The 72,089-nt window shown below is 43.8% G+C and overlaps 1 protein-coding gene and 1 non-coding gene across 2 annotated transcripts; one reads left to right on the plus strand and one right to left on the minus strand.

Moving 5' to 3' along the window:
• Positions 1–3,353: 3,353 nt before the first annotated feature.
• On the minus strand, positions 3,354–33,202 carry Noct (nocturnin). Its single transcript, XM_027926750.2, has 3 exons — positions 32,808–33,202; positions 6,645–6,914; positions 3,354–5,671 (listed from the first exon to the last, which is right to left on the minus strand). The coding sequence occupies exons 1-3, from the start codon at positions 32,995–32,997 to the stop codon at positions 4,836–4,838; spliced, it is 1,296 nt and encodes a 431-aa protein (XP_027782551.1). The 5' UTR covers positions 32,998–33,202; the 3' UTR covers positions 3,354–4,835.
• Positions 33,203–68,439: 35,237 nt separating this feature from the next.
• Positions 68,440–68,511, plus strand: Trnav-uac (transfer RNA valine (anticodon UAC)). Its single transcript has one exon. It is a non-coding gene; the product is annotated as a tRNA-Val (tRNA).
• The last annotated feature ends 3,578 nt before the right edge of the window (positions 68,512–72,089 follow it).

Consider the following 72,089-nt stretch of genomic DNA (forward strand, 5'->3'; position numbering starts at 1 on the left):
AGTAGCTGGGATTACAGGCATTTGCCACCGCACCCATCTCACAAATGGAATTTTAAAATGTTGCAGAATTTGCTGGGTGATTTCTTCAGGTACACCAAAGATTTGTTTCTCATAATATATAATATGCCAGGTGAGGTCAGATTGGGGGTCACATGTGAGTATCAGGAGGCTGGGAAGACTTGAATTTTGAATGATAGAAGATTTAAAACAGCTATGTGGCAAATGACTAAAAAAAAGTGCTTGTCTTATTCTTTAAAATATAGGTAAGAAGCTGGGCAGGGTGGTGCATGCCTGTAATTCCATTTGCTGGGATGATAGAGGCAGGAGGATCACAAATTTGAGATCAGCCTTAGCAATTTAGTGAGACCCTAAAAATAGAGCATGAAAAATAAAAACCAAGGTTCAGGGGGTGGCCAGGGAAAAGCTGCTATTCTGAAGGCCCAAGTGGCTACAAGAGGAAGAGGACATGGAACGGGACATGGAAACATCTTCCAAAAACGAAGATGATTTTCTCTGTTGAACAGAACTTTTGCCCTTCTTTTTTCTTTTAGATTATCTGAATTCATCAGGGTAGGTGGCTGTATGTATGTCCTAGGTTTTGTTTTGTTTATTGACATCTTTCTCTTTAGATCAGAGGAAATGTCAAACTAAATTTGGTTATTTTGTTTTTTGAGAAAAAAAAATTAAAGGGGTTGAGGGTACGGTTCAGTGCCCTGGGTTCAATCCCCAGTACTGAAAAAAAAATTTTTTTAAATGCTGTGAATAAATAATAAAAGTTAATAAAAAATAGAAGAAACTAGGCAAGAAAAAGGGTGGTAAAGAAAATTAATATGCAGAATGCATGCGGACAAATGTTATACAATGTTTAAAATTCAGCTATTAACTTTGGTTTCAGAGTACATCTTCCTTGCCAAAGCAAAAACAATCAGTCGAGATCCACCTAGTCCAAGTTCACCAGATGCTTAGAGGCAGCCAGGCTCTGTCAGGACTGTCAGGAGGCAGGGCTTCCACTGCACTCTCCTTTTAACGTGAATGTTTTCTCGGAAATGAGGTTTCCAAAGAAGTCTGGGACCTGCAGCTGTGGGTATTCATTCAAAGCAGGTATTTCTACATTACAAACCAAAGCAGGATTGACAGAGTCTCTCAAGACTTAAGAACTAACTCAAAACTGCAAATTTCTTGCCATTCTATCAGCCCCTCACCTATTTTGGGCTTAAATTTCTACAACACTATTGATCCTGATCTTTCAAAATGGTTATTCTCTTTGGCCAAAAACAGGTGTGGTTAGGACACAAAGCACAGGGTCATTCTTTCCCTCTCACTTTGAACCTTAAGTATTATTATCCAATGGCTTACATATGAATGTATTAACTTCTCTTTTTTGTGGTACTGGTGATTAAACTCAGCAGCACTTTACCACTGAGCTACATCCAGAGCTCTTTCTATGGTATTGCTGAGGCTGGCCTCAAATTTGTGATCCTTTTGCCTCAGCCTCCCAAGTCACTGGGATTACAGGTGTACACCACAATGCACATAATTCATAATCCTTTGTGGATATCTCACAGGAAGGTAGATTCAATGAGAAAGCCAAGGCCTTACAGATGGGGTTGTTTAGGGTCACAATGCTGCCTTTAAAGGATAGCCTGTGTACCCCTTGACATGACTTTTCTCCTCTTATTTGGGGAGGGGGGATAGTAGAGGATAGGAAAGGCAGCAGAATACAACAGACACTAGTATGGCAATATGTAAATCAATGGATGTGTAACTGATGTGATTCTGCAATCTGTATATGGGGTAAAAATGGGAGCTCATAACCCACTTGAATCAAATTGTGAAATATGATATATCAAGAACTATGTAATGTTTTGAACAGCCAACAATAAAAAATTTAAAAAAAAAAAGCTCAACACCCAGGCCACCACCATTCGGCTGGTGACTGTTTTGCAGTTAACGAACTCCTTGCTCCCTATAATACCACTCTGCCCTCCATTTGTACTCACTGAGGCTAAGGGAACATGGTGAAGGGGGACAAAGCAAGCACTTTGGAGTCAAGATGGACATGGGTTTGAATCCTCAGCTACTTTTTTTTTTAATACCACTGAGTTACATCCCCAGCCTTTTTATATTTTATTTGGAAACAGAGTCTCACTAAGTTGCTTGGGGCCTTGACAAGTTACTGAAGCTGGCTTTGAACTCGTGATCTTCCTGCCTCAGCCTCCAGAGCTACAGGGATTACACTGCACCAAGCCCTCAACTCTTACTGCCACATTGCTCAAATTATTTGGCCTTTTGTTTTAATCATATGCAAAGAACTAAATGTAAGGAACTCAGCTTCTAAGACTTATTTTAATAGTAATCAAATTGTATGAAATAAAAAAGGAAAAGCAGAGTCTGGGGATGTGGCTCATGGTCAAGTGCCTCTGGGTTCAATCCCTGGTACCAAAAAAAGCAAAAGGGCTAGGGATATATAGCTCAGTTGGTAGAGTGCTTGCCTTGCAGGCACAAGGCCCTGGGTTCAATCCCCAACACCACATACACACACACACTGGAAAACCAGGACCAAAAAGTACCTAGGAATGGAATGGGAGGAATCTATGCATAGAACCTACTTAAAATTTTAGAATCTATATTTAGTGCTGTGCAACAATTTGTTAACTTACCATTATACCTTCAGCAAAGCTGTCACAAAAACAGACTTACAAGACACACTCAAAACATGAAATGCAACACAAGATTGATATATTCTTCCAAAATTCTCAGACCAGAATGCTCACTTAATTATACTTCAAATGAAGACAAGAAAATGCAAACAACAGAAGCATTTCATTAAAGTAAACATTCAGCCTCCTGCCACAAGTTGCACAGTGGGTTTATCTCAATCTCCTTACCTTATTTTGTTCACTTACTGATATTTCCAGAAACCTTTTTGCCCAGTGGTCTTCCTACCCACCCCACATTCCCCCCAGCCCTTGCTGTTGGTGATACTTGAAGTTCTAAGTAATTCTGGCTTTCATCCTCACCTGGATTTGCCTGCTTAAGGCTCTCGTAATTTCTCTTCAGGTTGGTCTGCTTTAGGGCAGGTAAACTGCGGAGTAAAGCACTCTGACCCTACTGTTTCTCAACAACACATGACACCAGACATCTAAGACTCTCCAGTGCCCTGGTGCAGTGGTTCTCCCTGCTTGCTCTTCTTCCCAGGTAGTCCCAGCTCTTCTATGTACAAAACCACTGAAAACCTCACTTGTTCTGAGAGTGATTCCAACTTGGAATGTTTGGATGAGCCATGCTGGGGACCTGCAGCCTGGGCACTGAGGGACCACATAAGCAAATCCTGGGTGCTACCGAGCCACAGCCACAGAAACCAGGGCGTGCCCACTGTGATGTGAGGTTCCACGTAGCAGTGGCTAGAGCGGATCACCACGTGACCACATCAAGAATCAATCTGCTCCCAGATTCTTTTTGAACTAAAAAGACAAGACATCAACAGCACAAGCTTTAAAAGGCCATTTATTAATCTTAAATATTTACAACTCATACAATAAAATATGTACCAGTTTACTCCTGATGGGTTATGTTGTTTGGAAGAGGCTTTACCTGTTATCTTTATCACTTTTATTTCTGATGGTTAAGAATTGTGGGTTATCTTTTAACTTCTTACATTCTTCTTCGTAGATGTTTTAAACCACAGTCATCTGGCTTTCCTAGGAAATTTCTATGACAGCCCAATTAGAAGCTTTCTATAAAGTTTCCCATCTTTGTAATCTTAGCAGCTCAGGAGGCTGAGGCAAGAGGACCACAAATTTTGAGGCCAGCCTGGGTAACTCAGAAAGACTCTGTCTCAAAACAAAAAAGAAAAAGGGCTGGGGATGTAGCTCAGTGGTAAAGCACATTTGCGCTCAATCGCCAGTACCAAAAACAAAACAAAGAACCCAAAACAGATACAAAACAAAATAGCCTTCACATCTCTGAAAAGAAGGTCCCCCTGGCTTTCTTAGCCAGGGCCACATAATAGCTCCTAAATAATCATGGTTAAAGCACATTCCAACACAAAATGATGATACTGACTAACTTTCAAATGTATATGACTATTATCCCAATGGAAAAAGGACAATACCCAGCAGTGATTAAATAATGGAAAACTAACTGGAATTTCTTCAAGAAACACAATGGGAAACATAGAGGCAGAGAGAGCAGTATTGGTGAAGAGCGCATCAGTCCCCATATTCAGACTTAGATAACACCCTCCCCACCCTCCAGGCTGAACAGCTGCTCTGTACACGTTGTTAGGCCAGAGGGGAACATTTTAAAGCTTGAAGAAAATCACTATAAGTTACTTATAACTTGTGTCTTGCACGGTTCTAAAACGTTCATGATGCTATAATTTAGTTTTACATGAAGATATAAAAATAATAAATATTGCCATGCATATCTTGATGACATTTGAAAAACTCACAAATAAATAACTTGAAACGCGCTCTAGCGAGATTTTCCTACATACTGAGTGTTCGCTATGGAGGAGGCGAGCAAGCCCGCAAGTTTCTAAGCATTTGCAAACTGAGAAGCTTCAAGCGAGCCCAGCTGAATGCCCTTAAATGACAGATCCAAAGGGAATGCTCAGGAGGGAGGACAGAGAAGCCGAAACTGGAGTGCAAACAGCTTTTTTGCTACAGGTTTTCATTGAAAAGTTTCGTGAACTAACGGGATCTTCCCAAGGGCATGCTGGAAAGGCAGGAAGGGAGCAGAGCCTGGGGACCCTCCTCAGGCAACTTCCTCTCCTATTCAGTTTCCGGAACATCCCTGGTTAAGACTCCTGTGATTAAAGGCCAGATGAGCTTTCATAGAAGTGCGTCGGGTTCCTCGTTAAAGCTGAAGTCACACACCAGAGAGAGGTGGTCGGAGGGGTAGTTGAAGGAGGGGAGCCGGTTGGGCCCGATCTGCTCCTCGGTGAGCAGGTCCAGCGCCGAGCGCACGCTCAGCGCGTGCCTCGAGTACCAGATGTAATCCAGGGTGTGCCTGCACTCGCCCGAGGTCCGGATCTTCCAGGTGGTGTACGGGGGCTCCGACTGCCCGTCGGCGCTCAGCAGCTTGTAGGCGCTGTTCAGGTTGAGGCTGGAGGACGCGAAGTGCTTGTAGACCTCTTCGGTGGGCTCCGCGTTGAAGTCCCCGCAGACAATCAGGGGAATCTTGGCCCCTTGGGTGATGTTCTGCAGGTTCTGGAGAAGGTCACAGCCCTGGGCCGACCGAAACCGCTCCCAGCCAGTGCGAGCTTTCAAGTGGGTGACGGCGATGCAGAACTGTCGTCCTGATTCTTTGCACTCCAGGGTCTGAGCAATGGCCACCTGGTTGGTTTTCAGCGTCATGGCCGTCAGCCTGATATTGGCACTGTTGACCAGCTTGAATCGGTTCTGGAGAAAAAATAAGGCACAGCCATCTGGTCCATTGTTGTGTTCAACGTCCAGACAAGGTGACCAGGGCTTTGGGAAGAAGGTGCCTTGATAGCCCAGTCGACTGAGGAGTGGATGGAAGGTGTCAAAATAGTGGTCCACCTCTTGCAGGCACAGTATGTCCGGCTGGTAGGCGAGGATTTCCTCCAGGATGAGACATTTCCTCTCTTCCCACTTGAGAGCTTCAACAGGGCATTGTACAAAGTTGTCCTTGCCCTCTCCAAGTGCTGTAAAGAAAGAGCCAGTCAGTTGACAGCTACTACAGAACCATGACTTCAAGGTAGCCGGAGGCTCCTGAGGTCAGGTCCACTCCAGGCTTCTGCTTTAGATGCCCTGGGTGGTTCTTCTCAGTCTACACTCCACTAATCCCCCCAAATTAAATAACCTCTTAGCATCTAGATGAAGCAAGCAACTGACTTCTTTTATATCAAACTATTTTTTTTTTAAAAACTATATTCCAAACTAAAAGATCTTTGGTTTCAGCTTTAGTTAGAGAACTGTTCTTTGCCATCCATTTCAATTTGTCAAATGAAATAAATATATCTTACTCTATACATTAGTTTTAACACTGACTATAATAAAGCCATGTGAACTGATTTAGACGCTACTCAGAATGAACTTTAAATGGGTACTTTTCCTACTTATGAAGGAATACTTGGAAAAAAAGAAAAGAATCAAAGATTGGTAAAGTCAGCATATTTCCTTCTTTTCCAGAAGCTAAAGACATACATGCATCCATAAATAAATGGGGCCTTGTTTCTTTTCCTTACAATGTCTACTGCTACATAAAAGGCAATGTACAGAAGATTGATTGACACATCTGTTTTTTAATTCAGCAGAATCAGGAAAGGAGACCTTTCTACAGTAACAAAATATTTCAATGAACAGAGAGCTGAAGCTACATCTTTTTGGTCTCCAGTTATACAGCTGAGAATGAATTGGAAACGAGTCACAAAAACACCTAGGCTCCTCCACCCCAGTTCTGTCTCCTGCACAAAATTCTCCATATTACCCCGCCAATGCCACCTAACAGCGATGGACTGGAAGCTGGAGGCAACAGGCTTAAGGATCTTCTATTAAGTTGCCTGATAAAAGACAGTCACCCCTTCCTTCCACACATCTCCCCTGCACACAGACACCAGAGCACTGAGCATGTGCAGAAGCAGAAAGGAAGTCACAGCACAGAAGCATCAGGCATACCTTGGGCGAGGATGTTCCATTGCATGACCCTAATGGGTGGGTGGCTACTGGGGCAATCTGTCCTCAGATCCACAAAGTCCCTCTGGAACCGGGGAGGTCGAGTATGCAGGACAGCCCTGCACTCCTCGAGAAGCTCTTTAGGATCAATGGGCTCCAGATGTTCTGGGTCAGGTGACACCAAGTACTCTGGGTGCTGAGAGGCAGCGCTGCTGTTCAGTGTCTTGGCGAGAGCACTATAAAGTCTGCTCGTGCCGTTTCCCATGGAACACACTACGGGAGAGGAAAGCACAGTTACATCAGCTCCTGACCCTGCTTTCTCCTGCCTCAGCTGAAAGGCAAGCAGTTATGTCTGGACCAACTGGGAGCTCAGTGGGCAATGGTGCCACATTCAGGTGCAAAGCCAGTTCTACAGGTCAACTGAAGGAGCTTCCAGGTTCCCGCTTTCCACCTGGACAGGTAATTCAAATACTGTAGTTACCACCAGTCTCTGACTAATATACAATTATTTTAAGGGAAGACTACCTTGACCTTGATGGTCTCTTCTATCCTAGGATTTGTCTTTATGATTTATAACTCTGGTCACAGCCTAACAAAACCCACATTCCTTTTTCTATAGATCATAAGAAGCCCCTGAAGACTCGTTTGTAAAGAGTGACATGTTGGGAAGCTCATGTTGACCCTGGGGAGGTGCTGGGGTATGGCAGGTTGCTGCCCTGCTCATGCCGTAAAGCAAGGGCTGAATTTACTCCACAGCCATTTCTCTTAGGTGTCAAGTGCACCATCAGGGCTTGGGCTCTCCCTAGGATTCCTATCACACTGGGCAGCATGCTCTGCAGTATCAACTGCTGGGTTTTCAAAATTCCAGAAAAGGAGCCAGCAGGTTTCCATCCAGGATGCACCTTTTCCTGACTTGCCCGCATTTCCTGAGACCTTAGAACGAGAAAGGGCGAGGAGAGGTCCAGAAAGTGCCAGCGCCTTCACACGTCTTCACACGCACTTTCTAGTGCTTTGCTTCTCAATAGATCACACTTCATTAAGGACAGAGCTCAGTCTTCAACGGGGGAGCACACAGGAAGTGACAGCCATCAGCTCGCCCTAACCATTCAATGACCCTTCTAGAAGTCGACTGTTTTCTCTTCATTTTAGTATAAACTCTCTTGAAAGACAAGTCTTTGGCAGGCTGATTGACAACCTCTCAAACCAGCAGTCAGTCAAACTCACTGAGGCAGGTCACAAAGCAAATTTGAATAGTCAAATATTCTTGACCATCAAGGTCAATAAGCCTACCATTAAGAATGTGCTCTTATCCCCCTCCTCAAAACTAAGAAACGGTACACGGGTCTTCCCAACATACATTCAGCTGTCTGGGCATCTCCAAAAAAACGCACCTATGGAACACGCGTGCACAGCTGCTTCAAGAGGGTTTGATTTCAGCATTTTAAATCCATTTTAACTGACTTGCCTGCTTACCTAGTATATGAGACCAAAGGAAGAAATTTTCTACTTGGCTGGAAATGTCACTAGAAGTTTGTCCAAGGAGGCCCCAAAAAGGGGGACCTCAACTCAAGATGACAGGGCCCTGGACATATGTAACAGGTAGGTGTGGTGGCACGCACCTGTAATCCCAGTGACTCAAGAGGCCATGTAAACAGCAGAATCTCAAATTGAAGGCTAGCCTGGGCAACTTAGCAAGAGCCTGTCTCAACATAAAAAGTAAAAATAAAAAGGGCCTTGGAATGTAGCTCGGTGGTAAGGAAACCCTGGGTTCGATCCCTAGTACTGCAAAAAAGGAAAAAATAATTTCAACATGAGTCATATTAAGGCACAAGAGATTTATTGAAAATGCAAGTGTTGGTAGTCAGTGGGACAGCAGCTGGCCTGGACAGGAGGTGGAGCCAGGGCAGGGTCAGGCCACTTGGCACCATTTTGCCCTGTGCTTGGGCGCTGCCCTGCCTCTTGCTCCTCTGCAGGCTAGGATATGGCCACAAGGACACAGCAGGGATGCCTGAGTCGCTGCTTTAGCATTCCAAGGCTTCATGGGTGATTACTGCAGGCCAATGGTTCATGGGCACCTATTTTGTGAGATGTGGTATTTCTCTGTACCCCCAAATACCTATCTCATCCATACCACTTTCAAACTCTTTCTTCTTGGTGACTGGGGTGTAGCTCCACGGGAGAGTACTTTTCTAGCCTGTGTGAGCCCATGGGTTCAATCCCCAGCAAAAAAAAATACCACAGAGCTGACACCTTTGTGGCTCCTGAGAGTGGTCTTCAGATCTGCAGCAGCAGCAGGTGCACTGAGATCGTGGTGCCCAAACTGTGTGCCAAGGAGCGCCAGGGCCCCAGTGCAAACTCAAAAGGGCACCGTGGTATATTTTCAAGATGAGACAAATTGTAATGCCGGACATCTGTCAAGCTGCGGGCATGCTACCAACGTGAAGCAGACGGGTTTCAACAGCATGGCTCTACATTCCTCTGGATGACATTATGTCTTTGCCAAGCTGTGCTTTGGGGCTGTTATGACATAGAGGGAGGACAATGAAATACAACTTTAATCTAAAAAAATCCCTCCCTAGGCCAGCTCTCTCTCTCAAGCCTGTCACGCCCCAAGTAGTTTTTCTTCCAGGCCCATCACTCCCCAATTTCTGGAAAATGTGTAAATTTAAAGCTATCATAAATTCATTGACTTATAAAAATCACCTTGTGGGACTGGGGCTGTGGTGCAGTGGTAGAGCACTTGCTTGACATGTGTAAGACACTGGGTTTGATTCTCAGCACCACATATATAAAGGTTCATTGACAACTAAATATATTTTAAAAATTGCCTTGTGCATTGTTTATTAACATACATAATGAATAGATTAAACAAGAGAGATGATATTTTAAGAAACCTGTAATTAAGGGTACTTTCCAATGTTATCTACTGATCAGATAATAGAGACCATGTCAGCCTAGGGATTCAGAGAATGACCAGACCACCATAAACCTGCTTATAATCAGATTGATGTCATCTCCACACACCTTCCCATGCCCCCCCAAGTTAATTTTAAAAGAGGAGCTGGGAACCCCAAATCCATCTCTTACTTTCTAGATGGCCCACATTTGCCCTTGAATGTCTCTATATTCCTAAATTATATCTGTGTCTCTAGTTGATATACCCTTAAGATCATTTCTGCATGTTCTGTCAAGAGCCAAGAACTCTACTTGTCTTAAGTTGAAGTCTCCTTCTCTGGGAACTCCTCAGTCTCTCCAGTGGCAGTTATTGTGATAAAAAGAAAGTATCATGCAAAAATGAATGTGAAAAGGGGTGATGCTGTCCAACAGGAGTCCAGTATTTGAGGGTTGGAGAGGGATGTAGCTCAGTGGTAGAGCCATGGCCTACTGTGAGACCCTGGGCTTGATCCCCAGCACAGGGAAGAAAAGAGCAAGCCTGACATTCGAGGAATTAGGGAAAGTCAGAAAAACTATCCTGAACCACATCTCCTTCTATCAATCTGGACAAGTTAGAAAAATCAATTCCAGATTAAAAGAAAAAAGATAACAGAACATCATTCAGAAGATGCCCAGAGGCAAATCAAACTGTGCCCTAGTTAAAAGTGAACTAAAGGTCATTTAAGAAAATGATACAAAGTATGAAAAAGTATTCCAAATCAGAATTAGAAACCCAGAAATGAAACCCAGCAGACATACAGCCCACAAATTCATCTTTACCAGCTGTGGCTTAGGTAATTTTTCCTTATAATGTCAAACTGATTTTATAACCTTTGTAAATCAGAATAGAATTCCTATGGTGTCAGTAAAGTATTCTGTATTTAGATTAAATTATTTCCTTTAAGAAAGAGAAATGATTGAATGTGGTGGTGCATGAATATAATCCCAGTTACTGAGGAGGCTGAGGAAGGATGATCACAAGTCCTCAGACTTATCAACTTAGAGACCCTGTCTAAAAGTTAAAAACTAAAAAGGCTCAGATATGATGGTATACGCCTGTAATCTCAGCAACTCGGGAGGCTGAGGCAGGAGGCCCTAAACAACCTAGCAAGGCCCTGTCTTTAAAAAAAGTGTGTGTGTGTGTGTGTGTGTGTGTGTGTGTAGCTCGGTATTTAAGTACCCCTGGGTTCAATCCTCAGGCCCCTCCCAAAATAAAAAGGGCTGGGCATGTGGCTTAATCATAGAGCACCTCTGGGTTCAATCCTTAGTACTAAAAATAAATAAATAAAATTAAAAAATAAAAATGAAAAAAAGAATGTGAGAGAAACTGACAAATACTGAAAATAAGCAAAATCGATCCCTTGAAGATGAAAACTAATACGACTATTTCAAAGTAGTTAAAAACTAGATATTGGAAACAACAACACATGCCTGAGAATATCAACCTAGAGTGACCAACGAGTGGATTGCAAAGAATATGAAAAACATTCTTAGGCATCAAGGTAACAAGAGCAAGCAACTTAATAAGGACAATTTGTGTATCATCACACTTCAATTGTACAGTTTTATGCTTGAAGAACATGAAATAACATGTTTAATACCCATAAAGAAAAAACGTGAGCCAAGGATTTTATATCCAGCAAAACTGGCACCCTGTCTCCAGGAGCTGTAATCAGAAACTTGCTAAAGTGGCGGTGGGCAAATTGCAGCCAGGTCTTTTTGCACAAGTTTTTAAGCTGAAAACAGTTCTCACCCCCCACCCCCAGTACTGGTGGTTGAATGGAGGGCCTCATGCATGCCAGGCAAGCGCCTACCATTGAGCCTCACTGCAGTCCTTTTTATTTTTTTGGTTTACAATGCCTAACTATTTATCATCTAGCCCTTTTCAGAAAAATTTTGCCATCCCTAGAATTAGAGAACAAATCTGAGGGCTGGGGATGTGGCTCAAGCAGTAGCGGCTCGCCTGGCATGCGTGCGGCCCGAGTTCGATCCTCAGCACCACATACAAACAAAGATGCTGTGTCCGCCGAAAACTAAAAAATAAATATTAAAAATTCTCTCTCTCTCTAAAAAGAAAAAAGAAAAAAAGAGAACAAATCTGAGATCAAAATGACCTGAGATGATGGTATATAACATGTAGCTTCTCAGAAAAAAAATCAAGTCTAAACCAGGCTCAAAGGAAGAGTATAATATGGGAAGGTTACAAGACACAACAAGGGACATGTAAAGATTTAGTCACCAAATGGGGTGGGGGGGCAGAATGAGGAACTAAAAAGTCCTAAAATTGTTTTTAGCGGCCCTGAGCAGTGGTAGTGGTATTGCTATTCTGAGACTGTCGTGTATACATGAGAGGAGGCAAAGGTGATGTGCTGGTGTCCTCACTGCTGGCTTGTTGTGGGGCTGGGGTGGGTATGCACTGAATAGGCTGTAGCTATAACACTCAAAGGAAAACATCCAGCCAGCTCACCTTACACTCACAGCAGATTATCAAGTCTGATCAACCAACCTATTTGTGATGCGGCCTCTGGAAGACCTTCTAGTGGTTTTCAGAAATTAAATCTACCTCAAAGACAAAGTTTGAGATGAATCAAAACATGAAGAACACACAGCAGTCTGACAAGTATTAAGGCCTCTATGGGATAGACAAAAATGGAGTCCAGTCCCAGGAGGATCGAATGGGAAATGCAACTAGAACAGATGGAAACATTTCAAATCTGTTTGTGGGCTCTTCATATACCATCTTCATTACAGGCATCAGAGACATCTTTCTATGAACAAAGTTGGATGTTTCATCCAGAGTGACTACTGTTCCCATCATATTGTGACCCAGAATGGACAATTTCTATTGGGTGTGATTCTACCACTCAGGTATGAAATAATGCCCTGGAGTTTGTCTTCAGAAAGTTTTGCTGCATGGGTGCGGTGGCACACTCCTGCAATCCCAGCAACTAGGAAGGCTGAGGCAGGAGGACTGCAAGTTCAAAGCCAGCCTCAGCAGCATAGGCAGATCCTGTGTCAAAATTAAAAAATAAGGGCTGGGGATGTGGCTCAGTAGTTAAGTGCCCCCGAGTCCAACCCCAGTATCCTCTTACCAAAAAAAAAAAAGTTTCACGGGCCTCACTGTATGATGCACACCTGAGATCCCAGCCACTCAGAGGCTGAGGGAAGCTGATTACTGAACTGACCTGTTGCATGATGAGCATGTTATGAAGACGGAGACACAGACGGTCCTCATGCAGCCTCCTGGAAGGTCTGCTCAGGGCCAGGCTGTGCTCCCTGCACTTCAGCCACTGTCCAATCTTAATCTAATCTAATGCCACAGTCCTTGAGGATCATCTCCAGGCAGCATGTGGGGTAATTTTACATTCTTACTCCCTGAGTTCTGGGAAGGGCACGCCATGCCAATAAAACTCGTGCTAAATCTTTCCCCCACGAAGTTAATAAGTGGTGAATGGGCATCACCTCTGATCTAATGAAACAAAAATGCAACTCTTCAGATGGCCAGAACACGATAAGGCTAAAGCAATTAGGATGATGAAGAGTAACCAGAACAAGACTTCAAAGAAGCAGATGAAGACAGGGGACCTGCGCAGGCCCATGCACGTCAGTGCTGTGCCGGTCACCTGCAGCCACGCCCATCCGTGCCTTACTAACTGCACTCATTTTTTCCAAATATTTCAATGACCACTGTGTGACACACTACTCCAGCCTCCTGGAGACACATTAGTGAACAAAACAGACCGAACTCTCTGTCCTCACTGAGCTGTGTCCTAGTGGGGAGAGACAATACCGTATTAAGAGATGAAAAGCTAACAATAACCCTGCATGATTTTTTCAAAAGATCAAATAAAATCTCTCCCCTCTCGTCTCCCCTCTAACCATATGTAATTTGTCATATGGAGAAAAAGAAGGAGAAAGGATAAGGAACCCTAGTGGACAGAGCAGTGCCATTTTACATGCTATGCCCTTAGTGGCCTCAACAAAAGAAGGCATTTGAGCAGAGAACAGAGACTATAAGGAAGTGGCCTCCTGGTGCAAGAGCCCTGGCAGAGGAAGAGCAGGCGGGAGCTCAGAAGGGGCACCTGGGCAATCTGAGGAGGAGGGTTAGCACAGCCAATCAGGAGGGGAGGTCAGCCAGGCAGCATGGCCGAGGGCTGCAGGCCACTGGGGCCCTAAGGCCTACCAGGTCCAGAGGTCAGCCAGTGGCACAGGCGGCCACCCTGCCAAGCACAAGACAAAGTAACCAGAGTGCCACCAGGACTGGTCAACTGAGGCGCAGATGGGGAGGGCCTCGTGAAGGGGCATCACCTAAACCAAGAGGGTGGCAGCGCAGCACCATGGTGGAGCATGAACCATGAGCCACCGACACATGTTCTGGCTGACACTCACTGGCTGATGGATTTAAAAACACCCTGCATTGTAGGGAGATGAGGAGAATCCACTGGGGGACACTCACAGCAGTCAAGGTGCAGGGATTCGGTGGTGGCAGTGAAAGTGGTCGATTTCTGCACAAGGCTTGAGGAGTCGGCAAGTTTTGTGGGTGACTTGGACATAGTTCGTGATAGGAAAAGCAGTCAAAAGGCTGGCCAAGGCCTCTGGCCGAGCACAGGACAAGGACGTTGCCATGACAGTGACAGGAAGACCTGGTCTGCAGAAGGGTCTGCAGAAGACAGGGTTCAGCAGCTAGTGACTGGCATTCCCAGGGGAGGTGCAAACAGACAATACACAATTGGGAGATGTTAGTGCACGGAAAAGACCCAAGTGGATCATTTTACTTATTTTTGTTTGTGGGTTGTTTGTTTTGTGGTCCTGGGATGGAACCCAGGGCCTCATGAATGCTAGGCAAGTGCTCTACCACTGGGCTACACGCCAGTCCTAAAGTGAGTTTAAGAGAAAGGAGGCCAGCTGGGTGTGGTGGCACACGCCTATAATCCCAGCAGCTTGGGAGGCTGAGACAGGAGGATCGCAAGTTCAAAGCCAGCCTCAGCAATTTAGCAAGGCCCTAAGTAACTCAGTGAGACCCTGTCTCTAATAAAATACAAAATAGGGCTGGGGATATGGCTCAGTGGTCGAGTGCCCCTGAGTTCAGCCTCTAGTACCAGAGAGAGAGAGAGAGAGAGAGAGAGAGAGAGAGAGAGATAAGGAGGGAGGGAGAGGGGAAGGAAGCCAAAGGACTGAGTTCTGGAACAGAGGGTTAGTGTAAAAATCTGCAAAGGCAATGATGACATGGCCAGAGAAGGAGAAAAAATTAGAAGCATGATTTTCTTGGAACCAAATAAAGACAGTTCATCCAAGAGAAAGTTACCACCTGCATCAAATGCTACTGACAGTTCAAGGAAAACGATGATGGAGAACCAGAAACACTGGAAAAACTCCAGAAACACTGGGGACTCTGGTGACATTAACAATAGCAGTTTTTTACTTTGGTGGAGTTGTGAGGAGAAGAGTATATAAGACAGAGCAGAGAAGTTATTTTGAAGAAATTATACCTAAAAAGGAGAGAAATGGAATAGTGGCAAGGTTATTTTTTAGAATTGGCAGCTATTATACCACGTCTGCTTGCTACTGTGCACCAGAAGGAAGAGCCAAGGGCAGGGGGCTTGACTCCTATGATGCAGTGAGGGAGACGACAAATTCCCTCCCCCAAAGCAACTACAAAAACTTGGACAAAATATCAAAACGAGTTACTTCAATTCTAGAAATGGCAGCTCTGCTGGGGCCTGGACAGCCACCGGGGCCTGGTGCTGAGAGAAGTTTCAACAGAATGCTGGTGCGTTAGGATGGCAATGGTGCTGAACAGAGAGACTCAAACTGCTGCTCCTCCATGTGTCCAATCTGGGGGGTACAGGTGGGGACTGCTGGGACCTGAACCCCTGACCTTGCGGATGCTAGGCAAGTGTTTTATCACTGAGCTACATTCCCAACACCAATCAGTGTATCCAGAAGTTTCTGGATGTTGCCAAGACAGGCAGAATATTTTTTCTATACAAAAAAGACTGCAGTTATCTGTGTAGAAACCAGAGCACGTGAGAAAGCCAGGGCACTTGAAGCAGGGACTGGGAAGTCATCAACGAGTCACAGCACAAAAAGCAGCTGAAATTCCTAGGGCGCCTCAGCCTGCCTGGGAGCAGGCATCTGCCCTTACCCCTGTCAGCGGAAGCAGGCCCCAGCAGTCTGGTCTGCATGGTATCCCCTGCCAAGTTCTGCCACACTGACTTAGCAGGCATGGCATTTTGGAAGAACTCTTTGCTACAGAATAATCAGTTTCTGTGAGTTTAATGTTCTTACCTAAAATTTTTACTTTTTATTTTTGAGCTGGCAATTTCTTTTTTCTTTTTCTTTTTTTTGAGAGAGAGAGAGAGAATTTTAATATTTATTTTTTAGTTTTTGGTGGACTCAACATCTTTGTATGTGGTGCTGAGGATCGAACCCAGGCCGCATGCATGCCAGGCCACATCCCCAGCCCCAAGCTGGCAATTTTCTTAAGTTTATAAAATGCCTCTATCTTTGGTAAACCGAGATTTTTTTTGTCTTTAGCCAAGATTAAACTCTTAGTGTGATGACAGATTTTTTACTATTTTTGCCTTGCTTTAAAAATTGTAATTTTTGTACAACTCCCTCCTTTTTATGCTTCCAGTTGTAGAATTTATGATCTGAGGGGCAAAATTACAATCATCTGAGAATCAGGGGATAGGAATTTGTTTATAGGCCTTTTATGACAACTGCCCATCCATGGTAATGCAGAAAAATTTGTAAATTTGCTGCTTCCTTTGAATTGTGGGTACATGGTGCATGCCTGTGATCCCAGCAGCTAGGGAGGCGAGAGCATCACAAGTTCAAGTCCAGTCTCAGCAACTTAGGGAGGTCCTAAGCAACTTTGCACGACTCCATCTCAAAAAACAAAAACAAAAACAAAGATACTCCCCCACTGAACTACTTCAAGAAGAGGAGTCTCTGGGGGATGTCTGTAGTGTGGATATTTTGTAAAGCCCCCATAAAAGGGTCAAAATATGCTGGGGTAGTGTAGCGATATTATAGTTGGTCCTTGAGGTGGTACTGGCTTAATTTGGGTAAGTTTACATTGGGGAGCTGCATTAGGAGCATGAGATGCTAAATGTTGTAATACTCTGCAGTAATCAGGGTAAGTAATGGCAGAGCCTGTCTCCCTCTGTGTCGGCTTGGACACAGTGTGAGGGGTCAAGCTTACACCGATGTCTTTTTTTATTTCTGAGTTTGGTTTGCTTGTATTGGTTGTTTTGCTTTTTGGAGTTTCCATAAGGAAGATTCTTGCTCGTGGGCTTGATTCCCAGGGACCAGGGCGTGCTGCAGAGCTCAGCCCCAGAGCGCACACGGAGTCCCCAAGTCCCCGCCGAGCGCTGGGGAAGATGCTCTGACCTCTTGGAGGAGTTATCCTGTTTTGCGGTTTCTTACTGGATTACACCCTTTGCAAAATACAAACACTCCACTGTGCCCTGAACAGTCGCGGTCTGGTGGCTCCTTTGTTCCCTCTCCCGAGGCTCTACTTTCCGCTCAGCTCCTGTTCTGGCCTTGGTGCCACCCGGTCCACGAGGCTCCGATGCCCTTCCCACTCATGCGCAGGGATCTGGACTTCAAAATCTCTTCCCAGTCTTGTCTGCTTCTATTTGGGGCTTAGTGACCTGCACCTGCTCCGGGCCCCTCCTGCCGTGTCGGCCCATGGGCATTGGGCATCGTCCCCTTGACCATGGGACCACACATTTCTCACGGCACTCGTGCTCATCATACATGATACCTACTGCTCCCTTTGTCCTCGTGCTCTGTGGGTGGTATCTGGCACATGGACCTGTTATTACCAGCCTGAAGCCGATGAACCCCCTCAAAGGGACCTTTAGGAAGCAGCTCTTGGTCACAGGGGTTTAACCTGGTCATTTCATGTGAATTAGCATCTCTGATTGGTAATTTTAGATTTCTTGATTAAAAACACAAATAAATTGGTTAGTTTGGGGTCATCTTTCAATAATATAGGTGTTTGAATGGAAGGATTGGAATCTGTTCTATTTGGTGCTTACTGAAAATATTTTGAATTAGTAGGTACAAATTATTGCAATTTCTTTATTGAATTCAAAAGTTTTATCAAATAACAATTTTTCAGTCTTGGGAGAAAAAAGTTATTTCAGGGCTCTGGCCATTGACCAAAAGACAAGTAAAAACTCATGAAGGTTATTGAAGAGGTAAGAACAGAGATAGTCTGACAGCTGTGCCCAGGGCCGCTCCCATTTCCTCCACCCCAGTTCTACGGGAGTAGTTTAAGTAGGGCAGGGAAGGTGTTGCATCAGTAAGTTAAAAAAATCTTTCCACACAGAAAAGCCCAAATGCTGATGGCTTCACTGTGTGAATTTGATAAAAGAGTTAAAAAATAAAAACCAGCTTAGGTGTTAGTCAAAAGATGAATAGGGGCTGGGGTTGTGGGTCAGTGGTAGAGCACTTGCCTTGCATGCGTGGGACACTGGGTTCGATCCTTTTCACCACATAAATAAATAAAGATATTGTGTCCATCTACAACTAAAAAATTTTTAAAAAAGATGAATAGATAAAGAAAGTGTGGTATACGTACACAATGGAGTTTTACTCAGACATAAAGAAGAATAAAATTATGTCATTGCAGGAAAACAGATGGAACTTGAGAGTATTATGCTAAACAAAATAAGCCACTCAGAAAGTCAAGGGTTGTGTTTCCTCTTGCATGCGGAAGTTAGAGAAAAAGGAAAAAATAGTGGGAGTGGGGTTGTGTGAAAACAGAAGGGAGACTGCCAGGTTTGGTGGTGCACACCTGTAATCCCAGCAACTCAGGAGGCTGAGGCAGGAGGACTGTAAATTCAAAGCCAGCCTCAGCAACTTAGTGAGACCCTAAGGACTTAAAAAGGATTGGGGATGTGGCTCAGTGGCTAAGCACCCCTGGATTCCATCCCCAGTACAAAAAAAAAAAAGGGTGGGGGTGGGGGTGGGGGGAGAACATTAGAAGAGAGGAAGGGAACTGGGGGAGGGAGGTAGGAAAGGAAAGGTGAGGTCCTGGGGCCTGAATATGTAACAACAAATCCCACCGTTTTATATATCATAATGTGCCAATAAAAATAACAACAATAATAAATATGACCAATCCTACACAAATTCCTATTTATTACTTCCCATGTACAGTCACTAAGGTAGACAGTTTGGCAGGTTTTTTTTTTTTTTTTTGATTTTCCATATAGTCCCAAACTCACACCCCTGTGTATTTACCAAAATTAAGTGAAAACGAACATTCACATATAAATCCATATGCAAATGTTCACAGCCTTTATTCACAACTGCCCCAAACTGGAAACAACCAAGATGCCCTTCAGCATGTGAACAGATAAACTACAGAAGATCCATAAAATAAAACTTCACAGAGACAAGGGAACAGCTGTCGACTCAAGAACATGGTGAATCTTAAATGCATTCTGTAAGTGAAAAAACCTTGATCCAAAAAGCCACATGTTGTGTGATTCATTCATGGTGTTCTGGAAAAGTCCAAGGGAAGGAAGGCAGATGGGTGGTGGCAGGGGCTGAGGAGGGAGGAGTGGCTGGCTTCAAAGGCGATGCGCAGGGGAATGTTTAGGTGAGAGAACTGCTCTGAGTAGGAACAGCATGGTGGATGTTGACTCGGTGCATGTCCAAGCCCACAGAAGAAGCCACTACAAAGAATAAACTCTAATGGATGCAAAATATAAACCAGCAGGTCCAAGGACCTTGAAAGGAAATGGAGACCCCGATGAAGGAATCTAATGATATTGCAGATACATGGACACCTTGCCAAAGTAGTTCAGGGAAAGAGGAGTTGTGAGCTCAGAAACTTTGGAAACAGTGTTTGAATGGGAAACTATATGGCTAAAGACAGAGAACGGCGCACGAGCACAGTACTCTAGTGGTAAAGCTGTTTCTGGTGGGGGAGGGAGGTAGTGATAACTCTGGAACTGCTTTACACCTACTCTGGGGATGGTGAACAAACAGGTAAATGGATAACTGTTTGGGTTGTCAGAAGTCTGTCTGCCACAGAGAGGAGTTCTAGGCAATGGAGGGAAGGCTAGAATGAACCACTTGGTACTGCGCTAAAGTAAGAGACATCAGTAGGAAGTCATGTTTACCTTACTATATAGTAGGATGTACACATAGAAATAATTATGGTGTGCATGTGTGGCTTTGTGTGTACACGTGCATTTCCTAGTTCCATTTCTTGAGAGTGAGCACCCAGTGGCAGCAAGCACACCCTGTGCCCAGATCTTGGTTTCTAATACCATTCTCAAAGACAGACAAACAGAATCTGGCTCCTTGGAGAAATGACCAGGGCAGCCGGATACAGTGGCACATGCCTGTTATCCCAGCAACTTGGGAGGCTGAGGCAGGAGGATCATAAGTTCAAGGCCAGGCCCTAGCTACTTAGTGAGATCCTGTCTCAAAATAAAAAATGAAAAGGGCTGGGGATGTGGCTCAGTCCAAAAAAAAAAGAGTAGGACAGGAAAAATAAAGATAAGCCAGACAAGGATGCAGCCTGAGAGTTCTCAGTGGTCAAAGCAGGGAACAGTCGGAGCAGAACAATGCAGGGTTAGATTATAACCAAGGGTGATGTGTGGATGAGCCCAGAATAAACATGATTGAGGAAGCGGGGTGGGAGCAGTGGGGGCGACACCCTCTCACAGGGAGGGGCAGAAGGAGAGATCTGGCACACTTTATGTTGACCAGATGATCAGTGTCAATATCATGAGTGGCTGAATCATGTTAGCAGAACCTGATGTGATGTGACTGTCCCTGCCGAACCCGTAACCCCAGACTCACCATGAGAAAAGCATCAGAAAACTCTGGCTGAAGACACTTCAAAATACCGACCAGTGTTCTTTAAACTGTCAAGGTTTTGAAAAACAAGGAAAGACTGAGACCGTCACAGAGCAGGAGTCCAACAGACCCCATGTCTAAACGCACGCAGTGTGGTCTCAGTGAGGTACCAGGCGGGCGGGCTTCTCAGTCTGACAAATGCTCTTTGTCATGTCAGATGTCAACCTTCCGGGAAAGTGAGCAAGGGACACGAGGACTCTCCACAGCACCTTCAACAACTTTTCTAAAATAATTTCAATATGAAAAATTTGTCTGGAGAACGGACCAGTCTCAAATGTAAAAGCTCAAATTTTACTTCAAGAAAAAGCACAGAGAAAATCTTTGTGAATGTGTTAGGCAAAGAGTTCTTCAACAGAGTCCCAAGAGTATAACCGTAAAAGAAAAAAAAAAAAATGGATACATTGGATTCCATTAAAATTAAAATACATTAGCCAGGTACAGAGACTCAGGAAGCTAAGACAGAAAGATTGCAAATTCAAGGCCAGCCTGAGCAATTCAGCAAAAGTCTCCAAATAAAAAGGGATGAGAATTATACCTCAGTAGTATAGCACCACTGAGTTAAAGCCACAGTTCCATAAATAAATAAGTCAATTAAAAGATAAAATGTTTTGCTTTAAACCATTAAGAAAGTGAAAAGGTATGGTAGTGCATAAAACTCAGGAGGCTGAGGCAGGAGGATAACAATTTTAAGGTCAAGCAACCTGGAGAGACCTATCTCAAAATAAAAAATATTAAATAGGCTGGGGATGTAGCTCAGTGGTAAAGCTCTTGCCTAACATGTATGTAACACTGGGTTCCATCCCCAGCACCAAAAACATAAATAAATAAATAAATAAAAATAAAAAATGTGACAGAACGAGAGAACATATTTGCAAATCATAATCTTAATGGACTTGCAAATCAGGACTATTCGGAGACACCATCACATACCTGCTGAAATGGCCATAGTCAAAGGGACCAAAGAGTGTGGAGGATACAGTCTCCTCCTGCTGCAGGCAGGCGGTTTTCAAATGCCTCAGCCATTTTGGAAGCAGTTTTGCATTATTTTAAAAAGTTACACATCGGTTTAGCACATGACCAGATAATTTCACTTCCAGGAATCTATTCCAGACAAATGAGAACATATGTGCCCACCAAGAATGGCTCACGAATGTCGCAGCAGCGGGAATCTTCATGATGCTCTGAATGGAAACAACTCAATGAGCATCCTGGGCGCCAGTAAAACGCAGCAGGTCCACACAGCAATGGAGGAACTCCTGGGACAGGAGCTCACACCAAGAAAGGTGTGTCAGAGGCCTGACTCTGGGGGACAGAAATGTTCCCAGCCTGGGAACTGCATGGCTATATAAATTCATTACAAATTACTGAACTATCACATTGTTATTTTATGGTCAGTACATAGTCTTCAGTAAAGCTGGGGGAAACGGATGGATGGATTAATGCAGATATTGCCCAGAGTGGACTAAATGTGAAGGGAATGAGTCCAGGCCCGCCTTCTGCTCACTCTCCGGCCCCATCCTCCGGCCCCTTACTCTTGCCCTTCCACCTTCCACCATGGGCTGATGCAGCAAGATGCGGGTCCCTCAATCATGGACTTCCCATTTCCTGGAGGAAATGGAAGAAATAAGTAGATAAGAAATAAATCTGTCGCTTGTTTGTTTTTGTTTTTGAGGAATGGGAATTGAACTCAGGGACAATTTGCCTTAGAGCCACATCTCCAGCCCTTTTTAGTTTTGGATACAAGTTCTCACTAAGTTGCTTAGAGCCTTACTACGTTGCTGAGGCTGGCCTTGAACTTGTAATCCTCCTGCCTCAGCCTCCCAAGTCATTGGAATTATAGGCTAAATTTGTCCTTTATAAATGACCCAGTCTCAAGTGCTCTGTTAGAGCAGCACAATGAACTATAAAACACCTTAAGACCACGGAATGCTGGATATGCGCCAAGCTCACTGCTTGCTTTGACTGCATTTCAATCCTCTTCGCAATCCCAGGAAGCAGCTACTCTAACAATGTCCACTCTACAACCAGTGAGGAAAAACTCTACAACCATCCTCACTGCTTATCACCTAGGAGGGGGCTGGGGTACAGCTTGGGGTAGAGCACTTGCCTAGCACGTGCCCTGGGGTTCCATCTCCAAACACACAAAAGGTCCCATTCATTTTTGTAAGTATCAAGCATTTAAAAAATTTCCTTTCACACACAAATACATGTCTATTTCCAAGATTTCTTGCCATTTTACAGAAACCGTATGACTTAATAAGAGATCCCTGTCTGAACTTTAATAAAAAGATCTTCAAGCCAGGTATGGTGGCTCACACCTGTAATCCCAGCGGCTTGGGAGGCTGAGACAGGAGGATGGCAAATTCAGAGCCAGCCTCAGCAAAGGTAAGGCACTAAGCAACTCAGTGAGACCCTGTCTCTAAATAAAATACAAAATAGGGCTGGGGATGTGGCTCAGTGGTTGAGTGCCTCTGAGCTCAATCCCTGGTACCAAAAAAATAAATAAATAAATATCTTCATGCATTCAGAAAAGTTCAATGTTCAAAGCTTATTTCCTGAGGCCAAATAAATTCATCCAAATGGAAATTAAGGTATCGAAAAACACCAAATTGTGGCCAAAACCTTTGCTGAACTTCGTCTGGTACTCAGATTGGCTTCTAGGTCTAATTTCATGTTTGGAAATAAGCATTTTGAATTTGACCTCATATGTATTGAGTTTCTGCCACTTTGCTAGAAAAAGTATCAGCCATCATTCTCAGTGCATACCCAAGTTATATGATTTACATAGGCAATAGACTCGTCAAAACAGCTGTATCTCAGGTCTTGGGAGTGGAGCCTGTGGCAGAGCACTTGCCTGGTCTGTGTAAGCACCATCATCACAACAGAAAACCTATTTCTTAGTGGCAAGCAGCCCACCCCTTGCCACTAATTCTATAAGCATATTTTCATATATGGCTAGAACTAGATGCTTTCATCCCTTCTACTATTAACTATTACCAATACCTCACTTCTACTTTATTTCATTAGAATAAATATCTTTTCTTACTCTTTTAATAGCCATTAAAGAATTGTTGGATATTTAAGATATTTTAGATTTCTTAAATATTGTAGTACAGATTGAATATATCTTTATCTGAAAGGCTTGGGACCAGAATGTTTTGAATTTCAGATTTTTAAAATTTTGGAATATTTGCAGATACATAATGAAATATTTTGTGGATAGAACCAAGTCAAACATAAGACTCATTTGTTTCATATACACTGTATGTACCTAGCCTGAAGGTAATTTCAGGCTATTTCCAGCGTGCCGTTGTTTTGACTGCAACTCATCTCAGGAGGCCAGGTATAGACTTTTCCTTTGGGGAATCATACCTATGGTCCCAAGCCTTTCAGATAAAGATATATTCAATCTGTACTACTGTATTTAAGAAATCTAAAAAATCTTAAATATCCAACAATTCTTTAATGGCTATTATAAGAGTAAGATATTTATATATATATATATATATATACATCCTTAATGATACCATTTACCACACACTTCTAAAGCAATCTAGGCAGACGGCAAGATCCTAGAGTAGTAAGCACAAGGAAATCGTCCAAGATTTAATAAAACACATTCCCATCGATAATTACAATGCTGGATGATAAAGGTCCAAGCCCAAACTGATCGGGGCTCACCACCCATCTGAAGCAGTCCTGACACCATGCAGGAATCAGACACCTCTCCAGATTTGTCCCTCTAGATACAAGGAACTGTGTGTTCCAGGCTGTGTTCAAACCGTTTAGTTGGTGAATAATTTTTCTCAGTTTGAGCTTACTATCTTGAAAGGGTAACTCAGCAAAAACAATGATTAAAAGTCAAAGAATAAGCAAAAGGCAGAATTATCTTGGGTACACACCTGGGAAGCTGCCGAAGCTGATCAACCTTGGGCCCAAGAAAACCTTCAAGAATAAAGTACACAATACACCAAAACTGCGACCAACCAACGTCACAGGAAGGCATCATTGAAGCAGCAATCCAATGGTGCCATCTGCTGGCCAATTGTGGAACCGCCTCAGAAACTTCAGAGCTAATAAAATAGCTGGTTTTCATTATGCTTATCAGACCTGGTTCCTGAATAAATTTGGTCACCTTCAAGACAAGCCAGCAAAAATGAAGACAATATTCAGCAACATAAAACAGCTTGGATGTTGACTACATGGCATATTTATTCCTTTCAAATTCTGAGACAGAGTCTTGCTAAGTTCCCAAGGCTGGCCTTGAATTTGTGATCCTCCTGCCTCAGTCTCCTCAGGTGCTGAGCTTGATTACAGGTGTACACCACCATACCTGGCACAATATATTTAAATAGAACTAATATAGATACAAGCTCCGTTGTTCAAATTAATGGAGCACAATTTGGTGGCTCTCATTTTCTTACACCTGGCCCGCACCCTTGGTGACTTGATCTCCAATCCTTATCCAGCACCTAGAAGACTCTAAGCTTCCATTGTTTGGTTACTGTGAAGATTGAGTTGAGCAAGATGGACCGGCTAGGTGACAGCTACACCTCTTCTGCTTAGTGATGCTTGTCTTCTGGACTTAAGAGCAGGCTACTGACATTTGAGAGAATGTGCCACAGCCACTTCCACATTCTTTTCACTGCTTTTTCTAACAACCCTGAGAACCAGGTGTCCTACTGGGCATTTTACAGACTCGGACAGTGGAGAGTACCTGCACCGCGGATGGCTGCCTGTCATCATCTCCAACCGTGTGGCGCCTGCCTGTGAGGGAGCAGCCAGCCGGGCACACACAGCCGCCTATCCTACGTGCCAGGAATAGACAGAGGTCAAGTTCCACCTCCTCCATCCGTCAGACGTCATTGTCATTACAGCACACAGCTGGTACAGCACAAAGTGTACAACGCAGTGTCACGACCCGCCTGGCATTACCGGAGATATCAAATGAAGGTCATGACTCTACCCAGAGTGTCTAAAAATACACGGCCCAACAAGGCAAGCGACCTTTCTTACCAGGCGTCAGTCACAGACTAGACAAGGACGCCTCAGTGTTTTCCAGAAAAGGCTGAGCTATACCTTCAGTCGCGACAGCCTCACCTAAAGGACATCTCTGAGGAAAAGGAAATCCCTCCCCAGGAAAAGCTGGTCTGACTGCAGCCAACCACTGCAGCAAGCTGGGCTTTTCCAGAATAATCCTCTGAACAGTCAGGCCAGAAAACACAGACCAACACCAGTGACCTTCATCACTAGCATTAGTCAGTATCTGGGATACCAAGAAAACGGTCCATTTTTAGTTAAGAAAGCCAGAAGCAGTATTCTGCTGACAGCAGAGTTCTCTCCAGGTCAGGGGTCCACCAAACCCAGTCCAGGAGCTGCTGCACATGGCCACACCTGTTTTTTGCTGCCAGTAACCAAAGACATTCTTCTTTTACATTTCTGCTTAGAAAGTTTTTGTGTGTGGACTTGGTTTTCGTGTTTGTTTCTGTAGTACTAGGGGTGAACCCAGGGGTGTTTTTACCATTCAGATATATTCCTAGCCATTTTTATTTTTTTAATTTTGAGACCAGGTCTCACTAAGTCACCTAGGCTGGCCTTGAACTTGTGATCCTCCTGCCTCAGCTTCCTGAGTGGCTGAGACTGCAGGCGTGTGCCACCCAAAGTGTGCCAGCCCAAAGTATTAGTATTAGTATGGGAACTAACTGCTCACACACAATCTTACGTCCTTGGGTCTGTTGATCTAACGATAGTGAAATGAAACATACGTCTTTCTCCTTCCCAAGACTTTTCAGTAATAAAGTTCCTATGGCCAAATATGTTTAAAGAACAAAGCCACAGCCAGGCTTGGGGGCGCACACCTGTTGTCCCAGTCACCTGGGAGGCTGAGGCAGGAGGATGGCAAGTTCAAGACCAGCCTGGGAACTTCACGAGATCCTGTCTCAAAATAAGATTAAAGACAAACAAGGGCTGGGGATGTAACTCAGAGGTGGAATGCCCCTGGGTTCAACCTCAGTACTTTGAAAAAACAAGGACAAAAGGTGAATATCCTGTGCTAAGAATCACAGCTAAAGTGTTTCTGTCCTGCCCAGAACAGATGAAATCAGGGCAAATGTACTAATTTGAAAAGAAAATGCCTAGTGGCGGACACATACATCTTACAGGTGTTTGCCGAGTCTTCATAGAGAGTACCCTTTGAAGAAGACATAGCTGAGTCCCGCACAGTGGTGCATGCCTGTTATGGCAGTGACCTGGGAGGCTGAGGCAGGATTAAGTTCAAGGCCAGTCTCAGCAACACAGTGAGGCCCTGAGCCACCTAGTGCCACCCTGTTTCAAAATACAAAAAAATAAAAGGGCTAGGGATGGGCTGGGATTGTGGCTTAGTGGTAGAGCGCTCGCCTAGCACCGGCGGGACACGGGTTAGATCCTCAGCACCACATAAAAATAAAGGCATTGTGTTGTCCATCTACACCAAAAAATAAATATTAAAAAATAATAATAATAAAAGGGCTAGGCTCAGCAGGAGGGTGCTTGAGTGCCAGCCCAGCATGCACGGGGCCCTGGGTTGAATGCCCAGCACCACCCCCCACACAGAGAAAGATCAGTGATATTGGAAAATAAGAAGGATGCTGTCAAGAAGCCAAACACTTGGAGGAGTCCCAGGAAGACAGGGACAGGTCTGAGTTCAGAGGAACCACAGTGGAGGGAACTGCAGGAGCTAACAAAGGCAAAGGTGGCCCTTCCAAGGGTGCCCTGGAGAGGCTTCAAGGTAAATCTGCCCACAGGGGGGCAGGAGAGGCCGAGGGCCAGCTGTGAGGCAGTCCATTCAAGAATGAAATCCGAAGCAGCCACTGGCCACAGCTTTCCCTCTCACAGGCAGAGCCTGGGAAAGATGGCTTTGGCTGCTGGGTAGAAACAGAAGGCGCCAGAGAAAGTGGGCGGTGTGCCACAGAAAGGCTTCCAAGGCTGAAGCAACCTGCAAGAGCAGACCATATCAAGATCTTGCTGTGGACCTGAGGGTACCTACCTACCAACCACCTGGGGACTGACCAGGGACGCTCCAACACTGAGCCACACCCCCAGCCCTTTCTATACACATATTTATTTATTAATTTTTATTTTTGGTACTAAGGATTGAACCCAGAGGCACTTAACCCCTAAGCCACATCCCCGACCCTTTTATTTATTTATTTAAATTTTGAGACAGGGTCTGGCTAAGTTGCTTAAGGCCTCACTAAGTTGCTGAGGCTGGCTTTGAACTTGAGATCCTCCTGGCTCAGCCTCTGAGTAGCTGGGATACAAGCAAGAGCCATGGCACCGAGCTCCGTTTTTCAAAAGGCAAGAGGTTAGACCGTGGGACACAGAATGAAGTCCTCCTTGCTTTAGGGAAGGTAGAGGTCAGGTCCTCAGGAGGCTGCCTCATACATTCTCCAGGGAAGGCCAGATGCCAACTCACCAGACCCTCTTCCCACTCAGCTGACAAACTGCTCTTCGGAGAGGTGGAAGGAGAAAAAAAGCAAACATATCTACTTGCATTTAAAGCTCCTATTATAGACACAAAACAGATTTCCATGAAAGGGGGGCTACTGGAGAACTAGAAAATCTCTAGAAATGTAAAATGACTGCAAAACAGGAAATTTCAGAAAATGTCATGAAATAAAGATAAAGGCATTAAAAACATGAAGAGACATAGGGGAGAGATCCATAAGGCCAACAGTCTAACAGGGGATCAAGAACATGAGAACAAGAGGCAATATAGTGGTAAGAACAGTCCAAGAAACAATGGAATGCTCCCTGTGCTAAAGACTGCACCTGCTCAACAGGTGAAACTTTAGAATACCAAGGATAAGAAAACTTGTAAATTTCTATAGACAGACAGTTCTCACAGTGATATTTACACTTTGGAGGCAAAAGATTTTCATTATTGGCTTGGGTTAATTTTCTGTAAGTTTTGGAAAAAAATAAAAAACATCAAGTCATGAAATTATTTCCAAATAAAATGCAGCAGACTCTCGTTGATAGTTCACATCCATAAAAACAGAGCATAAAAAGGAAACAGAAAAATATTATATCCAAGGAATTATTAGAATTGTCAAATAACTCACATTGTAGCCGGTGCTGGACCAGGTACTGACAGTCCCCGTGCGTTTGCAGACCTCAGACAGACAGATGGGCAGCAGAAGCTCACCCAATTCCACTTCCTTCTTCTCTTTCCCCAACCAAATATTGATTACTAATCTAAAGAGCACCTCCATGGAAGGTATGATGGCGCACACCTGTAATCCCAGTGGCTCGGGAAGCTGAGGCAGGAGGTTCATGAGTTCAAAGTCAGCCTCAGCAACGGTGAGACACTAAGCAACTCAGTGAGACCCCTGTCTCTTAAGAAAATACAAAATAGGGTTGGGAATGTGGTTCAGTGGTTGAGTGCCCCTGAGTTCAATTCCTAGTACTAAATTAAAAAAAAAAAAAAAAAGAAAGAAACTTATGGCTGGAGTCTAAACACTTAGCAAAATGAGTCCTCACTGGTGCACCTGTGCTGCCTACCTGGGCTGTATGTCAGAATGAGATGTTCGGGTTCTACTTGCAGGTATTAAAATTCAGAAGATCTGGGCCTTACATTTGTTTGATAGCAGAAGGAAAAAAAAAATCATTCTTTCCCTAGGCCCTCCTGCCCATGTCCCCAGCATTCTGAATCCAACTAGGTTTCAGGTGTTACTCTGACACCAGGCAGAGACAAGACAGCCAGGGTTCTCAGAACAAATCCAAAATATCTTAATTCCTCTTTTCACAATAGTCCTAGTTCGCTTACCAATATCAATGCACAACGCCCTCCAAAGTTCTGTTTATTAAAGTACGATAATAACTATTAAAATAACTATCAAGGCCCTATTAAGTCTGATTACTCATTGGACTCCTAACAACAAATATTGAGGCTGTGAGTCTCCTTTCTTCTCCATACCCCTCCTTCCAAGAAACCAGAAGATAATCGCCTCACTCTTCAGTGAACAGAACAGACAAACCTTGCTCATATTTATCCAGGGATCTACCTCGATGACAATGTCAGCCTCAAGTTCTTCTCACCAAACTGCATGAATTTGCCAACTCCTTCCTTTCTGTCTTGGGGGTAAATGCTCTTGCTTGGGGGTCTGCTGAACTGCCTCGGGCCCAAACTCACCATCTTAGCACTCTTCCAGAATCCTCTTCATGGCTTCTCAAACTTGTCAGAAACACCTGCGACACTTGTGAAATATACCAATTTGCCAGTTTTCTCAGGAAATTGATCCAAGCAGATAGGTGCAGAAGCAGAAATCCGTATTTTAACAAGTGTCCCAGATGATTCTGGAAGTACCTCTTTTCCAAAGAGGTTTCCCACTGCCCCCTCATCTACCACTTTCTTTCAGGTACTCCCTTCCAAAGTACCCTGCCTTCCTCCAAAAGTAAAGATTTCCCCACTGATTTGTCTTCTCAATTCCTGTTGCAATCAGCCATGTGGTACAAAGTAACAGTTGGCCTTTTAAGTGTACTGGTGTTCAACGCAGAATGTGGATATACTCTTTCATCTCATTTGCTTTTTCAGGTGACGTCTACCATTAGGAGTCAGCAAACAAAGTTCAATAATGTGCAAATGTTTGTATGTAAGTGGGCTGAAGATGGTTCTAGAGCCACGGTTATTAACTCAAGAGCCCCCCACAGTTCACTGTATTGAAACTGTTACCACCAAGTGCAACAGGAAAATGATACCTTAGTTCTCCCACAAGGAAAGCAATTTAGTCTGTAGAAGCTTGATAATTACAAGCTTTCCCATTTCTTCTCTCTCATAAGCAGCTTACTCACAGTCAAGGGACCTCCTAAATAAAGCCACCTCCTCAACAGAGTTGGTATTTGCTTTTAAAATTGTACCAAGAAAAAAGCATTGTGTTCCAGCGGTGAGCGGTAATCCAGCCAACTCTTCATTATCTGAGGAGGGATCTGGGGGCCAGCACTGACATCCCACACAGCGCCCACTGCAACTCAACTAGTGCAGTAACTGTGGCAGCAGCTGCCTCTTTATGGGGGCTGTTGTCTTGGCTTGAGGAAAAACATTGAGATCATCTCCCAGTTCCCCTTTAAATCCTAAAAACCTAGCACTTGAAACTTAAAAGGGACTGATCTCATTTTCCCAGTAACTTTTTTGAGGTAGAGTCCAGGGTGCTCTACCACTGAACAACATCACTCCCACATTTTTCCCCCCATAACAAGGAGTCACTAAAGTTGCTGAGTGGTCTTGAACTGTTTTTTTGTGGTGCTGGGGATTGAACCCAGGACCTTGTGCATGAGAGGCAAGCACTCTACCAACTGAGCTATGTCCCCAGCCTCACGGGTCTTGAACTTGAGATTCCCCCCTGCCTCAGCCCCCAAGTAGCTGGGATTACAGGCCCACATCATGCCACACCCAGTTCATTTCCCCAGTAACTGATAATTGCCAAGAGGCATAATTAGGAAAGGAACTGATTATCAAATGGGTCCAACTGTTGGGACTCATTACCACGCCCCACAAAAGACTGGAGGGCAGAACAGCTGTTAGCTCCTCCAGAGCCTGTCTTACCTGTGGGTATAAATTTTCCAACTTTGGAGCATGTAACAATCATCTGTTTAGCATGCCTGAGGCCCTGGGTTCAATTCCCAGAACCCAATAAAACAAAACACTTCACTCCCCCAAAATCCCCACAAAACTGGAGTTTTATTATTATCTGGCTCAGTAATATGGAAACCCAGGGGCCCCCTATTAAGAATTCTGATTTAGTAGCTCCATCATCCTCATTTCTAAAAGCACCTGCAGGCAGGTTCTGGGCACTGTCTACTTTACAAAGGGCCTCTTTGCTCAGGCCTCTCCCCTCTGGCTCCTGCTTTTCCCCAACAAAATGCTTTACATTAATCTCTTCCAATTCTAACCAGGCTTCAAGGCCTGGTTCAAGGACCAACCACTTGTACAAGCCTAAAAGGATCACCCCTACTGAAAGGGACTTTCCTCTCCTTGCACCCTGGTGCCATTTGCAAATCTTTAACCATAAGAAAAAAAGGTGTTTCATCTCACTGAACAGCTCTTTCTTCCCCAAGGCTCAGCTCAACAGTGGTTTAATTTCTTTTCTTTTGGTGCTAGGGATGGAAGGCAGGGCCTGTGCATAGGGAGCTCTACCATGAAGCAACCTGGATGGGCTGGGAGGTGGGTGTTGCTCAGTGGAGGAAAGCTTGCCTGGCATCTGTGAGACCACATTCCATCCCCAGCACCGCACACATGCTGTGCACCACACACGCAAAAGGAGCCCTGCCAAATCCTTGGATTTATCTTTATCTATAAAATCAAGAGGATTTATTTATCTTTTAAAAACTTCATTAAGTACACCTATATCAGAAGCCTAATATTTCGCCCAGGTACAGTGGCAGATGGAGGTAATCCCAGCTACTCAGGAAGCTGAGGCAGGAGAATTTCAAGCTGCAGGACTGCCTGGGCAATTTGGGGGGACCCTGTCTCAAAATTAAAAAGGCCTGGGGTTGTAGCTCAGTAGTACAGCATCCCTAGGATCAATGCCCAGTAGTGGGGGTGAGGGTGGAATTGACTCTAAATTAACAGGACACAGAATGACATAAGTATTAAAAGTGGGAGGCCGAAGATGGGTGTGGTGGCAAACGCCTGTAATCTCAGTGACTCCGGGAGGCTGAGGCAGGAGGATCGGCAAGTTCCAGGAAAACCTGAGCAATTTGGTGAGATCCTGTTTCCATTAAAACAAACGACAACAACAGAAACAAACAAACAAAAAAAGGACAAACGATAGAAGACTAGGGATGTAGTTCAATGCTAAAGTGCCCCTGGGTTAAACCTCCAGTACAAAACAAAGAGTGGAAGGCTTAAAAAAAAAATAAAAAAAAAATCCAATAAATGTAACACCAGTCAACGGTACTGTCATCAACACGACTTTAAGGAAATTCAGAACATCTAGGCCATGCCAGCCACAAGATCAAGTTAAGTGTCGTCCAGTTTTTTTTAAATATAAAAATATTCCCAGGTAGTGCAATAAGAAGTGTGACCAACAGAAATAAATTGTAGCCTTGGAAAGGACTGACTTAAGGTAGGTCAAAAGCGATAAACACGAAAGCCCAACACGCAGGGTCCAGCGGAACCCGAGCAGCGTTCCAGTTCTCACCAGATGCGAGCCCCAGGAAAGCCGGGGTAAGGGAGCAGAGGCCAGGGGGCCGGACACTGCGGGAGAGGGCGGCTCGCGGGCCAGACCCGCGCGCGGCAGCCCAGCTTCCCATTCATTCGGGCTCCAGGCAGCCGCCGCGCTGGGACGGCGACCACTCACTCACCTGTCCGGGAACACGACCTCGCGGCGCCCGAGGCCGCCGAGACCGCCGCCAGGAGCCGGGAGGACGCGGGCCGGGGGACGATCGCGGGCGGGGGCGAGTGGCGGCGCAGCCCGGGCGCGGGCAGGCGGCGCAGGCCGGGGGCGTCCCTCTGCAGCAGGGCGGAGCAGAGCCGCCGCGGGCTCTGATACATGCCGGGCGCCGCCGCCGCCACCACCGCCGCCGCGGCCGCTCCGCGCGCCCGAGGACCGACCTGGATGGAGGGGCCGAGGCCGGGGAGTCTGTCAGGCGCCGGGCCGCTGCGGGCGGATGCTCCCGAGCCGCTTCTCACTTCGCCGGGGCCCGGGAAAGTCCCGGGCAGCCGAGGCCGAGAGGGGCGAGAAGATGCGACAGCGGCGGCGGCGGCGGCTCAGTCTGCCGCGGGCTGGCGAGGGCTGGAGTGCCACCGGCGAGCGCGGCGCGCTGACAAAGCGGGCGCCACCACGCGGGAGCCGGAGGGGGGGCTCGGGGCCGAGCGCGGCGCGGCCGGGCTGCAGCCACCTGGCCCGGGGCAGTCCTGTTTGCAGAGGAAGGGGGACTTCAGCAGCGACACAGGGCGGAGGCTGCAGGAGGGCCAAAGTGACGAGCCTCCGCTGCAGCGATTTTAAACAAACCAGCGACCCCTCCCTCTGGCCGGAATGGAAGCACCCATAGGCTGGGAATCCCGAGACAGTTCCAGGGCTGTGGCCCAAGGGACACGTGTGTGCGCGCGCGTGCTCGGGCGCACCCCTTGGGCAGGCTGCGTTGAGTTAGACGAAATAAAGCACGATAAAGCACTGACTGTGTGCGAGGGCGAAGCTGACTGCAACCTCGACCCCTTTCCGCGAGGATGCTCTCTATCCTCGGGCAATGGAGGCTGGAGGCGCCCAGAGAAATTAAACCAAATGATCTGTGCCACAGATGGGTGCTAGAGGCCCGCGATTTGTGCAGGGTTCATAGAGGAGTTGGCGTTTGCGCGGGCCACGTCGTGGAGGTGGAGAATTCACACCTGTATTGGGGGAGGGGGAGCATGGTGATTCATACACGAGGAAAGCAAAAAAGGCTGGAGCGTAATTGGGGAAGGCACTCCTCAGTTATGTTAGAAGCTGAGGCGTGAGAAGACAGAAACTTGAATTTGTGGTCTTGTGGAGGGCAGAGGATTCTAGACGGACTTCAGGTGAGCCATCGTTTTGCGAGCAGCGCCAAGGATGTGGTCAGTGTTGTGTCTCTCTCTGGTCCATAAAAAGGCAGGAGAAAGGAGACCAGTGAGATAAGGGATATCCTAAACCTGCACCAGGTGGATGGGACTGGAAAGAAAGTGGGTGGGAGAAATATCTCAGGTAGAGTGGGCAGCTGACGATGACTAGCCAGGAATGGAAGTGGAATGAGGAGGAGGGGAAAATGCAAGGCTGTATTCATTTCTGAATGACTTACGATTTAGAAATGTATTTTGTTGGTTTTCCCACGATTGTGCTGATTCCCCTGCCTTATGGACTTGGCAGCTTTGGCTCACCAAGGATATTCAAACTATTTTCCAGACCTGCGTTGAATACCTAGGACACCCAGAGGGTGTGGATGAATCAGCTGGCATAAATTGACAACTCCCGGATACGAGCTCCTAGGCACGTCTGAAACACTCCTAGTCTCAGTTTCCTTATCTATAAAACAATCATACCTTAGTCATTAGGTGAAATAAAAAAGTGATAATAAAATTGACCCATAAAAAGTGTTTTGCAAATATAACAAAACGTTGATTTAAAATCTAGATGACAGGTATATGAATGTTCACTTTCAATTCTTTTTTTCTTTCCTATATGTTTAGAGATAGTCATAAGAAAATGCTGGAGGAAAGTGTTTCGAAAATTAAAGAGTACTGTTCAAATAGCAACTGTCAAACTGGGTGTGGTGGTGCATGCTAGTAATTCCAGCAACTGGGAAGCTGAGGCTGAAGGAGCACAAGTTCAAGGCCAATCTGGGCAATTAACCAGTTCCTGTCTCAAAATGAAAATGAAAATGGAAAAAAAATAAAATAAAAACATGAAAAGGTTGGGTGTGGTGGGGATATGGGAGTGTAGGTTAGTGGTGGATGGCTTCCCTGAGGCCCTGACTTTAATCCCCAAATATGAATAACTCCAATCTCAGCATAAGCGAGGCCCTAAGCAACTCAGTGAGACCCTCTCTCTAAATAAGAATCAAAATAGGGGTGGGGATGTGGGATGTGGCTCAGGGGTTGAGTGCCCCTGAGTTCAATCCCCAGTAAACTTCACCCCCCCCCCCCCCAAAAAAAAGAATAACTGTCAGTGTAAGGCCCTGGGTTTGATCCCCAGCACCAGCACCCACCACTACAACAAAAACAAATATACACTGTCATTGTTAAAAAAAGATTCGAGTGCTGGGGGTAGATCAATGGTAGAGCATGTGAAAAAACAGCCTCTATCTCAGAGCAAAGCCTGTTCAAGGAAGGGACATGATCTTTGTCCTTGGAAAGACCCACAGAGCGCTCCTAGGCACATTCCCACCTTGCTAAGTTGTTTATCTACAAATAACAGGAGAGATCTGCTGCTCCAGGTGTCCCAGACTCAGGCTAGGTGGGGATCCATACCAACCCCCTAGCAGCCACCAATCAGCATGAGACAGGGAAATACCTGGGATGCCAGATGACCCTCCCAGTAGTTTATGGTGGTTGATAACATGTTGGGAAACCATGTAGTTCAGCACATATACCCCTCTTGGCTTAAACCAATCAGTTCAAATGAATACCCCTTTTGTAGTAACCAATCATCCCTACCCAACTTGTTCCGGCCAGTGAATGTGCTAATCATGTTTTAGAGTTGTTATTTGATTTTCCTGCGGTGTGTGATGTTTGCTAAGAGATGCTATGATGTATGTGAAGTCCCTGCCTTCTCCAAAGAATGTGTAAAACTGCTGCAAACCCTGGGCTCGGGGCCTCTCAGCTTCACTAGTTGCTGTGTGCGTGCAGAGGACAGAGCTAGCTCGCAATAAACACCTCTTTGCTGTTTACATCGATCTTGGTCTCTGGTGGTCTTTTGGGGGTCCCGAATTCGAGCATAACACATGTATTTAGCACGCACCAGCTACTGGGTTCAAACCCCAGGGCTGCACACACGTATTGCGCGCACGCACACACACACACACACACACACAATCAAAGAACATGTGAAAGTGGATGTTACTTTGTAATGTTAGGGGGTGTTAGTTTCATGATGTATTAAAGAGTAAATATTTCAAGCCATTAGAAAAATAGAAATTAGGGGCTGGAGTGTGGCTCAGTGGTAGAGCGCTCCCCTAGAATGTGCGAGGCGTGGGTTCGATCCTCAGTACCACATAAAAATAAAGAAAACAAAGGTATCACGTCCAACTACAACTAAATATTATATATATATATATATATATATATATATATATATATATATATATATATATATATATAAATTAAAACATTCACTTTGAAAATTCCTTCATGGGCTGCGGGTGTAGCTCACTGGTAGAGTGCTTGCCTGGCAGGTATGAGGCCCTGGCTTCAGTCAGCAGCAGCACGCATATACACACACAGAAAAGGCCTTGATAACTTTTCCAGATAATTTCCTGGAATGTATAATAAAGGTATTCAACTGGGCAAGCATCTCCTGGAGTATTAAAGTTCTGCTAATGAAGACCATAGACTCATAGGTCATGTCAAGGTAGACCTCAAGCTGTGTGGGGGCAGGAGGTTTCAGTGCTTACAGCTAATTACTTCTTGGCACCCACTTGGGATGACACAGAATTACACAGTAATTCTTTCTTTGACAGTAATGAACACTCAAACTCTTGCAGTAGTCCAAGACCAGGATAAATGAAATTTTAATCTTGTATTTAGACTAGTCCCACATGGACTCAAAGGAACCATCACACTTCCTCTAATTCCTCAGTCATAATGTGGCCAAAAGCTCAGTCCTTGTCCCTGAGGCCAATCCAATAATGAGGAAAGGAAAAAGAAGAAAAAGGAAAAAGAAGGTTTATTGCTTTGCTAGCAAAGGAGAAACACAGGGACTCCTGTCCCAGAGGCTGTGATTCTGTCCATCAATAGGAACAGGGGGCTTTGAAAGAGGTGACTCAGAGGCTGGGGTTGTGGCTTAGTGGTAGAGTGCTTTTCTAGCATGCTTGAGGCACTGGGTTCAATCCCCAGCACCACATAAGGATGAACAAATAAAATAGAGGTGTTGTGTCCACCTACGACTAAAAAAAAAATTCATAAGAGAGCATACATTCAAAAAGGTGACTCAAAGGCTACATTCTGCGTGTTTTCAGTCTGGAGTTGTAATTCACATTGTTAATGTGGGAGACAGTCGTTACTGAGATCTTCTGGTGCCATCCCCAAAGTCTGGCTTATTTCATTCCTATGGTGGGTGTGAACTCAAGGACAGATAAATCTGCCTTGGAAGGGGAAGAAAGGTAATCCTGTTTCCGGAAAGATTAGGGAGGAGCAGGGAGAGAGGAAGAGAAAGAAACAAGACCATTTAAAAAATAAGTTGCTATGGCAGAGCAGCAAGGGCTACTTTCCAAGCATAAAGTAGAGCACTGGCACAATAATATTCTTTTGACCCATAAATAGGAAATTAAACAATGTCCATTATCTCTAAAATGAATGAAAGAAAGAAAAAGTGTGTGGGGTGGGTAGGGAGCCAGTCATATGGCTTTTGCCTGTAATCCCAGCCACTCAGAAGGCTGAGGCAGGAGGACCATAAGGTGAGGCCAGCCTGGGCACTTTAGTGAGACCTGTCTCAAAATCAAAAGGACTGGGGATGTAGCTCAGAGGTAAGGTGCCCCTGGTTTCAGTACCCAGTGAGAGAGAGAGAGAGAGAGAGAGAGGGGAAAGAACAGATGTGTAGTTAAGAGAAGGTTTAAAAATGGAGAAAATATGTGTTGACAGTTTAGCATCAGGTGGTCTTATTCTCAGGAGTCAGAGTAGGGGTCGCATGTGAGTACCAGGAGGCTGGGAAGAATTGGATTTTGAATGATAAAAGATTTAAAATAGCTGAAAGTGGCAACTGACTCAGAATAAAAAGTGCTTATATTATTTTTAAAGGATAAATGCAGGCAAGCTGGGTGTGGCGGTGTATACCTGTAATATCAGCAACTCTGGAAGCTGAGGCAGGAAGACTGAAAGTTTGAGGCCAGCCTGGGCAATTTAACAAACTATGTCTCAAAATTAGAATATATATATTCCGGAGAATGTAGCTCAGTGATAGAGCACCCCAGGTTCAATCCCTAATACCACAAGAAAAAATAGTGGCGCACACTGTAATTCCAGCAACTCTGGAGGCTAAGGCAGGAGGATTGTAAGTTCCAGGCCAGCCTCAGCAATTTAAGGAGGCTCTAAGCAATGTAGCACAACCCTGTTGTCAAAAATAGAAAGGGCTGAGGATATAGCTCAGTGGTAAGGCTCCCTAGGTTCAATCCCCAGTACCAATCAAACAAAACCCCCCAAATATAAACGCAGACAGCACAAGATTTCTCATTATTTTTTGCAGAGCATTTTTGGTGTTATTGAAAACTTCTAGCTTTAAGGAAAATGACTATTGGACAGGGTGGCCCAAACGCAAGCCTATAGTTTCAGGACTCAGGAGGAAGAGGCAGGAGGATGGCGAGTTTCAGGCCAATGTGTTTAAAATGCATTCTACTGTTGTATATAACTAATTAGAACAACAGCAACAAAGAGTTTCAGGCTAGTCTCAGCAACTTAGCAAGACCCTGCCTCAAAATTTAAAAAAATTCAAAGGACTGGGTGTGTAGTTTAATGGTAAAGCACAGCTGGGTTAAATCCATAGTATACACACACACACCCCCCAAATAATAACAACAACAAAATTAGGAAAGATGATAATTAGTATGGTTTGTTAGTAGAAATTGTACACAGTAAGTCACATTTATTTGGGGCTAATTAAGATTGCAGTCCTGGAAAACACAGATTCAAATAATCTTGAGGACGTGGTCTTACAAAATGGCAACTGTATCTGTAGCTTTAAACTGCAAGGGGGTTGGAAATTACACCACTTTTTAAGAATCATGATTCGTGCTGGCAGGAGCTCTTTGGGATTGGGATTGGGTGCCATCTCGTGCTTTGTACAGAAGGTCACCCCGGGTAACAAGATTTCAAAAGGTCAACTTGGATCCAGACTGGGCAGGTCTGCAGCCCTGTTCAGCAAGCAGTTCAGCTGAGGACGTGTCTAAGAGCTGATTGATAATAGCCTCCTGACTGCATTTGAAGTGCCCTAGCCCATACTACTCCATTTTTTTTTTTTCCTTGACAACAAAATGGCTGTTGGAAACTTGTCAGAGTTCTAGGCAGGAAGCAAAAGGAAGGAAAACATTTTAAAAATGACTGCACCAGCAATTTGTTCCCATTTCAAAGGGTTTTCTAGAAGGACTTCCAATAATTTCCACACATATCTCATTAGTCATCTGTCTATGCCTGCCTGAAAGGGCGATTGGAAATGTGGTTTTCTAGTTACACACCCTGTCTTCAAGAAAGGGAGAGATTAGATGACCAGCAGTCATCCAACACCAGCTATTCTAATGGCAACTAAGCAAGGGATTAGATTAAAGGGGCAACTAGCAGTTTCTGCTACTAAGAAATACAACTTTTAGCGGGGCATGGTGGCACATGCCTGTAATACCTGTGGCTTGGGAGGCTGAGGCAGGACAATCACAAGTTCTTGCAAGTTCAAAGCCAGCCTCAGCAACCTAGTGAGGCCCTAAGCAATTTAGTGAAGCCCTGTCTCAAAATAAAAAAGGGCTGGGGATGTGGCTCAGTGGTTAAGTGCCCCTGGGTTCAATCCTTGGCACCAAAAAAAAAAAAAAAAAAAAAAAGGAATGCAGCTTTTATATCTGCAGTGAGCATACAGTAAATGATTCAAACATCAGGCTGGGGGTGTAGCTCAGTGGTAGAGTGGAGTGCTTGCCTAACATACTCAAGGCCCTGGGCGTGATCCCCAGCACCACAAAATTTACAACAAAAATTGTGGCATTATTATGATATCAAGAAATGAGATGGATACATTTACTTGCCAGTGCAATAGAAGCTTTGCCATTTCTATGTTAAGACAATAATAATGATTAAAAAACAGGCTGGGTGCAGAGGTGCATGCCTGTAATCCCAGTGACTTGGGAGGCTGAGGCAGGAGGATTGCAAATTCAAGTCTAGCCTCAGCAACTTAGTGAGGCTCTAAACAACTTACTCAGTAATGTTACCCCTGTTGACCGGTGAGGAGTCCTTGCGTCCCCAATGTTGAAGAATAACACCAGAGAAGCACGCCGAGGCAAGGTCAGAGTAGAAATTAGAAGTTTATTAAAGGACAGCAGAAAAGACTTCTCCCGGAGGAAGAAGGGGACCCAAGAGGTGGAATCCGTGGAAGTGCGGTTGTTTCCCTTTTTTATAGTTCTTTCAGTGATGGAATGCAGGTTGGAAGGCCCGAAGGGTTGGGACACAGGTGGGCCAAAGAAGTAATCTGGGCAGGAAGGACTTCATTAACACTTCTTTGGGATGGGCTATCTCCAAATCTGTTGGGGGCTGTTTCCTGGGCTTCATTAACTTTCCTTTGGGATGGACTTTGGGCCTAGGGCTTTTTCGGGACTTCATTAACATTCCATGAGTTGTCCTGAGTTTCCCGGAATTCATTTTCAGCATGGCCTCCATTTACCTAACTACACTGACTACCTAATTTTAAATCTGGCTTCAGTAAGACCCTGTCTCCAAATTGAAAATAAGGGGCTGTAGGCAGAGGGCTTGCCTAGCATGTGTGAGGCACTGGGTTCGATCCTTAGCACTGCATAAAATAAATAAGGACTGGGGATATAGCTCAGTTGGTAGAGTTCTTGTCTCACATGCACAAGGCCCTGGGTTCATTCCCCAGGACCACAAAAATAAATAAACAAACAAACAAATAAATAATTAATTAATTTTTAAAAAGGCATTCTGTGAAAAAAAAAAGAAAATAAAATGAACTGGGGATGCAGCTCAGTAGTTAAGCCCCGCTGGGTTCAATTCCTGGTACCAAAATAATGATGATGATTAAAAAACAAACTTTTCTCTGTTGTATTTGTGCTTTTTTTTTTTTTTGCTTTGTGCTACTAAGGGTCACACCCTACTAGCTCTACCACTGAGCTACACGATTAGCCCTTGTAATGGTGTTTTGAGACAGTTCTCTAAATTGCCCGGCTGTCCTTGAATTTGTAATTGCCCCGCCTCAACCTGCGGAGTAGCCAGGATTCCAGGTAACTCAACGGGCGTGAAGAAACATGAGGGATCTGGGACAAAGTCTGTTGGGTCTGAAGAAGAAGGTCTGTCTGGTGTGCGGAGAGACTTTCCTCCTTCTTCCTGTAATATGAGTTCCTAAACGCTCAGAGCAGGACCAGAGGTATGGGTTTCTTCTTGGGTGGGTCTAGACAGATAAGGGAACTTTGCAGAAAGTCGTTCCCTGCTATCATCTGGGAAGCAAGGCAGGTTAGAAGGACCTTGATTCTGAGCTTGCTTTTAAGGCCTTTAGATCACATTGCTCAGCATGTGATCTAAAAATGCCACCTTTCTGAGGATCCTTTTCTGAGCCACAAGACATGACTTATAATTTTCAGGATTTAAATAATACTTTGTGGGGCAGAGGGTGTAGCTCAGTGGTAGAGCATGTGCGGAGCATGCCTGAGGCCCTGGGTTCAATCCCCAGTAGACCCCCACCAAAAATGAGTAAATAAATCAATATCAATAATATGTATATATAAGCACACACACAGACATATCTGCTGTAGCATACTAAACCTGTCTTTACTCTTTTTTTAAATAAAGGCCTCACACATGCGAGGCAAGCTCTACCACTGAGCTAACCCCAGCCCCTGTATTTACTCTTTTTTTTTTTTTTAATTTTTTTTTAAAGAGAGAGAATTTTTTTAATATTTATTTTTTAGTTTTTGGCGGACACAACATCTTTTTTTGTATGTGGTGCTGAGGATCGAACGTGGGCCACACGCATGCCAGGTGAGCGCGCTACCACTTGAGCCACATCCCCAGCCCTGTATTTACTCTTTATAAGTATAAATGATGAGCTGGGTATAGTGGCTTGGGAGGCTGAGGCAGGAGGATCAAGAGTTCACAGCCAGCCTCAGCAACTTAGTGAAGTGCTAAGCAACTCAGTGAGACTCTGTCTCTCTATAAAATACAAAATAGGACTGGGGATGTGGCTCAGTGGCAGAGTGCCCCTGAGTTCAGTCCCCAGTTCCTCCTCAATACATATATTTATAAATGATGTACTCTTTAGAAAAATGCTTTGAAGCAGTTATAGTCTTTGATTCATCAATTCAACTTCTTAGGAACCAGAGTCTATTCTAGGAAATAATAGTAAATACCAGAAAACTCTCTGTGTAAAGGTATTAATTTTTGCGTGGTGGGTGAAACAGATCTATAATCCCAGCTATTTGAAAGGTTGAAGTAGGAGAATTATAAGTTCAAGGGCAGCGTCAGCAATTTAGTCCCAAAATAACAAGTAAACAGGGCTGAGGATATATCTCAGTGGTAGTGTCCCTGAGTTTGACCCCAGTACTGAAAAAAATTTTTTGTTTTAAATCTTTTTTTTTTTTTTTTCACTTTTATCTAAGCTAGAGGATGTCCGGTGTCTCTATGTTCAGTGGTAGAGTAATGGAAAATAAACCCTGATATCTCTACTGGCATTAAATTACATTTATAAAGACTATGTAGATCTGGGTACTGTGGCTCAGAACCCAGCTATCAGGAGCTGAGGCAGGAGGAATGCAAGTTTGTGGCCAGGCTGGGCAACTTAGTGAGTCCCTGTCCCAAAAATAAACAAAGAACTGGGGGTGTAGGTCAGTGGTAGAGCACTTGCCATCATGCATGAGGGCCTGGGTTCAATTCCTGATTCTAAAAGAAAAAAGATGTATGGGAAGGCAGGCATGGTGATGCACACCTGCAGGTCCAGCTACCGGGGAGGCCGAGGTGGGAGAATTGCTTGAGTCCTGGAGTCAAGACTCACCTGGGCAATGTATCAAGACCCTGCCTGAGAAGAAAATAACTATGTAACCTAGGGGTGCAGCTGGGTGGTATTCTAGAATCCATTCCCAGGACCATAAAAACCAAAACCAATAATATGAGGAAGTACTTATAGCGTTAAGAAAGAAAAAGCAGCCAGGCACGGTGGTGCACGCTCAGGAGTCTGAGGCAGAAGGATCGAGAGTTCAAAGCCAGCCTCAGCAAAATTAAGGCACTAAGCAACTCAGTGAGAACCTGTCTCTAAATAAAATGCAAAATAGGGCTGGGGATGTGGCTCAGTGGTCAAGTGCCCCTGAGTTGAATCCTGGACACATCCCCCTCACCACTCCAGCTAAAAAAAGAAAAAAGCATGCAAAATTATTGGAACAAAATATTAATAATGATTATCTTAGAAGGTTGGGCTTTTGTTTTTTAGTGGATAGATTTTTTTTTTTTCCTTTTTCTTTTCTTTCTCTTTGGTACCAGATATTTAACCCAGGGGTGCTTAACCACTGAGCCACATCCCCAGCCCTTTTTTGTATTTTATTTAGAGACAGGGTCTCAGTGAGTTGCTTAGGGCCTTGCTAAGTTGCTGAGGTTGGCTTTGAACTGACGATCTTCCTGCCTCAGTCTCTTGAGCCGCTGGGATTACCAGTGTGTGCCACCACACCAGGCTGATATATTTTTCTTTTTTTACATTATTGGCTCTCTTTAAACAAGTTGAAAATAAATTAGCCGAGCTGGGCACGGTGGTAAACGCCTATAATCCCAGCGGCTTGGGAGGCTGAGGCAGGATCAAGAGTTCAAAGCCAGCCTCAGCAAAAGGGCAACTCAGTGAGACCCTACCTCTAAATAAAATAAAAAAAGGACTAGGGATGTGGCTCAGTGGTTAAGTGCCCCTAAATTCAATCCCTGGTTCCAAAGACAAAAAACAAAAAAATAAATGAATAAATAAATAGATAAATAAATAAATTAGCAGAATGAGCAAAAGCTTTCTTTTTTTTTTTTTAAATGTTATTTTTAGATATACATGACAGTAGAGTGTATTTCAACATATTATGGGTTAAGGGTATAACTTCCCATTCTGGGGTTGTACATGCAGTGGAGTTACACTGGCTGTATATTTACATATGGACATATGTGAATCCCCAGGACTGATTCAGTGAAAACTGAATTTACTGTTTTAGTGTGAATTATATGTCACTAACCTCCACATTGTATCCGTTGTCTTTACTTATATATAAACATCCAAAAGAAGTTTTTCATTTTTCGTTCTGAGAACTATCTGAGCAAATTGAAATCACATCAGATTTTGACCACTTGGCCTTGAAGGGGAGAAAAACCCCAACATTTCCTCCAGGGATGGAATTGAAGCTCTTTGAGTGTCATAAGAAAGGACCTTCAGCTGGGCACGGTGGTTCACGCCTCTCATCCCTGTAACTGGGGAAGTGGAGGCAGGAGGATCAGAAGTTCAAAGCCGTTGCTGGCGATTTAGGGAGACCCTGTCTCAAAACACAAATAACAACAAACAAACAAATGGAAAAAGGGCTGGTGGAGCTTGGCCCGATGGCACGTGCCTGTGACCCCAATGACAGGAGGCAGGAGGATTACAAGTTCAAGAGCAACCTGGGTAATTTATCGAGGCCCTGAGCAACTTAGCAAGACTCTGTCTCAAAATAAAAATATTAGTAGGGGCTGGGGTTGCGGCTCTTCGGTTAAGCCTGAAGCATTCAATCTTCAGTCCCCTAGAGTTAGGCTGTTGACAGTTACCTAGGGATTAGGAATTGGGTTTCCTGACTTTCCTGGAAACCAAGCCTGAACAAACTAGACCCTCCTCGAATAGCTACAATTAAAAAATACATATATTTTTAGTTGTAGATGAACACGATAACTTTATTTATCTTTTTATGTGGTGCTGAGGATCGAACCCAGTGCCTCACACATGCCAGGCAAGCGCTCTACCACTAAGCCCCAGCCCCAGCCCATGGAATAGCTATAATTAAGAAACAAAACAGAACATACCTGGGGAGGCTGAGGCAGAGAGTTGCAAGTTCAAGGTCAACCTGGGCAACTTAGTGTGACCCTGTCTAAAAAAAAGGGAAAGAAAAAGGTCTGGGTTTGGAGCTCAGTGGTAGAGCACTTTTCCCAATATGTGAGGCCCTGCCTTCAATCCCCAGTAACAAACAAAACACAAAGACGGGGTGTAGCTCAACCATAGAGTGCATGCCTAATACCCGTGAGGTTGTGGGTTCAATTCCCAAACTCACAAAACAGCAATAGCCACAACAAACCTGGGAGTGCTGGTCCCAAGAGGAAACAGTGAGAATTCTCAAATAGATATTTGGAAAACATCTGTTGAAAATGATAAACGGAGACTTGTTTTATTAATTACAGCTTTATCAAGGTAGAATTCATGTGGGGCCTGGTGGTGCACACCTGTAATCACAATGACTCTGGAGGCTGAAGCAGGAGGATCACAAGTTTGAGGGCAGCCTCAGTAACTTAGAAAGGCCTTGTCTCAAAAACAAACAAACAAACTTTTAATTAAAAAAAATAAAATTTAAAAATGCTGGAGATGTGGCTCAGAGGTAAATCACCTCTGGTTTCAATCTCCTGTACCAAAAAAAAAAAAAAAAAAAAGTAATTTGCTTATCATACAATTCATTGTTCACCTGTTTAAAGTATACAGTCCAGTGTTTTATTGTTTTTTTTTTTTTTTTTTTTTGTACTGGGGATTGAACTCAGGAGCACTCAACCACTGAGCCACATCCCCAGCCCTATTTTGTATTTTATTTAGAGACAGAGTTTCACTGAGTTGCTTGGCACCTTGCTTTTGCTGAGGCTGGCTTTGAACTTGTGGTTCTCTTGCCTCAGCCTCCTGAGCCACTGGGATTATAGGTGTGTGCCACTATGCCTGGCTCCAGTGGTTTTTAATAAGTCAGAACAGTTTCTCAAGACAATTTAAAAACATTTTCATCTAAACAGAAATCCCAGGCAGGGAGAGCCATTCTGCCTTTTACCCCTAGCTCCCCTATACTGGGGCAACCATGAATCGACTTTCAGCCACTGTAGATTTACCTATTATAGATATTTCATGTAAATACAGTCATCCAATAGATGGTTTTTGTTGACTAGCTTCTTTCACTCAGCATAATGTTTTCAAGGTGTATCTACGCTATAACTTGAATCAGTACTTCATTTCTTTTTTGGTCAAATAATATTCTTGTGTGGACATAGACATGTTGTTGATCCGTGAAGCAGTAGATGGGTAAATGAATTGTGTCTACTTTTTAGCAATCAGAAATAATACTGCTGTGAACATTGTATCCATGTTTTTGAGTAGACATGTTTTCCCTTGGTATTTACTGAGGAATGGAATTTCTGGGTCATTTGGTAACTTTGGTGTAGTCCTTCTGAAAGACTGTTTTCCAAAACAGCCCCACCATTCACCCCCACCAGCAGTGTGGAGTGCTCCCACTTCTCCAGTCCGGCCAACTTATTATGTGTATCTCTTCATCATCATCTTAGCTAGTGGGTGTGAAGTGGCATCTCCCTGGGCTCTTGATTTGCATTTCCTTAATGACTAATGATGCCATCTTTTCATGAGCTTATTGGCTATTTGTTTGTCTTGGGAGAAATGTCTATTCAGATTTTTTGCCCATTAAAAAAACTTGGATAATTTGTTTTTTTTTTAAATTATAGAGTTGTAAGAGTTCTTTTATCTTGACCTTCTCTAATCAGGACTAGAAAGTAAGCCAAATTTCTCAAACAGGTCAATTTTAATTGGCATGATAATGAAGTACCCTTTGCTTTAATCCTTACACAAATGAAGTAACCCTGAAATAATTTGATGTTAATTAATTGTTTACTTTCATATTATTCTGTTTCCATGTTCCCATCTTACAAAGAAAGCAAATTTGAAATGACCAACCTTCTTTTTGTTTTTTGTTCCTGTTTTCTTCGGTCTTTCCCTGTCTATAAAACCAATCTTGTCTGCTCAGACCATTACACTATGTATTCTATTTTATGGAATAAAATGTTTTCCAATTCTAGGATTTGAAATATAGGGCTAGGGCATAGCTCAGTGGTAGAGTGCATGCTTAGCATGCATGAAGCTCTGGATTCTATCCTTGGCTTGCCCACCCCCCATATCAATTAAGATCTTTAAGCTAAATTATAATTTTGTCCTTTGATTGGGTTTATTTCTGGACTGTCCATTTGATTCCATTGGTCTATTTTTTTTTTTTTTTTTTTGGTACCAGGGATTGAACCTAGGGGTGCTTAAGCACTGAGTCACATCCCCAGCTCTTTTTTTATTTTTTAAAATTTGAGCCAGGGTGTCTCTTGGTTGCTTAGGGCCTCACTAAGTTGCTGAGACTGTCTTTGAACTTGCAATCCTCTTGCCCCAGTCTCCTGAGTCACTGGGATAAGAGGCATGAGCCTCCTGCCCAGCTAATTCTATTGATTTTTAAAGTCTATCCTTTTGTCAGTATCACACTTTTTTTTTTTTTTTGGTAATGGGGGTTGAAGTCTTAACATTGAGCTACATCCTCAGCCCCTTTTTAATTTTATTTTGAGACTGGATGATGCTGAGTTGCCCAGGCTGGCCTCTAACTTGTGATCTTCCTGTCTCAGCCTCCCAAGTAGTTGGGATTATAAGCATGTGCTACTGTGTCTGGTCACATTCTCTTGATTAGTATGCTTTGTGATAAGTTTTGGAATTTGAAAGAGTTCTTTAGCTTTATTCTTTTTCAAGGTTGTTTTGGTCATGTCAGCTAGGTCCCTTGCACTTCTATGTTTTTGGGTCACCTTGTCAATTTCCACAAAAATACAGATGAGATTTTGGCTAGCTTTGTTGAATTTATAGATAAATTTGGATAGCATTGTCATCTTGTTGCCAAAAGCTTGGTCCTTGTCCTTGGTGCCAATCCAATAAGGAGGACGCAGTATTTAAAAAAAGGAAAAGGATGGTTTATTGTTTTGTTAGCAAAGGAGAAACCCAGGGCACTCCTGTCTGGAAGGCTGTGATTCTGCCCATCAGCAGGGGGCTTTTATAGAGGTGATTCAGAGAAAATAAGGTTAGGGAGGAGAGATCCGGAAGGAGAAGATCAGGGAAAAGAACATCAGGGAGGAGAAGTTTAGGGAAAAGAAGACCAGGGAGGAGAAGAAGGCTGGGAAAAAGAAAAAAAAAAAAAAAACATGTAAGTTCCAAAGCCACACAGGGATAGAGTCAAAGCATGAAGTGAACCCGTGTTACAACCTCAAGATGTTGCCCCTGGTACAGTGGCCCATGTCTGTAATCCCAACAACTCTAGAGGCTTAGGCAGGAGGATTGCAGGTTCAAGGTCAACCTCAGCAACTTAGTGAGACCCTGTCTTAAAATAAAAAATAAAAAAGGCTGCGGATGTAGCTCAGCAGTAAAACAACCCTGGGTTTAATCCCTAGTACAAAAAAAAAAAAAAAAAAATCCCAAAACAACAACAAAAAAGCAATAACCACCCCCCACTCAAAAAAAAAAAAAAAATTAAATTAAATTAAAATTAAGACCTTGGGGGTTGGGGTGTGGCTCAGTGGCACAGCACTTGCCTGACTTTTGTGGTCCCTAGCACCACTAAACAAACAAACAAACAAATAAATAAAAGTATGGCTTCTGATTATTGGGATTCAGAAAATAATGCCCCAAAGTGCAATGCTTTGGCATGCTGTCGTAAGAAACAGCCTGAGACACACTCACACATTGCTGGTGGGACTGCAAGTTAGTGTAGCCAATCTGGAAAGCAATATGGAGATTCCTTGGAAAACTGGGAATAGAACCACCATTTGACCCAGTTATCCCACTCCTCAGTCTATACCCAAAGGACTTAAAAACAGCATACTACAGGGACACATCACTGTTTATAGCAGCACAATAGCTAAACTGTGGAACCAACCTAGATGCCCTTCAGTGGATGAATGCATAAAGAATCTGTGGTACATACAGACAATGGAATATTATTCAGCAATAAAAGAGAAAAAAAATCATGGCACTTGCAGGTAAATGGATGGAGTTGGAGAATATAATGCTAAGTAAAGTTAGCCAATCCCCCAAAACCAAATGAGATAAGGAGGCTGATTCATATTGGGGTAAGGAGGAGGAGCATCAGAGGATTAGATGAACTCTAGATAAGGGAAAGGAGTGGAAGAGGAAGGGAGGGAGATGGGGGTAGAAGAGATGGTGGAATGAGATGGACATCATTACCCTAAGTACATGTATGAAGACACGAATTGTGTGAATATATTTTGTATACAACCAGAGATATGAAAAATTGTGCTCCAAATGTGTAATATGCATTGTGATGCATTCTACTTTCATATATAACAAATTGGAATAAAAAATAAATAAATTTTAAAAAAAGGAAAGAAAAAGAACTGAGAAGATGTATCTCCCCCCCCCCCCCAAAAAAAAAGGAGAAAAGAAAAGAAACAGCCTGAGAATCAGGGACTCTCTGGAAATGGTTTTCTCTTGTCCAGGAACAAGGTCTCCCCACACTCCCCCAATACAAAAAGGTGCTCTCTCCCATTTCCTTACCTAACTGAGAAAATTTCCCGAAGAAATGCAGTTGTCTTAAACTTCCTCCATAGGAATTTCATAATAACCAGGAAATGTTAACCACCAAGAAAGACAGTCACTACCACACCTGGACAGACTTTTCATCTATTCTTCTGAGGACAGCTTGGAGACATAACGTGGGGGACTTTGGCAACACAATAGATATCCTTTTTTTGCACTGAGACTCCAGCCCTCACCTTCATTTACCCTATTCCTCCTCCTTCCACCCTGTGAAAAAAGGTTTATAAATATACAACCCACATGGGTAGGTGGGTAATCACATTCCTGGGACTGTCCCATGCAAATTAATCAATTTGTATACTTTATTCTTCTACTAGTTTGTCTGTTGTCAGTTTATGTCAGTTAACCTTCAGAGGACAAAGGAGAAGTGTTTCCTTTGCCTTTACATGATCCATGAACATGGGATATCTTTCCATTTATTCAAGTATTAAAGTATTTAAATATTCCTTAATTTTTTCTTTCTTTCTTTCTTTTGCCTTCCTTTCTTCCTTTCTTTTTTTTTTTCTCTTTCTCCCTCCTTCCGCCCCTCCCTCTCCTTTTTCTTTCTTTCGATCAAACCGTGGGCCTTGTGCATGCTGGGTAAGTACTCTACCACTAAGCTATACCTACAGCCAATATTCTTTAGTTTCTTTCAACAATATTTGGTTTTGTGGAAAGAATAATGACTTTGGAATCAGTCGTGTCTGGATTTGAATCCCAATTTCACCACACCGAAACTAAGTGATATTGGGAAAGTTACGCAGATTTTACCAAAATGCACTTTTTTCATCTGATCAATGGAAGTCACTTTACCTATTTTACAACTTTCTTTTTTAACACTTGTTTAGGATTTTTAGGGTTCATGAAGTAATAAGCATAGCTCTAGCAATAAAGTATAATGCATCGTCGTAGGTGTTCAATAACTATTAACCCTTTTGAAAGATTCCTTGGTGCTATATGATCTTGTCACTGGAGTCCTAGGACACCTGCCTCTGAGGATCTAACAGGTCAGCTCTGACCACTTGCCTCCAAAACCAAACAGGAATGGTAATGGGGGGGAGCACGAAAGGAGCTTTCATCAGTGTAGCTGCACTGGGAAGGTAAGGGACCCATGTCCTTAGGGTCGTCTTCCAGAGGCTGCCAATGTCTTCGAGGTTTTGTAGAAATGGGAAGGAGGGCAAAGGCCAGGAGTCTGCACAGCTGGAGGATTTCCACAGCTGCCAGAGCAGGTGATCTTGATCAGGCATGATCTGATCTCTCCGGATCTCAGGATGGGTTGAGTGGGAACTTTTCAGCAATAAGAAAGTCGCTGTTGCCATCGGGGTAGCTTCCACTTGTCACAAAATGTTCATCTGTCAGACCTGGTTTCCAAAATGACTCAGAGCAAAAGAGATGGATACAAAATGAAGACAGAGATGGCATGTCCCCCACCCTCACCACCACCCGGTACTGGGGACTGAACACTGAGCTCCATTCCCATCCATTTTTGTGGGGGAAGATTACCAGGGATTGAAATCAGGGGCACTCAACCACTGAGCCACATCCCCAGCCCTATTTTGTATTTTATTTGGGGACAGGGTCTCACTGAGTTGCTAAGTGCATCACTAAATTGTTGAGGCTGGCTTTGAACTCTTGATCCTCTTGTCTCAGCCTCCTGAGCCACTGGGATTACAGGCCACCATGCTTGGCTCCCATCCATTTTTATTTTTTGAGACAGGATTTCACTGGGTTGCTTAGGGCCTCACTAATTTGCTGAGGCTGGACTGGAATTTGCAATCCTCCTGCTTCAGCCTCCCAAGTCACTGGGATTATAGGTGCGGGCCACTGTGCCAGGTTCCATGCCAAGTCTTTAATCCTGGTGTAGGTCACCCATCAGACATTTGCAGGCAAAAGAGTCTAACTCTTTGTTAAATCTTATGGCTAACTCCATGTGGTGGTGCATGGCTGTAATCCCAGGGATTTGGGAGGCTGAGACAGGAGAATTGCAAGCCTCTCAATTTAGTAAGGCCCTGTTGCAAAATAAAATAAAAGGGCTGGGCATGTAGCTCAGTGGTGGAACATGCCTGTGTTCAACCCCTAGTACCAAGAAAAAGAAATCTCATGGTAAAAAAAACTTTAAAAAAGTTTTTTTTTGGGGGGGGTACGAAGGAGGACTGAATTCAGGAGCACTCCACCACTGAGCCACATCCCCAGCCGTATTTTGTATTTTATTTAGAGACAGGGTCTCACTGAGTTGCTTAGTGCCTTGCTGAGGCTGGCCTTGAACTCTTTTTTTTTTTTTTTTTTTTAAAGAGAGAGGAGAGGGAGAGAGAGAGAGAGAGAGAAAATTTATTTATTTTATTTTTAGTTTTTCAGCGGACACAACATCTTTGTTTGTATGTGGTGCTGAGGATAGACCCCGGGCCTCACGCATGCCAGGCAAGCGCGCTACCGCTTGAGCCACATCCCCAGCCCCTGGCCTTGAACTCTTGATTCTCCTGTCTGTCTCCTGGCCTCTGGGTAAACCTTTGGATGGATGTCATTATTTTCATTTTCATATGGATCTCTCTCTCTTTTCTTTTAAATTTATTTTTTAGTTGTAGATGGACACAATATCTTTATTTATTTTTTTAATGTGGTACTGAGGATGGAACCCAGTGCCTCTCATGTGTGAGGCAAGCCCTCTACTGCTGAACTATAACCCCACCCTCTCACATGGATCTGTTTTTAAACAGCAAATTCCTTACCTGCTGGGTTTGGTGGTGCCTCAGCAATTTAGTGAGGCCCTAAGCAACTTGGTGAGACCTGTCTCAAAATAAAAAATAAAAAGGCTGGGGATATGCCTCGGTGGTTAAGCACCCTGAGTTCAATCCTTGATCTGTAAATAAATAAATAAATAAACAAATAAACAAATAAAATGTAGGTACAGAAGCTGTTCAAGGTGATGCTCACCTGTGATCCCATCTGCTTGGATAACCAAGACAGGAGGATAGCAAATTTGAGGCTGGCCTGGGCAATTAAGCTAGACCTTGTCTCAAAAAAAAAAAAAAATAAAGAAATAAAATAAAGAAAGAAAGAAAGCGAGCACTGGGGATATAGCAAGATGCCTTGGGTTCAATCTCCAGTATCAAAAATAAATAAATAGCAATTAAATGGTTTTTAAACATTTAAGTCAACTGGTATCCAGTAAAATTGACACTAAGAATTGGCATATGAATTTGGGAAGGTTATTTAAACGGTAGGAGCTCAAGTTGGTTTTAGCAAGCCTTAGTGAAGCATTTCTCTCTTCTTATAGGCCTCTTGCCTCAGGCTTTTGAAGTGTGTGGTGCTGGGGATGGAACCCAGGGTCTCCGACTTGCTAAGCAAACACACTACCCCTGAGCCACATTCTCAGTCCTGCTTTTGTCCTCTTGGGTAACAGCACCCTGACTGTCCACAGTATCACCAGTTAAGATGGGACAGTTTTGGACTTTGCTGGAAGGAGGGGCCATATGACTAAATTCTGGTTAAGAAGGCATACAGGAAGTGTTCTATGGTAGTTCTGAGACTTCCCCTTAAAAGAGAGAAGTGTACCATTCTTTCTAATTCTCCAGAATCATTCCTGGAATGTGGGCAAGCACACTGGAACTCTGGGAGCCATTCTGAACTCTGAGAATGAAGATTACACTTCAAGATGATAGAGAACTCACTGGACACGTCTGTGATCCCAGCAACTCCAGAGGCTAAGGCGGGAGGATCGTGAGTCCAAAGCCAGCCTCATAACGTGGTGAGGCCCTAGGCAATTCAGCAAGACCCTGGGTCTAATCCTTGAATACTTCACAGGGTTGGTAAGCCACCCCAGAACTGCCTAACTCTGGTCAGCTTCAATATTTGAGAAAAGAAGATTCTATTCTTAAAAAAACCACAGTGGAGGGCTGGGGATGTGGCTCAAGCGGTAGCATGCTCGCCTGGCATGTGCGGGGCGCTGGGTTGGATCCTCAGCACCACATAAAAGTAAAATAAAGATGTTGTGTCCGCCTAAAATGAAAAAATATATATTAAAAAAAACCACAGTGGAAGGGAGAAGTTCTTTATATCCAGATGAATATAATCCTTATATATATATATATATATCTGTATACACATACATGAAACATGTTATATAACATATGTTACACACATTATATAATATATAGATTAGAGCAGATTGTATATAGTATATAGATTATATATTGTATATAGGTTATATATTTATTATAATATTAATATATCACATATGATATTTATTAAAGGAGATAGAGTGTATAATCTCAGGCAGGGTCTGGAACTCAATAGCTTCTGCATGGTAACACCAAGTAAAAGATGTAATGTAAAACATTTTTGGTACTAAAGATTGAATCCAGGGATGTTTAACCACTAAGCCAGCTTTATTTTGAGCCTTGCTAAATTGCTGAGGCTGGCATTGAACTTGCAATCCTCCTGCCTCAACCTCCTGAGGTGCTGAGATTATAGGTGTCCACCACCACACCTGGAAGATTAATGTGATTTTGATCCTAAGAATATCTGAATATTTCCAGAGGGCATCATCTGTCTAGATCAAAATCAAAGAAAGTTGCAATGCAATTGATTACATTATGACTATTATGATGTGAAGATGGGGTGATTAGTTAACTGAAGGAAAATCCATAATGGGTTGTGCCAAACATAAAGATTGCTGTATGTTGTAGTTGCATTTCATTATCTTCTTAGAAATTGATTCTTAGAAATTCATCTAGAGTAGAAAGAGGCATTCTAGCCACCATATCCTCAGGGAAGAATTCTCACGACTGCATTATTCCTTTTTGTTGTGAAGCTTTATTTTTATACACTTGCAAACTTAAAATCACTGGGGCAAAGGAAAAGGGTCCTGAGTACAGAGCTGCAATATAGGAAGCTCCTTCATTCCTGATCATTTCCAGTTGCTGAATGAATAGCCCTTTCTACCAACGTGCCTCACAATCCAGTGGCCTATAAAATTGCCTCCATTTGTAAGTGCCCAGTTCTGAGGGTTTGTGTGCATGTGTGAGTGTGTGGTGGGTACTGAGGATTAAACCCAGGGGCACTAACCACTCAGCTACACCCCAAGCGCCTTTTAAATTTTGAGACAGGACCTGGTAAATTGCCACTGGCCTCAAACTTTCAATCCTCCTATGTCAGCCTCCTGAATTACTGGGGTTACACTTGTTCATCTCCATTCCCAGTTTGCACAGTTCTCATTTTTGACAAATATATATACTCATGAAAAATATACATATTCATGGAATATGTGTATACTCATATGTATGCTCATGTAAATATATGTATGCATATGTATGTACACACACATATACACACATACACTTGTGTAATTGCAATACAGAAAGGAGCATTCCTATCACCCTGAAAAGTTCCCTGGTGCTCCCAAGAAGTTTCTGACCCCAACCCTGGCCCTTGGCAACCATAGAATTCCTTTATCTCACTATGGGTTAGAGTGTATGTAAATGGACTTTAGAATACAAACTCTTCAACATGATGCTTTCAAGATTCATCCTTGATCTTAGGTACCCTGTCAGTTCCCTCCATGCTATTACTGGGCCATATTCCATGTATCCTAGATTTTATTAGTTTATCTATTGGACATTTGGATTTTTTATTTTTTATTTTTGGTGGTGTTGGGGAATTGAACCTAGGGCCTTGAGCATGCGGGGGTGGGGGTGTGCTCAGCCACTGAGCTACACCCCAGCCGCTGGATATTTGGATTTGGTTCAGTTTTTGACTTTTTCATAGTGCTGTGAACCGCTGCCAGGCACAGGGCTCAAGTCTGTAATTCCAGAAACTTGGGCGGCTGAAGCAGGAGGATGGCAAGTTCGAGGCCAGCCTGGGCCACTTAGTGAGACCCTGTCTCAAACTAAAGAATAAAAGAAGTGTTGGAGGTGTAGCCCAGTGATAGCACCCCTGGTTTGTTTGTTTGTGTTTTTAAACATAGTGTGTTTGATAAACACAGGCAGCTTCTTGCTTCTGGGACTCAATTTTCTGGACTCTCTTCAAACCACAGCCCTCTGTATACAAAGAAGCTGTGTTTCTCTACATCTCTACGTTCCGGTTATGTTTTCCTAAGGGTGTACTCTACATGGAGATTCAGCAAATCCCTGGTCTTTCCCAGAACACCTCTAAGATCTATGTATCAGCTGTTATGTGTTTTCCTTTGAAAATTATATATTTGCCCTGATTTCATCAGCTCTGGGGCAGGACAGACAGAAACACTTTAACTATAATTCTTAGCACGGTTACTATTTCTTCCCCTCTCCCTATTTTGTGCACTACCCCAGGAGCATTCTACCTCTGAGTTACATCCCCATCCCATGAAATTACCCAGGTGACTGTCCTTGAACTTGAGATCCTTCTGCCTCAGCTGCTGGGATTACAGACATGTGCTCCCGTGACGGGCTTATTTGCCTTTTTGTTTAAGAATGATCCTTAGAGAATAAATTCTTGGATTGCAGGACACTTATTTTCCCACAAGATGAGGAGCTCAGTTTCATGCACGAACTCTGATTTCACGTAGAAAGTATTGGGTTTTCTTTTTGGGGGGGGTATGTGGGATTCAACCCAGGGGTGCTTAACCACTAAGCTACATCCCCAGCCCTTTTTAAAAAATATGTTATTTAGAGACAGGGTCTCATTGAGTTGCTTAGGGCCTTACTAAGTTGCTGAGGCTGGGTTTGAACTCACAACCCTTCTCCCTGAGCCTCCTGAGTGTCTGGGTTTACAGGCACGTACCGTTGCACCCAGCAGTGTTGGGACCTGTAAGTGTGCATCTGTACAAACATTCATTTCAATCACCCACCATATTCCAGGCACAGTGCTAGGTGCTGGGGAAACAACCATGCTCAAGACAGGCAAGGGTGCCTCGTGGAACTTGCCTTCTAGTTGAGGAGGAGAGACAGATGATAGAGCAAACAGGGGGACTGAACAGTTGTGGCTGGTGAGATGAAGGAAGTGAGTAGGGTGACACGGTGGTGAGTGGCATTTGAACTGAGGCTCAAGGGTCAATGAGCTCTGCTTGATGAAGAGGCAGGTCAGGGAAGTACCAGGTCGATGACCTTGATGAGGGAAAGCATGTGTTGACGTTGAAGGACTGAAGTAGACCATATGACAGAAGCCAGATCCCAGTTGTCATTAAGTAATGAGTCTGAATTTTTCTCTAAGCGATGAGAAGCCATTGGAGGGTGAGCAGCAAAGGAATGGCAATGTCTGATTTATGTCCTTAAATATAAAACGTATTTAAAAACACAAAATATAAAATAGGACATTTGGCTTCTGGGTGGAGAGAGGCTGTTAAGGGGGTGTGGTGGGAATGGAATTGGACTCTGCCGCCTCCCCATGTCACCTTTGCTGAAGATGGCGGGCCAGGCAATCATCAGCAGAAGCAGGAGACCTGCCTTCGACCTCCCTCTCCATAACCCCAGGAATCATTCCTTCCTGGATCCTGGAGGAAAACGGGGTGTGTGTGTGTGTGTGTGTGTGTGTGTAAAGATGGCCCGGGGGCCACAGGAAATCTTGGGCCTCTGGGCCCCAAAGGTAGAGCAAGGTCTTTTCTAAGCTCCTTTTGCAGACTCTGACTGTGGTTCCTAGGTTATTAGAAGGTCCCAGTTTTGTGGGTGATAATTCAGTGATGCAGTGGCAGGACCTGAGCCACCAAGCTACATGGTGTCTAACAGGAACTGAGAAAATATGAGCAGAGTTCATGAAAATAACACCGAATAATAAAATGTGAGCAAAATACCGGATGAAATTACAAAAACAAACAAACAAAGCAAAAAATACAGCAAGCAGCAAGAAGAGGACCTCTAAGCTTTTTAAACTAGAAAAGATGTCTCATGGGAACTTGAAAAGCCCAGGTGTCCCAGAAGATTTGATAGATTATTCTCTTGTTTCAAACACAGTTTGATGTATAAATGGACTTAAATATAAACAAATTTTCTTTTCTGCAGCGAACCTGTGGCAGGATGAACGAAGTGTTCAGGTTGAGGGTATCATTTATTCTTGTTTCTCTAATGTATACCTGACTTTTTATCTAACTTGTGACATGATATACTATTTCATACATCTCAAAATAAATAAGGATAGATGTAATATTATAAGAAACCCATGTTTCTTAGAGTATTGAACATCAAAGTGGAATATTAGCCATGTTATCTTTACTCTATTTTTTAATTTAAGAAGAGTAGATGGTGAGTTGATTTGTTCATCATAAGCTAAAGAAGGAATCTTGTATATGGTGTGTAGAACTACCTATCTGTATATATCTATGCCTACATCTCTATCTATGTATATATTTGTTTGTCTTTCTTGATATGAGGTTTTTAAAAATTATGGTAAAATAAACATAATATAAAATGAGCGTGGTGGCGCACGCTTGTAATCTCAGTGGCTCGAGAGGCTGAGGCAGGAGGATCACAAGTTCAAAGCCAGCCTCAGCAAAAGCAAGGCACTAAGCAACTCAGTGAGACCCTATCTCTAAATAAAATACAAAATAGGGCTGGGGATGTGGCTCAGTGGTTGAGTGCCCCTGAGTTCAATCCCTGGTACCCCGCCCCCCACATAAATAAACATAATATAAAATTTATCTTTTCAGCTGAGTGTAGTGGTGCACACCTATAATCCCAGACAGGTGGAGAATCACAACTTTCTAAGCCAGCTTAGTGAGACCCTGTTTCAAAATCAAAAGTGCTAGAAAAGATAGCTCACTGGGAAAAAGACCCTGGGTTCAATCTCCAGTACAAATGAGAGAGGGTAGGCGAGAGAGAAAGAGAGAGTGAGAGGAAATCATGGAGAAAATATTTGAAAATCTATATCCTACAAAGGACTAGCATGTAGACTATAAAAGAACTCTTTAAACTCAATAATAAAAAAGCAAACAATTAATTAGAACATGAGAAAAAGACATGAAGGGACATTTTACCAAAGAAGATATAGAGGTGTCAGATTGTCAAATAAACACATGAAAACATGCTCCGCAGCATTAGCTACTAGGAAAATGCAAATTAGAGTCACAATGAGCTTTCTCTATATTTCTATCAGAATGGCTAACATTAAAAATCTACCCACTATGGAAATTTGTGCTTCTGGGGATTGAACCTTGGGCCACTCTACTACCAAACTGCATCCCGGGCCCTGTTTTCATTCTTACTATTTGGAGACAGGATCTCATTAAGTTGCCCAAGTTGGCCTTGAACTTGCCATCTTCCTTCCTCAGTGTCCTGAGTTGCTGGGATCACAGCCATGTGCCACTGTGTGTGGCTTGTTTCTTCAAAAACTAAACATGCAACTACTGCACCACTCAGTAATTGTACCCCTGGGCTTTGACCCTGAGGAAATGAAGTCTTGGGTACAAAAACCTGTACATTAATGTTAATAGCTACTTTATTAGTACTAGTTCAGTTTCACCCAGATGTTCTCCAACAAGTAAATAGTTCAGCAAGAGTTGCTAGAAGCATTCTATGGAATGCTACTTGGCAATAAAAAGAGATTCTTATGCCTGTAACTGGATTCATGTCCAGAAAGTTAAGCTCTAAGAACCAACATACTGTATGATTGTACTTTGTGTAACATTCTGTGCTGAAAAAAAAATAAAACTTTAAAAATGGAGAACAGATTAGTGGTTGCCAAGGGTTCAGGAGGGGATGAAGGTGGGAGGGAAGTAGATGTGGCTATAAATGACTCTATTAGGGATTCTTGTAGTGACAAAGCTCTTCTTCTTTTTTTTGTACTGGGGATTGAACCCAGGGCTGTTCTATTACAGAGTTACACTCCCAGACTTTTTTTATTTTTTATTTTGAGACAGAGTCTTCCCAAATGACTCAAACTGGCCTCAAACTTATGATCTTCCTGCCTGGGGCTCCCAAGGCGGGATTCCAGGTGGGCATGTCCATGCCCAGAGTGACAAAGCTGTTCTGTATCCTGACCATAGCATTGTCAACACCCTGGTCATGCTATTGTGATATAGTTTTTGCAAGAAATTACCACGGGGGAAGACTGGGTAAAAGGTACACAGGAGTTTTTTTTTTTTTTTTTTTATAAACCCACAATTATCTCAAAATAAAAACTTCAATTAAAAAAAAAAAACAAAACAAAAACCAAATCTGCTTGATTTGTTCTCTGGCTCCCTTTCTTGGCATTTGCTTTCAACTGTTAGGGAGACTTTGTACTTGTTCCCTCAGCCCCAGGAAGGGTGTCATTTCACCAGAAAGTGCTTCTGATGACGCTTCTAAGTGTGTCAAAGGGCTGCTCTTTGGCCGCCTGCAAGGGAAGCCGTGCTCACATTTCCTTAGCAGATTTCCGTGAGTCTCAGGGGTTGAAGTTAGTAACAGGGCCATGGGTGGATTACACATGAACTTCCACGGGAGAACCCAGGAGGAGAGAAATTCAGAGTTCTCTGTTATGTCCCCAGAGCTTAGGAGGTAGCACACAGAGCTTGGTGCTCAGACCCTCAGCTGGAGCCAGTAAAGGGTTGGAGAGGGGGGTGGTGAAGAAAGGCTAAACATTCCTGAATTTGGAGACTGTTTGGAGACATCAGGGCAGGGCAGATCTGTGTGGCTGGGCTGCCTCTGCCACCCTCTGGCTGTCTGACCTTTGCAGGACTCACTTTACCTGTTGGATCCTCAACTGGGGGCTGGGAATGTAGCTCAGTTGGTAGAGTGCTGGCCCCACGTGCCCAGGCCCTGGGTTCAATCCCCAGCACCACAAAAAAGAGACTGATCCTTAACTTCCTCATCTGAAAAGTGGGGCAAACAGTACCCTGTTGCCGAGAGAATGAGATCACAAGTGAAAAGTGCTTCCACAAAATAAAATAATGGCCCTCAGTGAACACGAATCCCTTTCCTCTTTTGCTCACTGATGCCGTGATGCTGCTTCTAGTTTGACAGGCTGTCTCTCGGCCGCCCTGTTCAGTCCCCATGAATTTGGCCATAATTTCTTCTGGAACCAAAAAAGTGGCTCTAGAACTCATTTGAATAACTTGGAGTTTAGAGAAACGTGGGTTTAAGTGGACCGTGCCTTAGAACACAGCTGATAACCATCTCACGATTCATGTTTATTATTTTCATAGTTTGGGAGAACCTGTTCCAGCCTCTCAGAACATGTGCGGCTATGGAGGAAAGTTCAGGGCTTAAGGCTGAAAAGACCCAGGGTGGGAAAGAGGCTGCTGGGTGCCAGCCCTGGCTTAGGGGGCAGGACTGCCGACCTCAGGTTTCCCATTAGGGGACCTTAGAGGGAAAAATAGAAGGGTTGCCGTTGAGGATTAAGGGAGATCTAACTTGGGAGGTGATAAACACTAACATTTATTGAGCATTTATTATGCACCAAGCACTATTCTGATTCACTCAACTGCATATCCAGAGTCCTATAAGATAGGCACAATCACCGTCATTTTGTGGATTCAAAACTCAACGCCAAGAGTTTGTTATGTGCTCTAGCTATACAGCTAAACCTGGCCTGGTGGTGACATGCACCTGTAATCCCAGCTACTAAGGAGGCTGAAGCAGGAAGATCACCAGATGGAAGCCAGTCTGGGCAATTAGCAAAAGCTTGTCAAAAAAAAAAAAAAAGGGCTGAGCTCAGTGGAAGAGTACTCTTGAGTCAAATCCAGTACAACTAAGAAGAAAAGAAAAGATTACAGTTAGTTAAGTGGAAGAGTTTGGATTTAAATGTAAAATAGCCATGCCATTAGCCACCAAATTCTGTGGTCTCCTGGGTACCTTGCAGGCAATAAGTAAATATCAGCTTCCTATCCTTTTTAGGTAGGAGAGGCTTGTTGAACTGGAAGACATTCTCTTTTTTTAATATTTACTTTTTAGAAGTAGTTGGACATAATACCTTTATTTATTTATTTATTTTTATGTGGTGCTGAGGATAGAACCCAGGGCCTCGCCCGTGCTAGACGAGTGCTCTACCGCTGAGCCACAATCCCAGCCCCTGGAAGACATTTTCAGGTGAGGGAAAGTAGTGTCTCTCCACATCAGAAGAAATGAATCCATAAAACAGCTAATTAATGAGCGGAATTTCTTTTGAATTTAACAATGCAATAAAAATCCCAGGAACATGGTAGAACTTTCTAGCTAGAACATAATGAAACACGTACCATTTTTTGTAGACAAGGCAAACAAGCATAGCAAGATTTATTTATTTAAGAAAGTGATTGAGGACAGGCCCCTCCAGAGAGGAGGGTTCTTTTGGAGCCAAAAACCTAGGGAAGTAGTACAAAGTGCCTTTTTTTCCTTTATTTTTTTTTCTGGGTATCAGGAATTGAACTCAGGGGTACTTGAACACGGATCCACACCCCCAGCCCTTTTTTGTATTTCTTTTTAGAAACAGGGTCTCACTGAGCTGCTTGGTGTCTCGCCCTTGCTGAGGCTGGCTTTGAACTCACGATCCTCCTGCCTCAGCCTCCTGGCATTACAGGCAAGGGCCACCATGCCCAGCTGCAACTTGCCTTTTTCACAGGCCTCAGAACTTCTCTTTTATTAATCCTTGACTTTCCTTTCTTTCCTGTACATATGCACTTGGACTGATTAACATCAATAAGGGAACCAATTTTTTGACGTTGTGAAAGAAATGTGTTCATCTCCAATGATGATTTCAAGCTCTTGCCGCCAACCAATCAGGAGGAGGCCTCCAAGCATCATCCCTTTTGCTAATTTCACTGTCATCAATTATTTTCTTCAATGCCTCCATCACACTTTAGGTACATAGGCCTCTTTTCTGATCATGACACCATTTTTGTAATTGCTATTTTTGGCATACCTCGATTTACCGTAGGGTCAGACCTCAAACTCCAAGAGCTTGTGGCCAAACTTGCCTTTGTTGTGATTTATTTATTTACTTATTTATTTTGGTAGTGCTGGGGATCAAACCCGGGGCGTTGTGCACGCGTGGCAAGCCCTACCAACTGAGCAATATCCCCAGCTCATCGAACTAGCCTTTGTGACCTACATAGTAACGTAGATAAAAGTCACTCTCCATGCCTCGCAATACTGAACTCACATATCTTAATTTTATGGAAAACCTTTGAACATAAGGAGTGGAGAAGGAACAGTCATAAAAAACAGAAAAGGCAAACCATCACAGGATGGGGAATTCACATTTATTGAGTTGGTGTTATGATCCATGCTGGATCATATACCAATCTGTTGTTTTGAAATTTTCATAACATTCCTGAGAGTTAGAGATGATACAGGTCTATGGTCTCTTCCCCCCACTCTCCCATTGGGCTACAAGTTTTGTTCCCCTTTAATGTGCACAAACTGGGGTCTCAAGGAGACCTCACTGGGGAGTCATACAAGGGGCTGTTGATTTATTTTTACATTTTTTTCCTGTTCTGGGGTTGGAACCCAGGACCTCAGGCATGCTAGGCAAGGTGCTTTGCCACTGAGCTACACAGCCCAGCATCAGAGGTTTATTTAGATGAGCAATTGTATTCATCAGATTTCTGTAACTGTGACAAAAATTGCCTGAGACCATCAACTTAAAAGGAGGCAGCAAGGTTTATTTTGGTTCACAGTTTTAGAGATTTCAGTCCGTGGCCACTCGGCCCTGTGGCTCTGGTCTGTGGTGGCACAGTACATCATGTTGTTGAGGATGCCTGTTTGCCTCATGGCTGCCAGGAAACAGAGATAAGAAGGGGCCAGGGTCCCAGTATTCCTCCCACCAGGCCCCACTTCCTATAGGTTCCATGTCCTCTCAATAGCACCATGAGCTGGGACTAAGTCTTCAACACACGAAGGGAATGTTCAAGATCCAAATTCTAACCGACACCAAGGAGGCTTCTGGCAAAGAGTTCTTCTCAAGGTTAAAAAGAGTTCAGGCACCCAGGGTTGATCTAGGCCTTTGCTTGAAGATCAAATGAGAGAGATATTTGCCTTTTATTATTATTTCAACTCCAAAGATTCCATCCTGAGCTCCAGAGAACAAAGACTAGAAGAACTGAAGTCTGTGATTGGAACTGTCCCATCATGTGTCTAATGTCCCCCATGTCTAATGACAGGTGGGATTCAGGGATTCAGGCCCGCCCCAGGGGGGCCCCAGCTGCTCACTGCAGCAGGAGCCAGCACTGAACGGGGAGGAAATGTGGGGTGCGAGGAGTCCTGGTGCTCAGGGAAGACTACAGTAGGCCTCCCAGAACCTGCAGGGCGAGAGTGTCTTCAAATAGAGTTTGAAGGACCCACAGCAGCAGGTGGGGTAGAGTCAAATGAATATATATATATATATGTTTTTTTTTTTTGTCTGGGGATTGAACTCAGGGGCACTCGACCACTAAGGCACATCCCCAGCCCTTTTTTTGTATTGTATTTAGAGACAGGATCTCACTGAGTTCCTTAGCGCCTCACTTTTGCTGAGGCTGGCTTTGAACTTTTGATCCTCCTGCCTCAGCCTCCTGAGCTGCTGGGATAATAGGTGTGAGCCACTGTGCCCGGAGAAACGAATAGTTTTGACCTTAATACTTGGTTCCCATTTCTATTCCTGGGTTGGTGTGATACACTTTCAGAATAGCTCTTATATCTAGAAATGTGATGTGTGGCCTCTTAATCTAATGGAAGAGACATCAAAATGATGTTAATTAAACAGTCACAAAAATAATGTAACTTCAAGGTGTGAGAAGGAAGGAGAAGTACCAGGTATCCTGCTGGTATAGAAAGCTGGATCTGTTCTGGCTCAGGAGTGAGAGAATAATAAGGAAAGGTTTTCCTGGGAAAGTAATGTTTACTTTGTTGGTGGGGATTGCAGAAAGCCTGAAGCAGATTCCCCCCCCCCCCCCTTTCTTTTCTTTTTCTTTTGGTACCAGAGATCGAACCCAGGGGCGTTTAACAACTTAGCTATATCCCCAGCCCTTTTTATTTTTTAAATTTCCAGACAGGGTCTCTCGAAGTTGTGTAGGGCCCCTCTTAGTTGTGCAGCCTGACCTTGAATTTTTGGTCCTCCTGCCTCAACCTCCCAAATCATTGGGTTTACAGGTGTGTGCCACCATGCCCAACCTGAAGCACATTTAATCAGGCCAAATAAATGACAAACTGGAGGAGGGGGAGTAGAACAAGACTCATGGAGGCTGCTTCTCTGAGAGCGGAAGTGAGTGCCTGCAGGTCCCTCCTGCATAGTTGGTGAGCTGTTTTTCAAGGCATGTGGGCAGGGGATGTCCACATGTGGGCTCTAATTATGTCTCAGACTCCAAGGTTGTATGATTTTAAGCAGATTTCATGTGCTTCCATTTTCTACCTCTCCTGGGGGACAGAGGGTGGAGCGGAGCCTGCCAGTTGATCTCCACAATGCAGATCTAAGAGCAGATTTTAAGAACAAATTTCGTCTTTTAACTTCTTAACTCCTGACAAGTGCTCACTCTTTCCTGTTGACGCTCCGGGTGGACCTCAGGAGAAGAGAGTTTATTTTGCTGTGGTGCGAGGTCTCATTGTTTTATTGAACACATTCTTTCATTTATTTACTCAACAGCTAGGGCAGGGGCTGAGCATTCAAAGGAGAATAAGATCCGTCACTGCTCCCTGTTCCCTCAGTCCACTGCCCATTTAGAACACGAAAAATGTAACTGAGTAATTTCAATACAGTGACAGAGCATTGCTAGAGAGATTTAGAAGGTGTTAAGATAAAAAGCAAGGTCATCTGACATACATATATATGAAGCAGAGTGGGTTATATATGGAGATAGATATGTAAATGGGTGGGTAGACCACTGTGGCTGTTTAATACATGGATGTGGCTGAATGTTTCTTTTTTAGGCAGGGGAGGGGGTTACTCAACCACTGAGCCACATCCCCAGCCCTATTTTTGTGTTTTATTTAGGGTCTCACAGAGTTGCTTAGCACCATGCTTTTGCTGAGGCTGACTTTGCAATCCTCCTGCCTCAGCCTCCCAAGCCACTTATATGCCTGTGCTATTGTGCCTGGCTAGATTTGGCTGAATGGATGAAGGGTGTTGCTTTTATTCTAAATTCATATAGCTAGATGGCTGATTCCATGATGTCTATTTTGTTCTTTTATGTCATAAAAGTAGAAATTACTAAAGACTGTAATTGTTATGACTCTAAGTACAGGTAATGTACTCATTCTAAGTACAGGGACGTAGTCCAGGTAAACATGACCTGAGTGAGTGTGTACAGGGAGTGTGTCCAATGTGTGTACAGTACACACTCACTCAGGTCATGTTTACTTGTACTACCTCCCCACTAATTTTTCATCAGGTGATTTTTTTTCTACCATTAATCTTTCCTCCTGGAGACTAGAAAGACTGCTCTTGGCCCATTTTCATCTTCTTGTATTAAATCTTCGAAAGGAAATGAGTTCAATTTATATAACACAAGAGACAGATAGAAGACTGATCCTGGGGTAGAGAAATTCAATAAGAGTTTGTTCCCCGAAGATGGGAGTGCTCAAGGGGTGTGCTGTGAATTCAAGAAGTGATGCAGTCATTACTGAGCTGTGGAGATAGCAAGGGCCAGGGCTGGGAGTCTCTCTCTCTCTCTCTCTCTCTCTTAAATTTGCACTGAACACTTGCTATAGTAAAAAAAAAAAAAAAAAAAAAAATGGGATTGGAAGCCCTAAGTGCAAATCATCCACTGCAGAAGAAAAATGCTACTTTTAGGCTGCCCATTAAAACATTTGCCCACTCCATATGCTCCTGCTCTTAGCAGGGAAAGAGGATTTGCCCAATGAAAACCGAGAGCACATTTCTGAAAAATTGTTTTCCATAAATCTTGCAAATTACTCTGCTCAAATATTCTAGGTTGGAGCCAGACCGACCTCTGGGGAGCTATCATCAGGGAAATAACCATGAACGGCAATCAGACCTTGCGCTCAGCTGACTGGCAACCCCAGCCCGTGACCTTTCTTCGAGGGAGGCATTCCTGTGGCCGCCTGAGTTGCCAGGAGCGCTGTAATTAATGGGGCACCCGAGAAGGGCTCTCTGTGAGCTGCTAACTGCTCCTCCTGGAGACACAGATTCCAACCACGGCCACCACCGTGTCAAGTTGCCACCACGGCTTGCTGACTGACACCCCAGGAGCGCTCTGCACTGTTCTTTATTTCCTCCATAGTGGCCCCGCTGGAGGGAGAGAGTCAGGTGACTGGGTCATACCTGCTGTTGAACTGTGGGCTGGGAGCCTACCCCTCCAAGTGGCGCAGGTGAGCCCTGCTCAAAGAGGCCAGCTGGGGAGGCAGGAGGAACCTGCAATCCAGCCCCTGCCACTTAACCGGCGTGTTTCTTTGCACACATCAGAAACCAACCAATATGACTCGGGAATTCTTTTTTCATTTTCTTGGTTTCATACAGGGGATTGAATCCGGGGATGCTCTACCCCCGAGCTATATCCCCAGCCCTTTTATTTTGGACACAGGATTCTCCTGAATTGCTGAAGCTGGCCTTAAACTTGCCATCTTTCTGTCTCAGGCTCCAGAGTTGCTGGGATTACAGACATGTGCCACTGTGCCTGGCTCCAGATTTTTTTTTTTAATATTTTTTAGTTGTTGATGAACCTTTATTTATTCATATGTGGTGCCAAGAATCAAACCCAGTGCCTCACACAGGTTAGGCAAGTGCTCTTCCACTGAGCTACAACCCCAGTCCCAGAAATTTTAACCACATACCACCTTGACTTTCTAAACTAATAGTTTACTGGGTTTTCAAATCCTGGAAACTGGCTAGATCATATACTAGCTAGTAGTCATTGAAGTCTTAGGACAATATTAAAGTTAGAACAAATCTTTTAAAACCCCACCTGAAATGTCATGTTAGGATATTGTCTGAGCTTGGTGTTTGCTGGAGAGAAATCATTCACTTCAGGACACCTTCAGTATAAGGGCCTGTCAGTAATAGATGCAATGGTTTATTTAAAGTGTCGGCGTTGCAGTTAATTTTGGGTTCACCCACAGGGCCTGACGGTTAACAGGTGAATTATGAGGATTCAGTGCTATAAGCAACATCACCTGGTGGTCAGGAGATGCTAATGTCTCTTCAGGGAAACCATGGAGGTCTAGTTCACCTGCTTAAAGGTTGCCAGGTAACTGTTGTTTAATATCAGCTCACACGATTCTGCAGAACCTGTCTTCTCCCACAGATGCTGTGTCCTTGGAAACGTGGGTTTTAGGAGCAGAGCTGTGGCCTCAGCCCTTTGCAGCCAAGGGGACTTTAGCATATCAGCTTCTGAGCTTCCACTGCTCATCTGTGCAGTGTTTCTTCCCGTGGTTGGCAGAATTTAATAGAACAGGTAAAGTGTCTAACAAGGAGCCTGAACATCAGAGTTTTTCTCTCTCTCTCTTTCTTTTTTTCTGTCATGGTACTGGGAACTGAACCCAGGGATACTCTACCACTGAGCCATATCCCCAACCCTTTTTATTTTTTATTTTGAGATGGGATCTTGCTGAGTTGCTGAGGCTGGACTTGAACTTGCGATCCTCCTGCCTCAGGCTCCTGAGCGGCTAGGATTACAGGTGTGTGTCACTGCACCTGGCTCATCATAGGTTCTCCATAAATACTAGTCCCTCAATCCCAATCTTGATGTCGTAATGATTTCCATATTTGTTTTCTGGGCTGCCGTAACAAAGGACCACAAACCAGGTGGCTTACAACAACAGAGATGTCCTCTCTCACTGCGCTGGAGGCTATAGTCCAAGAAGTCCTGCTTCCACGGAAGTGTGTGTGTGTGTGTGTGTATGGGGGAGGAGCCGCCCTGGCCTCTCTGCCTCTCCAGCCTCAGGTGGTCTTTGGCTGTCTTCCTTCTGTGCATTCACATTTTGTTCCCTTACTTTTCTAAAGTTGACTTTAGTTTTAAAAATTCTGGGATGTATTTGGTAAAAATTTCAAAATGATTGCAAGTCTCCAGAATAAAAATAATAACGATTCCTCAATTTTTTTTTCTATATAATTTTGTTTTGAGCATATTTCAAAATCTCAAAAAGTAGTAGAACACACAGCTTGGCATCGTGTACCATGTGCCAGCTTTAAGAGCTGCTTCTGGGGCTGGGACGTAGCTCAGTTGGTAGAGTGCTTGCCTTACATGCAAGAGGCCCTGGGTTCAATCCCCAGCAGCAAAAAAAAAAGGCCAGGGGAGGGGACTGCTTCTGAAAAAGCAGTGACACTGGATGTGAGGGTGATTGATCTGGCTGTGACATCTGTCACCCTATTGATATCCAGGCTTGGAAAAGCAGCAACACCAGTTTAAAATAGATTCCTAGTGGCACATGTCTATAATTCTAGCAACTCAGGAGGGTGAGGCAGGAGGATCACAAGTCTCAGGCCAGCCTCAGCAACATAGTGAGACCCTTTCTCAAAAATGAAAAGGGGGGCTGGGGATGTGGCTCAGTGGTTAAGTGCCTCTGGGTTTGACACTCAGTACAAAAAAAAAAAAAAAAAAAAAAAAAGGATTCTTCAACTATGCTCTTGTCACCATTTTAGCAAATTATTTAAAAACTTTTAAAATTTACTGTTTTACAGAATATACGTTCCTTTTCAATGCCTTTTTTTTTTTGGTACTGGGGATTGGACTCAGGGGCACTCAACCACTGAGCCACACTCCCAGCCCTATTTTCTTTTCTTTTTTTTTATTCTGCTATCTTTCCTATCCTCTACTATCCCCCCTCCCCCCAGCCCTATTTTGTATTTTATTTAGAGACAGGGTCTCACTGAGTTGTTTAGTGCCTCGCTAAACTGCTGAGGCTGGCTCTGAACTCAAGATCCTCCTGTCTCAGCCTCCCTAGCTGCTGGGAATTACAGGCATGCACCACGTTGCTGGGCTGTTCAATGCCATTTTAAAGTTATTGTTCATTTAATATCCAACTGACTTGAGAAAAGGACTTTATGAGAGTCCTTTCTGTTTTGATTTCTACTATTTGAAAGATTACTAAAAGTTTTACAAACAATGGGGCATGAAAAATTAACACGTAATTCATAAATCATGTATTAATACAAATTATTAGGTTATGTTTTCAGTAAATAGAGGAAGTTTTGAGATGAGGTAAAGTGTATCCATTCATGTAGTTTGAATACTTCACTGGGAGGAAAAAAAAAGATTCTGATGAAAAAAGAAAAGGAACTAAGTACAGTTTGAAAGGTCATTGAGAGTATTTCGAAACAATTCACACGTCACTAATCGGAATACCAAGATGGTTTAAACGATCTTATGGACAGCTCTGTAAACACATTGATTTAGGGGCCAGCCGTTCTCCGTCTTTAACACTATCTTCACCATTAGCTTTATTTAAATACAATCGATTATGCAATATACACAGTACTATTCATGGAAGATAGAGACCTTTGTATTTATAAACTAAATCTTCTGCTCTTAAAACATTTGACATTGTGCCTTTTGTGTTAGGTGGCAGGAACATGGCTTCTCTGCTTACAGGTAAGAAGATGAGAGCCTGGTCATTCACTTACAGATAGGAGAACACAAAAAATATACTTTCATATTCAATTGATGGAAGTATTATTCATAGTTAACTCATCCTGGCCCCCCCCCCCCCGTCTTTTTTTGGTACTGAGGATGGAACCCAGGGCCTTACACATTCTAGGTAAGTGCTCTACCAGTGAACTACATCTCCAGCCCTGGTTGGTTGCTATCTCTTAGGGAAAGCAATTTGGCAATATCTATCAAAAACTGTCATGCAGCCTGCCAGTGGTGCACACCTGCCCCAGTGGATCCGGAGGCTGAGGCGGGAGGATCTCTAGTTCAAAGCCAGCCTTAGCAACTGTGAGGCACTAAGCAACTCATTGAGACCCTGTTTCTAAATAAAATATGAAATAAGCTAGGAATATGGCTCAGTGGTCGAGTGCATCTGAGTTTAATCCCTGATACCCCCTCCGCAAACAAAAAACAAAAAAACCTGTCATGTAACCTGGGTATAGTGGGTCATACCTGTAATCCCAGGGACTCAGGGCCAGCCTTGGCAACATAGTGAGACCCCGTCTGAAGATAAAATGGAAAGCACTGGGGATGTTGCTCAGTGGTGAAGAATCCCAGGGTTTTACCCCCAGTACCAAAAGCAAACAGACAAAAACCAAAAAACTGTCACGTACATATACACCAAATCAGCAACCAGTATGTGTAATGTCAGGGATATCTGTTGCATTGTTTGCATTAATGAAAACTTGGAAACTGCCAAATTGGGAAAGAGTTGCACTTTATCACACAGTGATAATCCTACATCTGCTAGGGTCACTGAGGTAGCACTAGATGATACGGATTGGGGGGTGTTTCTGATTTAAGGTTGAGCAAGTTTCAGAACAATGTTTAATATAAGCTAATACATGAAATAAAATGTAAAAATAACATTCACAACATCTTTACATATACATATGCATGCCTCACACAATGCAAGGCAAACCTCTACCACTGAGCTATATACCCTAGCCCTGTTTTATCTTTTCATTTTCAGAAAGGACCTCACTAAATTGCCCAGGCTGGCCTTGAACTTGCAATCCTCCTGCCTCAGCCTCCTGAGTAACTGGTATTACGGGAGCCCAGCACAAATACATTATCTGTAGCATAAATCATTAATTATAAAAGGAGAAATGTAATTCATATAATATAGAGATGCTTATTATTTTTCATAAACAGACATTAAGGTGCAGCCAAAGTATATAAAATTATTTAGGATCTTTATCTATCAGGCTGAAAAAAAAAAGATTTTATTACAGGTAGGCGAATTGCTTTCTCATTGATGAAATGTTTATTTTCATTAAATGTCCAAGTAGCATAATTTACTACTTCTCACCCTGAAGCTGAGGTCCTGCTGGGCCTTCAACCTTGGCTGCTGAAAGGAATTTGAGTGTAAGTAGAACTCAAGTAAATGCAAGGCTCTCTTATTGGAAATTTGTTATTAAAAGGGAAACTTTTGCAGGGCATGGTGGTGTGTGCCTGTAATCCCAACACCTCTGGAGGCTGAGGCAGGAGGATCACAAGTTCATAGGCAGCTTCAGTAACTCAGCGAGGCCCTAAGCAACTTAGTAAGACCCTGTCTCAAAAAAAAAAAAAAAAAAAAAAGGCTGGGGATGTGGCTAAGCAGTTCTAGGCTCAATCCCCAGTAGCAAGAAAAAAAGGAGGCCTCTTTAAGGCTTTTCTAGTTTGATTGATTGAAGTCTGTTGGTGAGTACGATGGGTTATCATGGAATTTCAAACATCTGAGGTCCCTCTTTCCCTCCCTTCCTGCCTCCTTTTATTTGTCAACTCGACTTGGCTAAGGAATGGTCAGACAGCTGTTAGCAGAATATTTCTGGGTATTTCTGTGATGGTGTTTCCAGAAGAGACTAGAATTTGAGGGTTGGCCCTTACCAATGCGTCCAGTCTCTGGAGGGCGAAGGTGGAGGAAGGGCAGAGCTGAGGTCGGCCTGGGCTGGCACACCGTCTCCTCCGGCCCTCATACGCGATGCTCTGGGTTCTTAGGACTTTGGGTTTGGATTGAAACCATGCCTTTGGCTTTCATGGACCAGACTGTGGGACTTCCCTCTATAACCTTGGGAGCCAAGTCTCCGAGTCTCTGGATATCCCTGTGTGCACTTTATTGGTCTGTTTGGATAACACGTCTCTTTTCTCTCTTTTGTCTCTTTTCAATGCTCTTGGTCTTGTGCTGGCCAGGAAGGAAGGGGGCAGGGCAGTCCAGGTGAAGCACCT

Source organism: Marmota flaviventris, chromosome 7 (genome assembly GCF_047511675.1).
Source record: "Marmota flaviventris isolate mMarFla1 chromosome 7, mMarFla1.hap1, whole genome shotgun sequence".
NCBI classification, from domain to species: domain Eukaryota; kingdom Metazoa; phylum Chordata; class Mammalia; order Rodentia; family Sciuridae; genus Marmota; species Marmota flaviventris.

What these genes read in the sequence shown, in the direction of transcription:
- Noct (XM_027926750.2), bottom strand. Translation starts at nt 32,997, where the DNA reads ATGTATCAGAGCCCGCGGCGGCTCTGCTCCGCCCTGCTGCAGAGGGAC. An exon ending in GAGGTCGTGTTCCCGGACAG is followed by an intron (nt 6,915 to 32,807) that starts GTGAGTGAGTGG and finishes CCTCTCCCGTAG; the next exon opens with TGTGTTCCATGGGAAACGGC. An exon ending in ATGGAACATCCTCGCCCAAG is followed by an intron (nt 5,672 to 6,644) that starts GTATGCCTGATG and finishes CTTTCTTTACAG; the next exon opens with CACTTGGAGAGGGCAAGGAC.